The sequence below is a fragment of the Lactuca sativa genome, chromosome 5 (genome assembly GCF_002870075.4).
Source record: "Lactuca sativa cultivar Salinas chromosome 5, Lsat_Salinas_v11, whole genome shotgun sequence".
NCBI classification, from domain to species: domain Eukaryota; kingdom Viridiplantae; phylum Streptophyta; class Magnoliopsida; order Asterales; family Asteraceae; genus Lactuca; species Lactuca sativa.
In genome coordinates this window covers 88,175,695-88,247,246 of record NC_056627.2, presented here as the reverse complement: position 1 = coordinate 88,247,246, position 71,552 = coordinate 88,175,695, and the positions used below count along the sequence as shown (strand labels likewise).

The window sequence follows — 71,552 nt, the reverse complement described above, 5'->3', positions numbered from 1 at the left end:
AGGGCTTCGGCTCGGGAATAATGCTCTTCGGGATCCTCGGGGCTTCGGATCTTGCTTCGGGGCTCGGGAATAATACCGGGGCTTCGGGATATGATTGGCACGCAAATTGAGGCAAAACTTAGAGAGAGGGAAGAGTTTGAACAAGAGAAAATGGCTGATTTCGAGTTCTATTTATAGGCTGAGGGTCTGGGATTACGCGGGGCGTAATCTCAAATTACGCAGGGCGTACTCGGTTACGCGGGGCGTACTTTGACGTCACTGCATGCGTCGACTGGTGGCACTCGAGTATTGGTCAGACAAGTTGCATCCGACTGAGTACGCGGGGCGTACTCAATTACGCTGGGCGTAATTGACTCGTCGAACTTCTAAATTGCGTAACTTTCGCATACGAGCTCCGTTTTCGACGTTCTTTATATCCACGCGAAGGTCAGACCATACTCTACAACTTTCATTTAGACTCCGTCGGCTAATTTTGACTTTTATTTTTATTATTTATTTTTAGAAGGCTCGGACAGGAAAACTTCGTTATTAAATCATAACTTCTTCGTCCGACGTCCGTTCTCGCCTATCTTTCCGTCGCTTCGCTACTAACAACGAGATCTTCGATTCTCATTTAGATTGTTTCGGCCAAAAACCGTTCGATCTCAAATCGAGTATTCGGGCTGCATACCGCTAAGTCGAAACTTAGAAAAATCATAACTTCCTCATACGAAGTCAGATTTGGGCGTTCCTTTTATGCACGCTCTCGGTTTAACGAAATCTACGACATTCGTTTAGATCGCTAAGGCTAAATATCGCTCTATCTTAAATTCATATTTTTACGTCACTCGACGTCGTGCCGGTTCTGTCGCGAAACTTCGACAGGTTATAACTTCTTCGTTATAACTCGGATTTTGGCATTCCTTATATCTCCGGAATCCTTGTTTCAACCACTACAACTTTATGCAAAGATATCGGGCTTATCTCACACTTTAATTTTGACGCTTATTTTATTTTTAATTCATTAAATTATAATAATTAAGAAAATAAACACATAAATCACATAATTCACAAATAATACATTTTTATTATTTCAAATTGGGGTTACAAAGGTTAACCTAGACTATTACATTGCTAAAAATGGCAAGCCTAGAAACACGGGCGTTACAATTCTCTCCACCTTAGAATGATTCCGTCCTCGGAATCACACACCAGCAAACAAATGCGGATAGCGACTCATCATGTCACTCTCCGTCTCCCAAGTGAGATTCGGCCCATTCGTGTGTTTCCATTGGACAAGCACTAACTTAACCATCTTACGTCGCAATTTCTTAGTCTTTCGGTCAACGATTGCCTCCGGTTCCTCAATCAACCTTTTGTTCTCATCGATCCTCAACTCCGAAAGTGGAATTATGTCGGGAACTTCTCCCGTGAACTTCCTCAAATAACACACATGGAAAGTGTTATGAATTCCATTCAGTTCTTCTGGTAGTTCGAGCTTGTAAGCTTGGTTCCCATTCCTCTGAAGAACTTTAAACGGTCCAATAAACCTTGGACTTAACTTTCCCCTTTTACCAAATCTTATAAGTCCCTTCCACGGCGAGACTTTAAGCAAAACCGAATCTCCAACTTCAAAAGTCATCGGTCTTCGCTTTTTGTCAGCATAGCTCTTTTGACGGTCATGAGATGCTAACATTCTTTCCCTAATTATTTTCAACTTTTCTGCAGTTTGATGGACTATCTCCGGCCCCATAAACTGCTTTTCCCCAGCCTCAAGCCAACAAGACGGCGTACGACACTTCTGTCCATACAATGCTTGATAAGGTGCCATCTTTATGCTCGAGTGAAAACTATTATTATAGGAAAATTCTACCAAAGGTAAATGTTCATCCCAATTACCTAGGAATTCCAAGGTACACGCTCTCAGCATATCTTCAAGTGTTTGTATCGTTCTTTCACTCTGACCATCAGTCTGCGGATGGTAAGCTGTACTTAAACACAACTTGGTACCCAATTCCTCTTGTAGACTTTTCCAAAATCGTGAGGTGAAACGACTATCACGATCCGACACAATTGTTAACGGAACACCGTGAAGCCTCACAATTTCCTTCACGTAAGAATTCGCAAGCTTTTCCATAGACCATTTCTCCTTTGCTGCTATGAAATGCGCACTCTTAGTGAATCGATCGACGACCACCCAAATCATGTCGTGACCACTTTTTGTTCTGGGCAGTTTAGTGACAAAATCCATAGCAATGTCTTCCCACTTACCCATAGGCACAGTTAATGGTTCTAAACTCCCGTATGGTTTCTGATGTTGTGCCTTGACTCTTGCACAGGTTACACACTCGGCCACATACTTCGCAATGTCGAGCTTCATCGTCGGCCACCAATAATAGGGTTTCAGGTCCCTATACATTTTTGTGCTACCGGGATGAATCGAGTACATGGTTTTGTGAGCTTCTTCCATCAGAAGATCTCTGACTCCTCCTGTCTTAGGTATCCAAATCCGATCTTGGAACACCTTCAGTCCGTGACTGTTTACACCGAACACCAACGTTTTGCCCAAACGTTCCTCCTTTCGATCATTTTTCTCAGAAGCTTCGCTTTGAGCTTTCTTTATACTTTCCAAAATAGTCGAGACAACTTCAATTCTCAACGCTCTTGGCCTTTTCTTTTCAAGATTGACCTTCCGACTGAGAGCATCAGCAACAATATTGGCCTTACCGGGGTGGTAAAGTATCTCACAGTCGTAGTCCTTAAGTAATTCCAGCCAGCGTCGTTGCCTCATATTCAATTCTTTCTGACTAAAGAGATATTGGAGACTCTTATGATCAGTGAAAAGTTTGCACTTCGTGCCATAGAGGTAATGCCTCCATATTTTCAGTGCGAAAACTACCGCTGCCAACTCCAAATCATGAGTCGGGTAGTTCTTTTCGTGCTCTTTCAGCTGTCGAGACGCATATGCGATCACCTTATCCCTTTGGGTCAAAACGCAACCCAATCCAACCCCAGACGCATCGCTATAAACAGCGAAGTCTTCAACCCCATCGGGTAGAGAAAGTATCGGTGCCTCGCATAGTTTCTTCTTTAGCTTCTCGAATGCTTCTTTATGCTTATCATTCCAAGCATAAGTAGCTCCTTTGTGGGTCAAAGTTGTTAATGGACTAGCGATCGAAGAAAAGCCTTGGATAAACCTTCAGTAATATCCGGCTAATCCCAAAAAGCTTCGGATCTCCGTCGGACTTTTTGGTTGTTCCCACTTCATCACAGCTTCGATCTTCGCTGGATCAACCATTATCCCTTCTTGGTTGACCACATGACCCAAAAATTGGACTTCACGAATCCAGAAATCACATTTGGAGAATTTCGCATACAACTTCTCCTTCTTCAAGACTTCTAACACTTCTCGTAAGTGTCTGCCATGCTCCTCTTGGCTTTTTGAATAAATCAGAATGTCATCAATGAACACTATCACAGATTTATCAAGGAACGGATTACAAACTCTGTTCATTAAATCCATGAATGCTGCTGGAGCATTGGTTAGTCCAAACGACATAACCAAGAACTCATAGTGTCCATATCGCGTTCTGAATGCAGTCTTCTCTATATCCTGCTCTCTTACCTTTAGCTGATGATATCCTGACCTCAGGTCGATCTTTGAAAAATAACTGGAACCTTGTAGTTGATCGAATAGGTCATCAATCCTTGGCAACGGATATCTATTCTTTATTGTTGCCTTATTCAGCTCTCGGTAATCAATGCACATCCTCATGCTTCCATCTTTCTTCTTTACGAATAACACCGGAGCTCCCCAGGGTGATGAACTAGGTCTAATGAAACCTTTGTCCAATAACTCCTAAAGTTGCATCATTAGCTCCTTCATCTCCGTCAGTGCTAATCGATAAGGTGCTTTTCCAATTGGCATTGTTTCGGGCAACAAGTCGATACGAAATTCGACTTGTCGATCGGGCGGTAATCCAGGAAGATCTTCAGGAAATACTTCCGGATAATCACACACAACAGGAATATTTTGCATCACCTTCTTTTCCTTCTTAGCGTCGATCACGAATGCTAAGTATGATGTACACCCCTTGGTCAAACATTTTCTGGCTTTCATTAGAGAAATGATTCCAGAGTTTACTCTGCGTTTATCTCCGTACACCATAAACGATTCCTTCCCAGGCGGGTTCAATTTCACTATTTTCTTCTTGCATAAAATTTCGGCATCATTGGCGCTAAGCCAATCCATTCCCAAAACGATGTCGAAACCGTTAAGTTCGATAGGCAATAATTCCTCGTGGAACTTATTTCCATTCAGATCAATTAAGATGTTTTTCATACGATGGCTAATAGGTACAAACTTGCCACTAGCAACTTCGACTAATAAGGCATTATCTAGTCTATCAACAGGCAAAGCTAGTTTTCTACCAAATTCATGCGATATAAAGGAGTAGTTGGCTCCAGAATCAAATAAAATTTGGGCAGGCAATTTGCTAACGAGAAAGGTACCTGAAGCGACATCAGCTTCATCTTTAGCAGCTTCCAGTGTCATCTGGAATGCTCTCGCCTTTGGCTTTGGCGGAATGTTGGGTCTTGCTGCTTCCTTCTTTTTCGGACAATCCATTGAGATGTGCCCCTCCTCACCACAACCATAACAAACATTCTTGGTGAAGGTGCAGTCATTGGCATAATGCCCTAGCTTTCCACATTTGAAGCATGTGGTTTCCCCGCCACACTTCCCATGATGCTTCTTCTTGCACTTGTCACACCATTTCGCTTCTACCTTTCCTCCACTTCCCCTCGAACTAGACTTCGAGAATTTACTTTTCTTGCTGGACCCTGAAAATCCATCGATTTTCCTTTTCTCGCCAACCTCTGACCTTTCCAGACCTTTTTCCCTGATCTGGGTCTCAACATTTCTAGCAGCCCAGATGGCGGCTTTCAATGTGGTTGCTTGCTTAACCATTGGACCATAGTCCGCTGGTAGTCCAAGGGCAAACTTGTTGACCTTAGAGAGTTCTGTAGGCACCAAATATGGGATAAACTTCATCTTTTCTGTGAAACTTGCAGCGTATTCAGTAACGCTCAATTTCCCTTTCTTCAAATTCTGAAACTCATTACTGATTTCCAGAAGGTCCTGCTCGGAGCAGTATTGCAGTTTTAGTTGTTCCACAAAGTCTTCCCAAGACATTTTGCTTGCTTCTCCCTTGGGCATAGAGTCAGCTAACAACTTCCACCAACTCAACACGCCAGATTTTAGCAGAGGGATCGCAAGAGCGGTCTTCTGCCTGTTGCTGCATTCACAACTTTCAAACATAGTCTCCATTTCGGAGACCCAGTCCATAACTTGCACCGGCGTCGGGCTTCCGGATAGACATGGTGGTTTGGATGCCATGAAATCCTTATACTTGCACCCACGACCATCATTTCCTCCATACTGGTTATTGCGTCTAACCACTGGTTGTTCGTCTTGACCAATGATCCCACTAAAGTTTTCTCCTTCAGACTGCCCTCCATTCTCCTCGGGCTCTTCCGCTTGAATTGACGGTTCTTCACGATTCTGCCTAAGCAGGCGTCTTGTTTCTTCCATCTGACGATCCAACATCATTTGAATCATCATTTGTACACCAGCCATTGTTATCGGCTCAGGTGCATCAGCTACGACAGGTACTTGTTGAATTACAGGCGGTTGATTCCTGTTTTCATCAGCATTTCCAACTCCGCTTCTTGTTCTCACCATTTTTGATCTACACACCGAATAATTTCACCTTATTACTCCAAATGATTACATGCTAGTTCTAATATCGTATACATACGCTTAGAATCCTAAACACATAAACCTTCAGATCCGGTTGGCAACAAACCGTAGATCCGAACAAATAATATCATATATGGCAACATATAACATTTAGCACATAAAAGCATTTTAGGCAACCTCCTAATCTAAATTTATCAGACACACACCTCCCAATCTCCATTTAGCATCTTAAGTTTAAGTCTAGAAATCCTACAAATTCCTAGTTCGCTTAAACTAATGCTCTGATACCAACTGTGACATCCCCAAAATCTCGGCCAGAAAAGACCGATTTCATTTATGCTTTTTGAAACATTTTCAGAGTAAATCCGTTTGATTTTAAAAGAGATGCGGAATTTGTTCCCAAAAACAAAACATGATAAAATAGATATTTATCAAAACATTTCATATAGAAATATGATTTCATTTCATAATCAAAAGTCGGGATGTCATGTTCCGATATAGATCATAAAGCATAAACGATAACATTACAAGTCGTTCATCAAATATATACATATACAGACTTGTAAACAAAACAACTTGATGATTCGCCCATCTTAAGCTCTTGCGCCACTTCCTGTAATACAAATCAACTGAGTGGGTCAGGCTTGGGAGCCTGGTGAGCATATAGGGTTTTCAAACCCACAATAATTATATTTAATTACAACAATCAACAATAAACCCGATTACCCATTCCCGTTATCCTCACCTTACGTTCCTAAAAATAACGTCTATTATAAGGAACTTATTTCAGGATTCTCATCGGGACGGACATTACTGCAGAGGGGCTTCCTCGACAATAAGTGTCCTATAGGCAACCATGTGGGGGATAGAGTACACCGGTGAACACGTCGTTCACAACACCTACAGGTAATGAGCCTGCTAGTGTTCCACAGGACAGTCTAGAATAGTTCATGGTCGTCATCCATACTCTGCTGAATGACTAGAATAACACCAATAACACCGAGGCCTCTCATCTGTTTATTTCACACCAATTATCTACCCATGTTCTACCCAACATATTAGTAGATAAAAATATGCATTTTTATACATTGTTTAAAAACCTGTATAACATGATTTAATCAATACATATTCCACATAACAGATGAGGCATACACACATAACACGTATTTCATAGAGAATATATCAGATCTATGAGATAGAAGAGAGTGAATATATATTCACACATATAACCACAAAATATATACACGTAGCACGTATTTTATATTAAATACTTCATAATATTGCGTATTGAAAAGGGACTATACACTCACTTGATCAGAAGATGATCCGACAGCACTACGGCTTATAGAAGTAGTATCTCTCCGTAGATCTGGAAGATCTTCACAAAAACCGGGCTCCTCGCGGGCAGGGCTTCGGCTCGGGAATAATGCTCTTCGGGATCCTCGGGGCTTCGGATCTTGCTTCGGGGCTCGGGAATAATACCGGGGCTTCGGGATATGATTGGCACGCAAATTGAGGCAAAACTTAGAGAGAGGGAAGAGTTTGAACAAGAGAAAATGGCTGATTTCGAGTTCTATTTATAGGCTGAGGGTCTGGGATTACGCGGGGCGTAATCTCAAATTACGCAGGGCGTACTCGGTTACGCGGGGCGTACTTTGACGTCACTGCATGCGTCGACTGGTGGCACTCGAGTATTGGTCAGACAAGTTGCATCCGACTGAGTACGCGGGGCGTACTCAATTACGCTGGGCGTAATTGACTCGTCGAACTTCTAAATTGCGTAACTTTCGCATACGAGCTCCGTTTTCGACGTTCTTTATATCCACGCGAAGGTCAGACCATACTCTACAACTTTCATTTAGACTCCGTCGGCTAATTTTGACTTTTATTTTTATTATTTATTTTTAGAAGGCTCGGACAGGAAAACTTCGTTATTAAATCATAACTTCTTCGTCCGACGTCCGTTCTCGCCTATCTTTCCGTCGCTTCGCTACTAACAACGAGATCTTCGATTCTCATTTAGATTGTTTCGGCCAAAAACCGTTCGATCTCAAATCGAGTATTCGGGCTGCATACCGCTAAGTCGAAACTTAGAAAAATCATAACTTCCTCATACGAAGTCAGATTTGGGCGTTCCTTTTATGCACGCTCTCGGTTTAACGAAATCTACGACATTCGTTTAGATCGCTAAGGCTAAATATCGCTCTATCTTAAATTCATATTTTTACGTCACTCGACGTCGTGCCGGTTCTGTCGCGAAACTTCGACAGGTTATAACTTCTTCGTTATAACTCGGATTTTGGCATTCCTTATATCTCCGGAATCCTTGTTTCAACCACTACAACTTTATGCAAAGATATCGGGCTTATCTCACACTTTAATTTTGACGCTTATTTTATTTTTAATTCATTAAATTATAATAATTAAGAAAATAAACACATAAATCACATAATTCACAAATAATACATTTTTATTATTTCAAATTGGGGTTACAAAGGTTAACCTAGACTATTACATTGCTAAAAATGGCAAGCCTAGAAACACGGGCGTTACACTATGTGTAACGCTCGCAGATCCGGGCTAGTCAAATTAAAGGCAATAAGTGTCGAAAACGACTTTTCGACAGAAGCTTATAAATAATTTGAACCAAGTTGTAGTATATGTCACTAGGTTTCCATACATATAAAGAACGCCGAAATCCGAGTTATAACGAAGAAGTTATGACCCGTTGAAGTTTCGCGACGGAACCGGCTCGATACCGGGAGGCGTAAATAGTGAATTTATGATAGAGCGAGATTTAGCCTTGGCGATCTAAATGAAAGTCGTAGAATATGTTAAACTAAGAACTTCGATAAAAAGAACGCCCAAATCTGACTTCGTATGAAGAAGTTATGATTTTTCGAAGTTTCGGATTAGCAGTGTACAACCCGAAATTCGAATATTAGATCGAGCGATTTTTATCCGACACGAACTGAACAAGAATCAAAGATCTAGTTAAGAGTAGCATAACGAGAAAAAGATGGGTGAAAACGGACGTCGGATTAAGAAGTTATGAGGATTTAACGGACCAATCTTGTCCCGGCCTGTTAAAAATATAACTTTAAAAATAAAGTCAAAATTAGCCGACAGAGTCTAAACGAAAGTTGTAGAGTACGTCTCCACCTACGCGTGGATATAAAGAACGTCAAAAACGGAGTTCGTATGAATGAGTTACAAATTATAATAGCATATTTACGTATTAAAATAAAGTATAAATCATATATACGTACACATATATATACATATGTATATATCATTAGAAAGGTATCGACGATGCGGTCATTATAAGACTAATGTTGAGTTCTTTCGACATTAGTTTAGTGCAAATATTGTTAAATCTATTTAAAATAGTATTATAAAGGGGTGTTTAGTTGTTTATATAACTATAAGGTCATTAAGTAATTATGAATGGTAGTTTTTGTAAATTCAATTACTATAAATAAGAGGCTTGAACTCTCATATTTCTTGCACCATTCTCTTGATTCAAGAGTCTTTCTCTCCTTATCCCCCGAGCATTTCGGTCCCTCGTGATTCGACTTCTCTTTCTGTAGTTTTAGTATAGTAAGGTGAGCGCTGAAGCGCTGCACGAATCTTTCTTAGAAAGATTCAGCGAAGAAGTTCTGCCCCTGCAGAGCCCGACTCCTAGCTAAAATCCTCTTGTAAGTAAGTTATGCTTACCCTATTTTAAATATAGTTTATATTTAAAATTAGTATTGTTATTATAAATTTATAATAAATATTTGAGCTATTATTATGACTTATATAAGTGTCGTTATAATATCTTTTAACTACTCGCGGTACGGGGAATCTGGTTTAAAGGGCCGCATAGGGTTGTTGGATTTCAGAAGTGCTATACGCCAAAATGGTCCTGCCCTCCGGTGTTTTATGTCTGGCCCCTGTCTGTACATAGTGGTTGGAAAGTATTGTTTAAACGCTTATATAATAATAATAATAATAATAAGACTAATAATTAGTAACGGTAAAATATTAGACTAAAATCTAGTGGTAATAATACTAGGTTTCGTCGAAGGAAACTATTTTTAAGTAAACGAAGCACTGTCTGAGTACCGAGTCACCACCTTCTCAGGTGAGTGCATAGTCCCTTTCATCTTACACATAGATATGAAGTATTTTAATATAAATTGCGTGTTGTGTGTGCATATTATCTAAATACTTGCTGTTAATGTTGGGTGAAAGATTTTTATAAATGTTTTAAATAATTTAAACTATATATGTATTTTATATCTACAAAATGTGTTGGGTAAAACATAGGTAGATGAAATAGTTGTTTTGTGATAACACGATGGGAGACATCAATGTTGTCAGTGATCCAGTCATCTAGTGGAGTATAGATGATGACCATGGGCGATACTAGACGGTCCAGTGGAACGCTAGTATGCTCGTAACCTGTAGGTGTTTTTGAACTAGGTGCTCATTAGGTATTTTGAACTGAGTATGTTCACTACGTATCTTTGAACTGAGTGTGTTCACTAGGTATTTTGAACTAAGTGTGTTCACTAGTTACTTTTGAACTAAGTGTTTACCATATGTTTTGGACTACGTGTTCACCAGTTGTAATCTATAAGCCTTGGTAACGATGGACTTCATGTCGATTCCTTAGGATGATCCTTAGGAATGAATAAATGAGGAATAGCTGATTCTTAGGGTAGATCCTTAAGACTAAAGAAGATAATGGGGATGGGTAATTGGGTTGATTGTTTGATTGTTTAAACATAATAATTATATTATTGTGGGTTGAAAACCCTATGTACTCACCAGGTTTCCCAACCTAACCCACTCAGTTTATTTATATCACAGGTGTTGATATGAAGTCACATTACACTGAGAGATTAAACAGATGTAGATCACTAGTGTAAATAAATGTAAGTTCTATTTATGCTTATGTTTCTGTATTGACAATGACATCCCAAATGTTTTTAAAATGAATAAAATACGTTTCTTCGAAAATGTTTTAATAACGTATTTATCGTGTTTTTCTGGGAACAAATTCCGCAACATTTTTATGAAAAGAACTACTCTGACTTTTATAAAGCTTAAACAAAATCGGTCTTTTCTGGCCGTGAAAATGGGGATGTCACACTATGAACATCCGAAGAGTGTCCCCTCACCCTCTGTAGCGGCAGCAGGGTGGAGGGAGGGTTAGTCCCGATATCGATCTCTTAATACAAATCGTTAACCTAATGATCCTCCGAAGATTCACATCTCATCCACTGTTGCAACAATTGGACAGAGGGATGGTTAGTCCCGTCACTGACTACTAAAGAAGTAACAACCTTAGACATCCGTAGACATACATCGACCACTGGTGCTAATTAGTGGGGTTCGGAATGGTAAGTCCCGCCGAGATATCCCATTGAACCGAGATAGGAAAGATAATTTACACAGTAAGTACTAATAAATCATCCTCGTAGTTCTAAGTACAAGTATCCAGGTAAGTAAATACATGATAAAGCACCTATGTAGAAGTGTTCCTGTATGGTATTCATGTAAGTGTGTTCATGTAACAGGTAAGTATATGTAAACATATTCATGTATCATGTAATCCTAAGTACGTATACTCATGTATCATGTAAGGTATTGGTATAGACTCATGAATGAACTGACTCTTGTGTGATTCCTTGTAGTAGTAATAATGTTTGATATATTCTAACTATCCCTATGATAGTTAACTGAAAGGTAATTGGTTGTTTACGTAGGTTTATGCACTCTTGCTACCTAAGAGTATTGGAAACTAAATGAAGGGTGAAAACTATAATCTCTAACATATAAATGAACATATGCGCATAAGTATAGTTTGATTCAAGAAGGTAAAATAATGGTTTTGCAAGATATCTAGGAGTTTTGAACAATAATTAAGAATGACTTGATGTCATTTTAATAAACATTTCAAAACTAATACTTTTGTTATCAAGGTATTTTAAGATAGAAAACCACTTCATGTGTCACCTTTTGAAATATGTGAAATCTGCTGAGTGAAAACACAGTTAAAAAATACATAAGATTGATTTAATAACATACTGTTTTCTACTTGTATTCCCCCCCCCCCCCATTAAAACGTTTAACATCATTTAAAACATTAATTAAGGGGTATGAACTCACCTGTAGTTGGTAGTTTAGATGAACTGGACGGTGTAGGATTGTTAGGCGTCAAGTGAGGACTTGTACACACACTACGATCCTAATGAACATATAATCACACATATATGCACTCAGTTAGTCTTAAGTTACTAATTGATAAAGCTAAGACATCCTAGAACATATTAAACACTTTATATAAGTGTTATAAGCCCTAAGGGTTGCATCTAAGCTATTGTGGGACAAGGTACATGGGTTTAGGGTTCCAAAGGACCCTATATATGAGTTTACTCTCCTTACACCATCACACATGGAGTTTACGGTTGTAAACTCTTGAGTTTACGGCCGTAAACTCCCAACCATGGGTGTATTGTGTGTTTTGAAGTTCCAAATGATTCCTAGAATTATTCCAACTTGGTGGTTAAATTCTTGGAAGGGTTTAAGGCCTAGAAACACTCCTTAGAGGAGTTTACGGCCCCAAGGACATTTCCTTTGGAGTTTACGGCCGTAAACTCCCTTGGAATGGTGTTTTGTTGCTTTCAAGTCTTTTGCATATGTAGGATAGGTTCTAGACTTTTACCTAAAGCATATGAAGGCATTAGGCACACTTTGGTGCCCTTCTTTCATGTTTACGGCCCAAGAACCATGTCTTGGCCATAAACTCACTTTGGAAGGTGATTTTGATGTGTTTTGGCCCTTGATTTAGGTAGGAATAATTCCTAGTAAATGTCCAATGCTTTAGGTGCCTTAAAAGCACCCTTTTGTGCATGATTTTGGAGTTCACGGTCCAAGATCATCTTGGGCCGTGAACTCCCAAACTTGGGTGGTTCTTGGTTGTTTTCTTGTCCCTAATACACTCTTATATAAGTCCAAGGCAGTAGTATATCTCGGGGGAAAGGCTAGGCATTGTTTTCGAGAGTTTACCGCCCAAGAACACCTTGGGGAGTAAACTCCTAAATCTAGTGATTTAGATATGTAATCTATGTTATGAACACATTTAAAGCTATATAACACTACTAGAGAGGGGTAATAAAGATTTGGGATAAAAACCCGAAGATCCGTGAGAGAGAAAATGGTTTTTCTCTAGTTGGAAATGCGAATAATGAACGAATTTGGTTCAGAATTCTATTCATAGTCCTGAGATATTTTTGGCAGAAAATATTTTTTTATTCCTGAAATGATTTCTAATATTACAAAGTGTTGGAATAACAGTGTTGCACAAAACCCTAGTGCAACCACTCTCTTGATATCTCCTTAAGTGTAAATCCTGAAAAACTGCCAAACTTATACCCGAAGTCTGGAATTTCACTGAAACTGTTCTATGCTCTATTGTCTTGATATGGTTTGATCAGAATGGAAATTTCGGGTTGTCACAGTTATTCATTATCCAGTCATCTAGCGGAGTATAGATGACGACCACAAACTATTCTAGACAGTCTAGTGGAACGCTAGCAGGCTCGCAACCTGTAGGTGTTTATTTGAACTGTGTGTTTATTTGAATTGTGTGCTCATTAGTAATACTCCATCCCCCACATGGTTGCCTTATTTGACATAAATTGTTGAGGAACCCCCGAAGAGTGTGGTTCCACACCGATGAAAGTCCCTTAGATTATTTCCCTTGTGTTAGATATTTTAGGGACGTAAAGTGAGGATAACGGGAATGGGTAATCGGGTTTGTTATGTTTGATAAAGTTAATAAACTTATTTATTGTGGGTTGAAAACCCTATGTACTCGCCAGGTTTCCCAACCCGACCCACTAAGTTTATGTAGCACTTCGTTTTTGGTACGTATTCTTTTATTAATATTTTTTGCATTTTGGCCTTGGACTCGGTGAGTTGAAGGACCAACTCGCCAAGTAGAAGCGGGATAAGACGTAGGGTTTAAGCTGTGGACTCGACGAGTCGGGTCCCGGACACGGCGAGTAGGCCCTGTTTGGACAAAAACCCTAATACGAGGGTTTGCACCCTATTTAAACACCTTAACTCGGCCTCCTTCGTCCCATTTGCTCCCAGAAGACCCCCATAGCAAACCCTAGTCGTTATTGAAGCAATATAAGGCATTTGGAGTGATTTTGGTGTTTTTGTGACCCAAGTAAGGAAGGAAAAGCTTGAAGGATCAAGAGGAGGCTAGAAGGATCCGATTTTGAGCATCATTTGCAGTCTACAGAAGGTATAAAGTCTTTACATTGTTTGTTCTTTTGATAGATCCCGTTTTGTGGAGTTTCAGGGCTTTTCTAAGCCATTTTGGTCACCAACCATGATTGCAAGCATGGTTAGGGGTTGATGTTTCAGATCTAGGCCCTTAGAGGGGTTACAAGGCAGAAAGGAGTGGCTCTTGCACTCAAAGAAGACCCCATGCATTGTAAGAGCTTGTTTTAGGACCTTTTGAGCTCAAAGTCCCATGCAAGCACGTAAAGGTTGTAACTTTACATGTGAGATCGATTGTAGAAGCATATATCTATCTTTTGATCAAGGGTTGTACATCAGAAATCAAAGATTTAGTGAGTGGATGTGACCGACTCGACGAGTCCATTCTTTGACTCGGCGAGTCCAAGGTTTCTGTCCCATATCAGTTGAGGGTCATAAGGACCCAGTTGAGTATGGAAAGGTTTTAGGGGTTCCGGGGAGTGACCTAACGTTCTAGACTAAGCCATTGTTCTGGAAGTTCATGGGACTCGACGAGTGCATGAGCAGACTCGGTGAGTCCAATGCAATCTTCTTAAGGATGAAGATGAACTCGACGAGTTGTTCATACAACTCGGCTAGTCAAGGACAGGACCTGTGTATCAGTTGAAGATGAACTCGACGAGTTGTTCATACAACTCGGCGAGTCGGATGAGGATTCAGTCGATGTACATTTAGAAGGAAAACTCGTCGAGTCATCGCCTAAATCGACGAGTAGAGACGGGTATAAGGAAAAATGAAAGGATAGGGACTCGGCGAGTTGGCGAGCCAACTCGGCGAGTCAGGTCAACTGGAAGTTGACTTTGACTTTGACTTTTCAGGGGTAAAATGGTCATTTTACCCTAAGAACAGTTAGTAGTGTATGACTAAGTGTTTTGTTGGAATTATAGCCGGAGGATTTCCGGAGCAGCGGCGGCAGCAGTAAGAGGATTCCCACACAGATCAGCAGCTACTACGAGGTGAGTTACCTTCCAGTAGCGGTGGGTCTACGACCACAATTTCGATCCACAGTAGGAGTTGTATGTTAGATTATTGTCTCTGTGATATCATCTAGGTTTGCTACTACCTGACATGTTATATGCTGACATGTTATATGCTGACATGTTATGTTATACGTGATAGTAGTAGAGTTCGGTTGTTAGGACTAAAAGGTAGGCCAGACACCCCAGATATGTCTGACAGTATGTGATGGTATGTTTATATGCTGGCATGATATGTTATATGTGATAGTGGTAGTAGGAGGGGAATAGTCCCCAAGTTTGGTTGTTAGGACCAAAGGGTAGTTCGGACACCCTAGATATGTCTGATAGTATGTTTATGTTATGATATATGTGATAGTAGCAGTAGGGGGTAGAGTAGTCCCCGAGGGTCGGTTGTTAGGACCGACGGGTAGGTCAACACCCCATAATGGCTCGACATGGGCAGGATGGCACCCCGGAATGGCCGCATGGGTAGGACGGCACCCTAGAATGGCCGTATCGGGTAGGTCGGGCACCCCAGAATTGTCCGACAATATGTATGCTATGTGATTGTATGTTATGTGGTACGATGGGGGAACTCACTAAGCTTCGTGCTTACAGTTTACAGTTTCGGTTTCAGGTACCTCTTCAGCGAAGGGGAAAGAGCTGGCGCGGTAGCGGCACTTCATACACACACTCTTTGTTTTCCGCACTATGAGTTATTCTGGGATTTGTACTCTGACATTAGTACGTTTTTACGATTCGGTTTTCAGATACGAAACATGTTTCATTAAATTATATGATTGGATGATATTTTGTTACAAATATTTTGCAAATCACTTAATCAAAAATGAAATTTTTGGACGTGAAAATTAGGTCATTACAGTTTATTTTTATCACATGTGTTGATATGAAGTCACATTACACTGAGAGATTAAGGAGATATAAATCACTAGTGATAATGAATGTAAGTTCTGTTTATGCTTATGTTTCTGTATTGACGATGACATCCCAAATGTTTTAAAATAAATAAAAATACTTTTTTTTGGAAATGATTTGATAACGTATTTATCATGTTTTACTGGGAACAAATTCCGCAACATTTTTATTAAAAGAGGTACTCTGATTTTTATAAAGCATAATCAAAATCAGTCTTTTCTGGCCGTGAAAATGGGGATGTCACATATTATTTATGAGTAAAGTTATTGTCTTATGCTAATTGTTTACCTATTGTTTCAATTTTGCATGCTTTGACTTCCTGAATAATAAGATTATTCGAACTGTCCACAGTCGTTCATATGTTGGAAGCAGGTATGAATGGAGATTGTCATGAATTGGTGTGTAGATTGTCTAAAGTGTATTAGACATAACAAAAGTTTGCTACAACGTTCATGAGTGCTTATGAATTTGATTTGAGCATTGGAATAAACTCATGCTTGTTGGAATCACTTCATGGAATTTATCACAAGTGATCGTAAGACGATAATATCATATGGTCTTAAAACCTAGATATATGGTTTGTTGTTTACTAATTGGTTGTGCAGTGATAATGTGTAAATGTATGAGTAACTTGATGTGATAAAACGCATTGTTGTGTATGATTTGATTAGTGGATAGTAAATGCATATAAGTCGAAGTTTATCTGTTCGAATTATCCTAAGAGGGTAAAAGCAATATCAGGGCCCCTCGATGATTTGGTTTGACTTATGTGCCTGGCCCGATCAGAACTGAATCGATGTGTTCAATTAAGTTCTATGTCAAACGAATCTGAGATCGAGAAACAAACTGCTGGACAATAAGTATGAATATGTTCCATGTAATTGTCCGCACGATATCTAGAACGGAGGACTATACGATCCCTTATCTAAAGGACAGGTTACTGATAAGATCAGAGTTCGACAACGTCTTTGAGAGTTACGATTGCTAATCGAATTGTATTTACATTTGTAGTTACTAGACTTATCCAAGTGGGAGACTGTTGGATTAGTGTCTAAGCCCGTAACTATATTTGGTAAGTATTTGACCCAGTTGTGCATGGTCATTTTTGGTTGCCTTCACCAAAGCAACATGATAGGATGATTTATGAATAAAGAGGTTATTATGACTTATTAATATGTTATATGAATAATGTATTAAAGGAGAAATCATATAGTTTAATTAATATTAGACAATAATTAATTTCGTGGCTAAAAGAGATTAATTAAATAAAGGGGACTGGAACTGTCAATTGTGTGATAGTTGATTTGGGCTGAGAATCCTTTTGGTTTTAAGAGGTGGACGATAATTAGAGTGGGAGCCCATCTAATTTCGTCCAAGGCCTTTGTTCTGGGGGATTCTTTGGACTGTTTAAGGCCTAAGCTATCAAATTAGGGTTTTGACTGAAACCCTAGCATCACAAGTATAAATAGATCCCTGAGGCTTCAGAAATCGGCAAACCATACTTCTAAGAGTACCAGAGCTGACTTCAAGAGCTTCCAACCTCTCTCCAAGATCATCCTCTTGCTTGTGGTGTTTGTAAGCCATTAGACGAATGACATTTGTGACTCTAAGCTCCAAGGACAAGAAGATTCAAGCCTTTCAAGAAGAGGTAATCATCTAGATTTGTTTTGTTATGTCAATTTCGAATTATATACACTAGATCTAGGGTTTACAAGTCTTGGATGAATTACATGTACAATAGAGAAACCTAGATCCAAGCATTAAGGTTTGCATGAGCATATATGATGTTCTTTTGGCTCAAACTCATCACATATTACATGTAAAGTCACAAAATTTACGTCCATTCATGGGTCTTCAAGCTCAAAAGACCAAAAAACGAGGTCCACAAGGTGCATGGGACTCCCATGGCCATAAAGTTGCCACTTTTATGCCATGGGAAGCCTCAATGGTTCCAGATCTAAAGCCATACCCCCTTAGAACCACAAAATCCCCAAAGTGGCCCTACTAAAGCTTAGAAAATATAGGAACTTGCCCTAACTAGAGATCTAAGAGATAAATGGTCAAGGTTGAAGCTTTTTACCTTGAATGAGCTAGAAATGAAGCCAAACCTCTGGATCTACTTGCTGTTGGATTAGTGTCTAAGTCCATAACTATTTTGGTATGTACTTGACCCGATGGTGCATGGTCCTTTTGGGTTGCCTTCACCAAAGCAACTTGATATGATGAATTATGGAGGGAAAGGATTAAATATGGTTTATTAATATATTATGAGAATAATATATTAAATGAGAAATCATAATGTTTAATTAATATTAGTCAATAATTAATTGGTAATTAGTTTTGTGACTAAAAGAGATTAATTAAACTTAAGGGACTGGAATTGTAATTATAAGATAATTGAAATTTGGGCCATGGATTGTCTTAAATTAAGGAGTGGACGAATTCTATGGGGAAACCCATAAGGAAATCGTCCAAGGCCCTAATTAAAGGAGTCCATGGGTTGCTTAGGGCTTAAACATCCAAATTAGGGTTTCCTTGTTAGATAACCCTAATTGCCTAACTATATATAAGACCCTTATGACCCAAAAACGTAGAGGAGCTTTATTCTAGGGTTAGAAGACGTTTTGGGCAGCCTCCATCCTCTCTCCTCTTCATCCTCTTGCTTATGGTGTTTGTGAACCATTAGAGGAGTGACATTTGTGACTCTAAGCTTTCTAAAGTCAATACAAGGAGATTTGGGATTGTTATTGCTACATAACAATCAGGGTAACATCTTAAACCTATTCTCATGTTAATATGATTACTTGAATGATAGAATTAGGGTTTATAGTCTTGGATAACTTGCATGTACAATAGAGAAACCTACATCCAAGCATTAGGGTTTGTATGAGCACATAGGATGTTCTTAGGACCAAAACTCATCAGTGGTATCAGAGCCTTGATTGGTTTCTATTGTATTGATGCATTACGTGTTTATTCAAGTTGCAAAATCGAATTTTGAGCCATCTGCCTGATGAACTCGGCGAGTACCACAGTGTACTCAGCGAGTAGGCCTCAACTCGGCGAGTACAGTGTGGTACTCGGCGAGTTCGAGCGTCAGATGGAACTATTTTCAGGATTTCTTGCTGTTTATCTTTGAGATACTTGCCTTTATCATATTAGGTCAATATAAATCCGATTTTATGATATATATGAGTATATTCTTGATATAATTGAAGATATTTATCAATTAATAAAGTATTTATTTCCTTATGTGATAATTGATTAATTATTTTGATTAAATTGGTAAATTGTTTTGCAAGAAATCATTAAATAAATCAAATATGGATAATTATGTGATTAAATGTTAATTTAGATTATTTGTTATTTGATCCTTGTGTTATGAAATGTTTCATATTTTCCCCTTTAGGTTTTATAGTTTAAATTTGAACCCAAAAGTTTTGTTGTTTTGAAATTTTAATAGTTGAAACCCTAATGTTTTGAAAAGGTTTCAAAACTTGCCCTCAAGTTTTGGAATTTAAATTTTGATTAATAGTTTAATTTTGATGTATATTTAAACTCTAAACCCTAATGTTTTGAAATGTTTCAAAACTTGCCTCAAGTTTTGGAATTTAAAAGTTGATTAAAAGTTTAATTAGGAATGTTAAATTCTAAAACCCTAGTATTGTCTTGAAAAAGTTCAAATCACACCCTTATGTTTTTATTAATTAATTAAGGTGTATAATTAAAAGAGGTTTAATAAATCCATAAAGTTTTTGGTTTAAAATTTAATTGAATTAAAAGTATAATTGTTAAATTTGACCACCTAATATTTTAAAAGTGTAAAATACACCCTATACTATATATATAACATTAAAAGTCTAACATTATATATGTATGAGTAAAAGTCAGTCTTACCGTGAGTAGGCCTCATTCACGAAGTTGGTCTATAAGGAAATTGCCTATAAAATGACGATTGAATGAGTATCCACTCTTACCCACCGCACTCTTGACTAGTGGAGGGTCGTTAGCCGAACGGGTAGGATAGGACGAAACCTTCCATTATAAGTATAATGAATTACTAAAGTAACTAAATGTTTTTCAAATTCCCAATCTTAGTTACTTAGGCAAAAGTGAATTGATGCAATTACATGAAATTACACTTTGTGCCCTTGCGAAGACGTTAGTGGAGCGTGTGTGGTTTACCGGCACACTAAATGGTTCTAAGCAAAGGTAGCAAAGGGTGACTCAATGTTTGTCATAGTTCGGTGGAGCGTGTGTGGTTTACTGGCACATCGAATAGGTGATTGTAACATGTGAGGGTACCATGTAGTTTGCATGGTTATTCACACCCGCTTTGTGATCATCGGCATCCCAGTCACAAACTAGAGGGGCATATCGAGATTTAAACATGCCATTGAAATGTTCAATGAATCTCAAAGGATCTAGGAGTTTTCATAGATTTAAAACTTAAATTTCTTTTTCCGTTTTCCATGGTGGAAATTAGTGAATCGTCATTCACTTACCTTCAAATGTTCTGCAATTTGGGTTACGACATCCCTCTCCCGAGTTGTAGAATATTGTGTTGGGTCCTAGCCTTAGTATCTCATTTGGGTGATTTACTAAGGACTCAATCAATCAACTAACTTGAATTCGTTTTCTCCCGTTTTGTAGATGTCAAAGTTTGACAACTATGGTCTTCTCAAATCCCATGGAACAAGCATTCCACATGAAGATGATATTCCACGATTCGATCGAGGAACAAGAAATCATGCTTCACTTCCTCCACCTCCTCCAATTATTCTCCCTAACCCACAAGTTCAAAGGCTTGAAAAGTTCAAGATCACTCAAGCCCTTTTGGCAAGTAAACATAAAAAAGGAAAGTCGGTGTGTACACACGTCCTAGGGATGAAGTCACACATTGATAGGTTAAGAATAATGTGATCTGTTGTCTGTGAGGAGATGTCTGTTGATTGGGTTCTTCGGTCACTTCCTAACTCATATAGTGAGTTCGTAAGAGAGTACTATATGATAAACCGTGACGTGACCCTTATAAATCTCACCTATATGCTTATTGTTGCTGAATCAACAATGGTTTAGCGCAATAGAAAAGCAAAGTTGATTGGTGAATCCGCCTTCAAGACCTCTATGGATATAGACATTGGCAACGAAAGATATGTTATGATCGAAAAGTTTGATCATAAGAGAAAGGAAATGTCTAAAGTAGTTCCATGTTCTATTCCAAAAGAGTCGATTTGCTTTTATTGCCAAGAGAAGGGGCATTGGAGACGAAGTTGCCCTATTTACCTAAGAGATCTAAGAGATGGGAGAGTCAAAACGTATGGCTCTGTTTTAGGTAAAATCCATTGACTAACTCTTTTAAGCTCATATTCTAGATTCTTAATACATAATGTGATAAGATTACAATTGATGTTTTGTAGGATCGAAGAAAAGAAAGGAAGCTTAAGGGAAGAAGTGAGCAGAATCTAACCATGAAGGAATGGATTTTGATCGCATTACTTGAAGATTAGATTCTTGAGCTACTACTTAGAGTTAGAATTAGATTGCTAAGAAAGATGTATTAGCATAGTTTTTCAATGAATTGCATTGTAAGGACAAATTTTTTCCGCAATAAAATAAATTTTGATTTTATGTTATTTATTTATCCTTGCAATGGCGTATATGAAAAATTGATGTTTAGCAATAATGGATTTGGTTCTTATTATGTTATTTATGGAAAGTCGAGAGTTTACCAAATAGGGAGAGTTTCTCATCGCCCAAGTTTCAATCGGACAGAAACTTGGAATCATGCAACTTGGTTGCACGATGAATGAGAAATTTCATATTTGGAAATTAGACTAATTCACTGACAAAGTGTCAAGTGAAGGACTAGGAGATCGAATACACAAAGTTGCGTGTTGATCAAGTCCACCATAAGAGTAACAAAATATTTGTCATAATTTACTAAAGGTTTAGTAAATATGATTATACTTACAAGATTAAGTTTAATTCTGAATTGATTAAAAAAGGTTTAAATCAATAGCAGAACGAATAAGAAGAATCAAGTAGGCAGAAAGATAAAAGTTTCTCCATTCTAAGAAGAAGGGAGAGTAGCTTTTATGCTTTATGATAGGTCTTAATGATTAAGAACCATATCTCAATTGATCCTTTAACTGAGTCTTAGTACAATTGTATGTTTAAGAAGAGGAATCAAGGATTGAAGAAATGGTTAAATCAAGAAGTCAATCATACTTCGTTCCAATAACAAGTCTTAAAGTTAAGATTGTGACATTGAGTGAAAAGTATTAAGAAGGTTTGTAACATTCATCAAATGTTGAAAGTTGTGATGTCTTGGATAAGACAAAGACCAACTAGGACCAATTTATGAAGAGTTTTGATAAAAGCTACACTAACTCTTGAATATTTGTTTGTCAAGAAATGTTTTGACAAGAGAATCTTATATGTCAAGGAGTTAGTGGGAGTCTTAATGGTCTTGAAAGGTTTCAAGAACAAATCAAATAAACCTTATCGATCATCACTAGCACACGAGTTGAGGTTTACAACCTATCATGTTGACATTATTTTGTTTCTGTGCCAATCCAATTGAGTTAATTATGCATGTGAGTCCTGTGAGTTCTCGTTTGAATGCATAAAAGGAAAGGACCTTGATCAATGGAAAGTACATTGATAGGAAAGGGTGAGCTGCTTAACTACTTGGAAGACATGGTGGGCAGTTGTGCTACCATGAAGGCAAGAAATCAAGATTAAGAAAGTTCGATCCATATGAGTTTGAATTTGTCGTAAACTTTGGTTTTAACAAATTCACATGGATAGGAACACATACACCGTTTAAATCTAAGTGTCATAAGATTTCCTCCTTCATGAAAATGATTGTGAGGAAATGCTTTCACTAAGAAAGATTTTAAGAAGATAGTGATTGTAAAATTGCATTCTCGAATTCGATTATGGTTACGGTATCCCTTTCCATGATTTGAATTGTGAGGTTTGGCAATTAGTCTTAATTGTTAAGACACACATATGAATTATCTAAGGCAAAGGTGTATAAGTTTAAAAGGCCTTGATAAAAGATTATCAAAGCATTAAGTATTAGAAACATGGACTTAAGAAATTCAATATGTATTGTCTTTCTGGAAGTTAAGATGTTTATGAATACATGTCGAAGCTAGTGGGAGCATAAGTGTTATGTTTTATAATAATCATCATGATAGTGGGAGCATAAATGTTATGATTGTATGATTATTAAGGCACGTATTGCAAGTTGGCAATATTAATTATAGAAAACAAGAGTCATTCTTTGCAAAGTTGTAAGGATGAAATAGTTGTTTTGCTATAATTAAGGGAGAGAATGTTATGCTTCATTTCAAATCTAAAGGATTAGGTTGAGAAATGTTAATAAATTTAGTCAAGGGTACATAGTGTGTTCTTAAAATTTCGATTATGATTACGACATTCCTCTTCACAATTCGAATTTTGAGAACATAGCAAATAAAACATTATGCGTCGTGTCGCATACGCTTCGGGTATAGGATCGATTGCAAATGCTTTAATGTTTGACCATTCTAAAATTTTCCAAATGTCGAGCGCATTTAGAGGGAAAAGGGACTAGAATTGGTTTTGACTAAAATAATTAAACAAATATCAAAGGACAATCCAAAGTTTGACGAGGATTGGTCGCTTGTGAATAGTTGGAAGCATGGTATTGGATGGACCATATCGACATAGAAAAGATTCTGTTAAGAATGAGTTGTCATATGGAAATTATGGAAATGTTTCCATATTGGATGGACCATATCGACATCATTACGAATAGATAAGATTCTATTAGGAATGAGTTGTCATATGGAAAATATGGAAACGTGTCCATATTGAGAATTGGATATTGAAAATCTATGACCAGATTAGAAACTTTTATGCAAAGGGTGTTCAAAGGAATGTACTTTGAATGAGAGACATCATATCTAAGGAATTGTCTTGTAACAATCTCCAATAGAGAACTTTGTAATATCATTGGCAATAGTCTTTGTGACTTTGGTGCAGTGACATTACGAAAGGATCATTGCAGAAAATGTTAGAATCTAACATATTCTATAAGTGGCAAGAATTTGATATTCTTACACTTATGAAAAAGGATTTGGAGTTGTGAAATGAGAATGATTGGAAATGTGTTCAATTTGATCTATTTCACAAAGTAAGAACCATAGGTAAACATTGTGTGCGTGCTAGGAGCATGGGACAAGTGTAATAATTCAAGTAAGAAGTTGATTACCCGAAACGACAAATAATGAGTAATCAATATGGTGATAAATAAAAGGAGTTTTATTTATACTCAAAGGTTTGAGGCCATATGGGATTAGTATTATTCTTGTGTTTTACATTTGCATGTTTTGACTTCCAGAATAATTGAATTTATTAAGAATAATCGAATTATTCGAACGGGCCACAGTCGTTCATATGATGGAAGTAGATATGAATGAAGACTGTCGTGAATTGGTGTGTGGAATGTCTAGAAAAGTATTAGACATAAGCAAATGTTTGTTGCAATGTTCATGAGTGCTTACGAATATGATTTGAGCATTGGAGTAAACCCACGCTCACTTGGATCACTCCATGGATTGTATCACGAGTGATTGGTGAGACGATAACATCTTATATTCTTGAAACCGAGATGTGTGAGTTGTATCTTGCAAATCGGTTGCACATTGATAATATGTAAACGCACTAGTAACTTGGTGTTATAGAACATATTATTGTGTGTGATTCGGTGTGTGAGTGCAAGCAAACATTGTATCAAAGTTTATCCGTTCCTTTTATTCAAAGTAGGATAAAAGCGATATCTTTGGGCCCCTCGATGATTTAGTGATGACAAACGTAAATGCTCAGCCGGGCTAGGGCTAATTTGATTTGTTCAATTATTCAGTCATCATAAATCGGAATTCGAGAAATAGTACAAAGAGAATGATTTGAAATCATGTCTCATATGATATCTAGAATGGAGGAATATATGATCCCTTATCTAAGGACATGCGTATCTGATGGGATCAGAGTTGACAGCGACTTTGGAAAGCTACGATTGCAGATCAGGATTTGAAGTCATACGCATAATAGTTATTAGACTTATCCAAGTGGGAGACTGTTGGATTAGTGTCTAAGTCCATAACTGTTTTGGTATGTACTTGACCCGATGGTGCATGGTCCTTTTGGGTTGCCTTCACCAAAGCAACTTGATAGGATGAATTATGGAGGGAAATGATTAATATGGTTTATTAATATATTATGAGAATAATATATTAAATGAGAAATCATAATGTTTAATTAATATTAGTCAATAATTAATTGGTATTTAGTTTTGTGACTAAAAGAGATTAATTAAACTTAAGGGACTGGAATTGTAATTATAAGATAATTGCAATTTGGGCCATGGATTGTCTTAAATTAAGGAGTGGACGAATTCTATGGGGAAACCCATAAGGAAATCGTCCAAGGCCCTAATTAAAGGAGTCCATGGGTTGCTTAGGGCTTAAACATCCAAATTAGGGTTTCCTTGTTAGATAACCCTAATTGCCTAACTATATATAAGACCCTTATGACCCAAAAACGTGGAGAAGCTTTATTCTAGGGTTAGAACACATTTTGGGCAGCCTCCATCCTCTCTCCTCTTCATCCTCTTGCTTATGGTGCTTGTGAACCATTAGAGGAGTGACATTTGTGACTCTAAGCTTTCTAAAGTCAATACAAGGAGATTTGAGATTGTTATTGCTACATAACAATCAAGGTAACATCTTAAACCTATTCTCATGTTAATATGATTACTTGAATGATAGAATTAGGGTTTATAGTCTTGGATAACTTGCATGTACAATAGAGAAACCTAGATCCAAACATTAGGGTTTGTATGAGCACATAGGATGTTCTTAGGACCAAAACCCATCACTTGCTTCTTCTGGAACCCCCAAGCTTCCACTTCTTTCTTCAAGCTTCAAACAACCAAAAACACACAAAAATGGCTCAAGGACACTCCAAATACTTTAGGGTTTCGAGTTAGGGCTTTCCTGTTTTGTGAGAGACGATGGAGGCTGAAATGGGATAAGTTAAGGCGTTGAATAGGATGTAAACCCCAAATATTAGGGTTTCATCCAGGCAGTCCTACTCGTCGAGTCGGGCTCCCGACTCGTCGAGTAGGTTACTTAAAACTCGCGTCCAGAATCCAGTCTACTCGACGAGTTGGGCCTCCAACTCGTTGAGTCCCAGTGTAAAACATGCAATTACTTAAATTTAAAATCCAATCTATGTGTGTGTGTGTGTGTGTGGGGGGGGGGGGGGGGGGGGGTTTAGCCTTCTTATGGAAGTCAAAAGTAAGGAAAAAAATCGTCTGGCCCCTTCGATTATTTAATGACTTTTTTTTTAACCCCTGGAATAAACTTTATGCCTTAGGAGTGCAAAAAAAATATTAAGGACATTTTAAACCAAAAAAAAAATGTTGTAGGGTTACAATGATATTATCTCTAAAAAAAGTATATTACACTGACGGTCCATGTGGTTTGATGTAATTTATGCGTTTGGTACCTACCTTTTTTTTTTAACTCGGAAAGTCCCTATAATTTGGTTTTGTTACGCTGTTGGTCCCTAGCCGACTTAAAATGGCTGATATACCCTTATATAATGTTTTAATTGGTTTGGCCCACTCTTTCTCTAGTATCAGTAAAGAATGAAATGAAAACCTAATCCATCGGACCAACATCAGTTTCCCTTCCTCCTTTTCTTCTCTTTCCAGCGCCACCTCCCCTGTTCCACTGAAATCGCTGCCGTCGACGAGTAGAAACTTCAAACAATCGTTTGACGATTATATTCAAGGGAAAGATGTTGCTAACTCTTCCTTCCGATCATCTTCCCCCTTTTACCCTAAACCAGTGAACCACCCAACCATCATCTGTCGCATTTCTCCTCTAAACCAACGACACCCACAACGCACCTTAAGTCCATGGCACTGAAGCCAACAAGAAGAAGCAACTTATTGCAAGGGACCCAACGTCCGACTTTTAACGACCACATCAACCAACAATTTCTGGGTTTTGATTTCTTCACTAGAATTTTAATCTAAGGTTTAAAATGGCAGACCATGGTGAACCTGTGACGACGAGAAATCAAATGTTTCGAGGAGAACATGTGATGGGGAACAACTGGAAGCTTCAAGTTAGATCCATCCGATCCACAAAAATGGCAAAACCAAAGGGAAAAATTTGATGCAGCTGCGGTGAATCATGAGTCCCCTTTGTTAAATTGTTAAATCTCAAATCTTTTTTTTTTTTGTAACAATTTTGTAATTACCGATCAAACTATCGAGTGTTAATAGAATAAACTGGTCTCGTGTGTTGATTCACTTGGGATTGTATGTGGGATTTTTGTATCTGCAACCTTTGCATCAACGATTTTGGTTTTGGATTTGAGGTACGAGTTCGATTTTAGATGTATTTCAACTTTATTGTTGAACTTTACATAGATTTATGGCTGGATTTGTGTTTAGTTTGTGATGATTTATGTGGTATCGAATTTGTGGCCGGAGTTGGTGCAGAGAACTGGATCGATGGCCGGAGATGGTGCCAGGAAGGGAAGATGATTTAGGTGGGGTGGACCGGTAGGTCCCACTTTCAACAATATATTAATAGTTTACTTTATTTAAAAATAATTAAAATAATAAAATAAGGACTAATAAAATAAAAACATATCATTAAAGGCAAAATAGTCATTCTAAGTTGGGTAGGGACGAACGACGTAACAAAACTAAACTATATAGTGACGATCCGAGTTAAATAATAAGTTATAGACAAAACGCACAAATTACCCAAACCACGGGGACCATCCGTGTAATTTACTCAAGAAAATCAATTTCCATTTTTTTTTAATTTTTTAATTTTTTTTTTGTTACGGCTGTCAAAACTCAAAAGAAAAGGGACCTGTTTGTAAATTTGGATGAAATATGACCGCGAGTTCGTTTAAAAAGGAGCATTCTGCAACCTTCCTGCCTGTTCTAGAGGTTCCTTCCCAACTGTTTTCAAATTTCATAGCTCCCACAAAATCGCTTTTTTCTGTGTACTTCCTCCATCAATTAGCAAACTCGAAAGAAGATTATTAACAGAGACATTAAACGATTCAACAGTAATGGATGTGAGGTCTGTTGTTGAAGCTGTTTCTACCGATGATGACGACGCTCCATTGTACCAGGTTGAGAGCCTCTGTATGCGATGCGGTGAAAATGTAAGTTTGTATGCGAATACACATGTGTGAAGATGATCACAGTGGAAGTTCTTTGATGCTGATATAGACTTCAATTGCATTGAGTGACAGGGGATAACGAGATTTCTATTAACCTTGATTCCACACTTTAGGAAGGTAATCTTTATTGCTTCTTTCAAGTTCTTTCTCAATTTAATGTTTTAACTGTTAGCTGTATGTTTCATGAATTTTTGTTTTTAACAAATCTTCGCGCCTTGCAGATCTTGTTGTCAGCCTTTGAGTGTCCTCATTGTGGCGAGAGGTGTGTGGATATTGATTTTACTTAACTTGTTGCATTTCATAGATCTTTCTTCATTAAAGTTGCTGGTGAATGTTTAGTTGAAAGAGGCTATATTAAATGTCTTATTGTGTTGTTCTTGTTCATATGAAGGAACAATGAGGTGCAGTTTGCCGGTGAGATACAACCCCGAGGTTCTTGCTATCGCTTGGAATTCTCATCAGGTGATCAAAAGGTTGTTGTCTAGTGAACTAAAATAAGATTTTTGTACTTCCAACTTACGTAATTTCATATAAAAGTATTTGTATATTTCATTTTTCTGACTGGATTTTTCATTGCAGATGCTTAATCGTCAAGTAGTGAAATCCGAAACAGCCACAATTAAGGTATGCGACTTTATCCTCTCAATGCGACTATCACCAATCGAAATCCAATTTTCCTAATTTATGGAACAAATCGTCAATTTGATTGTGCTTTCTTCCCTACATCTGTGTATATGTAGATACCTCAACTTGATTTTGAGATTCCTCCCGAGTCACAACGTGGATCTCTATCAACGGTAATTCCTTATTTTCCTCTTTCGGATTAATCTCAGTTTGCTTCTGGAATCTTCTTAATTTGAACTTCCTAGTTCATCAACCATTACACCCTAGGCAGAAAATAGAAATAACTTAATTCTATTGATATCGATTGGAAGTGTATTGTGTATATCTTTCAGATTGAAGGAATTTTGGCCCGATCTGCTGATGAATTACAAGCACTTCAAGAAGAAAGAAAGGTTTGCCAGTTGATTGCACATGATCAATGCCCTCTTTCAACATAGCTTCCATTGTTAACTGTTGGGATGACCTAATTTTCAGTGATTTTGGACTTTTTTTTTACAGAAAGTTGATCCTCAGACTGCTGAAGCTATAGACAAGTTCATATTAAAACTAAGAGCATGTGCAACAGGGAATTCATCTTTTACCTTCATATTAGACGATCCTGCTGGCAACAGCTTTATAGAGAACCCGTAATTTTCTTTTTGTTCTGAAAAATAGCAGCATACTTTTATTGATTTGTTTATTATATATAGTAAAGTAGTATGCTATAATAAATAAATTATAGTAATAAACAAATAAATGAAAGTAAAATGCTATTTCTTGCAACAGGTATGCTCCATCCATGGATCCATCATTAACTATTGATTTCTATGAGAGAACTCATGATCAACAAGCCTCACTTGGATATCTTGTTGACCAATCACAAACAAGAGAACATGAAAATGATGAATCATCAAACAAAAACAATCAAACATCTCAACCCCACGGATCAGTTGGAGCAGTTGCTGGTAGGCGAGCTATTGCTCAGGGTAACACTGCAGAATTTGCTGAAACTCTTTTTCGCTATACTGCACCAGAAGAGGTACTGGAAAAAAAAAGACCAAATTGCCCTCTTGAGAAAACTGACTGAATTTAAACATTGCCTGAAAAAAGGAACCTAAACATGTTAAGAAACTATGAAATAAGGAGCAAACTGGCAAAAAAAGAAATACTGAGGGACCATTTTGTAATTTTTTCTTTGAGCAGGTGATGACATTCCCATCAACATGTGGTGCTTGTGCTGTTAGATGTGAGACTCGGATGTTTGTGACAAGTATCCTTTTTTTAAGTTCATAAATTTTTTCGCCACGTCAGCAATGACATGGCTTAAAAAGCTGGTGACTTGTGCCATGTCATGATATTGCTATAATGAGTAGATTTTTTTACAGTAAATAAATTGAAAATACAAGGCTACAATAAAAAAAAAAGGAAAGTACATTGCTGTTTTGTGCATGTGTCCCTTTTAAGGTTTGTTTAGCTTGACTTTTTGGCAAGAGATTCCATACTTCCAAGAAGTGATTGTGATGGCATCTACTTGTGATGCTTGTGGCTATAGAAATTCTGAGGTTTGTATTTATTTTTGTACACCTCTTTGCTTGTTCTTCAAGTTTTCTCATTTGCTTAGTTTCTTGCAGCTGAAGGCAGGTGGTGCTATACCTGCAAAAGGAAAGAAAGTCACACTGATTGTGAGAAATGTTAATGATTTAAGCCGTGATGTCATAAAGGTATCCATATATACATAAATAATCAATGACATTTTTTTTTTGAATTTAGTGCGTGTTTTTCTTAACAAAATGGTTTGGTGTGTTTTAGTCAGACACTGCAAGTGTAAAAATCCCGGAGATTGATTTGGAGCTTGCAGGTGGCACTTTAGGAGGCCTTGTGACAACTGTCGAAGGTTTAGTCACCAAAATCAACGAAAGTAAGTTTTTTTTTATTTTTTATTTTTTATTTATTTATTTTTTTTTTAATCATTTTGACAAAATGTCAGCTTGAAGTGCTGATACTAGCTGATAACTAAAAAGCTAGCTGTTAGCTGGAAAAAGAAATGACCATTGGTAATAAAACTAGTTGAAATATGTAAAATGACATAAAAATGACGCTAAGACTATGTTTAAAAGATTTTACTTTTTTTCAATTAAAAAGGTGACAAAATATGGTGAAATAAATAAGCTTGTTTGTGATTATGATTTGTAAATAATTGCAGGTCTTGAGAGAGTACACGGGTTCACTTTTGGAGATAGTCTGGATGAGGATAGAAGAAGCAAATGGCTCGACTTCAAAGCCAGGCTCCTCAAGGTATGAAAAATGTAGTTATATTAGAGTAAATTACATTTTTGGTCCCTGAGTGTTGCCTTTTTTTCAGCTTTGGTCCCAAAAACTTCTCTCTTACAATTTTGGTCCTCATTTGAGATTCTGTAACGTTTTTGGGACAAAATTATATTCAGGAGTCATTTTCATTGGAACAACGACCATAAAAGTCACAAGAACATCAAATAAGGACCAAAATTGCAAAATTTAGCTATACCCAGTGACCGAAAATGTAATTTACTCTTATTATTATTGTTGGTATTAATTATTGTCATTGATATGTTGCAGCTTCTGAATATAGAAGAACCTTGGACACTGATCTTAGATGATGCCCTGGCAAACTCTTTCATTGCACCAACAACTGATGATATTAAAGATGACTTTCAGTTAATTTGTAAGTTATTTATTTATTTATTATTATTATGAACTTTTTTTGGAACAATGTTGCTAAATAGTAAATTGTTACAAAAGTTTCTATTTATTTTTGTTGATACATGGCAAGTTTATTGAAACGATTTCATTGGTTACTGGTTTGTGGCATTGTTCCTTTAATGTTTCACTATTTTTCACAAGAATTGAAATATGGTTATTATTTTAAATAAAGTGATTTTGCAACATTTGTGATATGTTATTGCGCATATAATTGGTTTTTGTTTAAATGTTTGAAATTTTCAGTTGATGAATACGAGAGATCATGGGAACAGAACGAGGAGTTGGGATTGAATGACATGGACACCTCTTCTGCTGATGTGGCATATGCTTCATGAAATCAGATGGCTTGTATCATAATTAAGTTTGTGTCATTTGTGTTTTTCAAGACTTTTTACCGTAAACTTAACGCCTAACTACTTTTGTCTTATTATTTAAGATTTCACAACCGACTGATTTTAGGCCATAATTTATACTAGTTATTTATATAAGAAAATAAGAGATTCGAGTTTTTGAAGGTTTTAGGGTCGTGGGTATGTTTTTTTTTTTTTTTTTTTTTTTTTAAATCAAGTTGGGAAGACACCATTTTTTATAAGGATGTTGTGATACATAAATAAAAAAATCTGACAAAGAGCATTCAAGACAAAAGGACCTTTAGAATAAAACCCAAGCCAAAAACAAAAACATCCTTGAACAGAATAAATAACATTAATTCAATGACATTGCTCTAGAGTGATGAATTGAATCTAATTCCTTGAGTGTCCAACTTAATTACTCCTTTACAAAATGGGGTTCCCAAGAAGTAATTTATCAATTACCATTTCAATATCAAAATGGGACTATCAAAATGGGAGGAAGATCTTCTCAAGAATGCAGATGCTGTTATAGATAAGTCCCCAATGGAAGACCTCTATGCTGGTGTCTTCTTTAACCAAAATAGAAAGGTAGACCTTACCTTCCATCTCAATCTTCAATCTATTCCTTTTTTCTTAGCATATATTACCATTAATATCTACTTTCTAGTGTAAATTGATGTTTTTGTCATATCACTTATTTGGAAATGGTATACAAGTTTGGTTTTCTGTTTTTTGGTGGTAAATGAAAAAAATGTCCTCGGCATACATGGTATAGCCGAGGGTAAAATGGTCATTATACATGATACTTAACCACGCTTCATGGTACAAAAACCGTGACCAAAAGGTAGTTTGAAGGACGATAAAGACAATTAATGAAAGTTATGCAACATATTCATATAAGGTAAATACCACAATGATAAACCTTGTTATTTAGGCTTTTTCTTATAAATGGTGATAGCATTCATATTCTGTTATAGGCTGTGTAGGTAAATTGTAGAATCATGTAATGTAAATTGTAAATACCACATCCTCGTATTATGGTAAATGACAATAATGCCCTCATCTTTTATTGGTTGAAATAGAAGTATTGGATTGACAAGGCAACATTTGGCAACTGCTTCATGGTTTTTGCAAGGGACTTTTCAGTCGAATGGGGTAGTGACAAACGTTATTGGGATTGGCCAAGCATTAAAGAAACAAGGTGATATTTACATGCACATGAGTCGAACAGATTTATTTATCAATGTACAATGAAAAAAAATATAAATAAATAACCAAATAGATTAAAATATATTGCTATTTTCTAAATTATATTGATCAGAAATGGTAAATGCAAAAAATAAATAAAAAATTCCTTTGTCTATGCAGTGACGTGTTTATAGATGTTGTGGAATTGCTACAAGTTAGTCGGTTATCGGTGGAGTCGAAATTTGACACAGCCAATTTAACAGCAGGAATGAATTATGAAGTTGTATTTGTGATGATGCTTAAAGAAGATAGTGATGGGTGGAGTGCTCCAGTCACTTTTAGACTCGACCTGCCAAACGGAAACAAACAAGAACATGAAGAAAGCTTGCTTAAAAAGCCAAGATCGCAGTGGTTTGAGATTCAGGTGGGTGAGTTTATGGTGGAACCAAAAAACGATGGAATTATCAAGTTCATGTTGGGAGAAACTAATTCCGGGGGTTGGAAGAGAGGTTTAGTCGTCAAAGGTGTGGTCATCCGACCAAAAAAGTGAGACTTGGGAGTTGGGAATACGCGAAATATCTTATTTGTTGGGCTCTATACTTACTTATCGGACTATATTTGTTATGTAATAATGGTATGGGTTTTATAATTATAATGATCATTGAACAGGGATACGATATGAAGCTTAATTTCCATTTCTATATGAAGTTATAAATGGATGAGGAATATTTCATTGCTTTCAATTTGGGTACTAGTTGATATTGATTGGATCGTATTTACTATTATAATGTATTGTGTATTGTGTTATAAATAAGATGTGTATTGAGGTTCAGTATAAAGTGTTTAGGTATCCGTGTATTAAGTGTGGGACCTGTGTATCATATGAGTTTATTAAAAATAAAAGTTTAATATGAAACTGTAAGCATAATGCTTAAGCTAGGCAATCGTGTCGCGTTCGGGTTGGTGTGTCGCGGGTTGGCGGGTTAAAATATGCCAACTCAAACACGTCTCATTTAAATATACAGGTCACGGATTGGCGGGTTTTGAACATAAAACCATATATGACCCGCCAACCCATTTATTTATACGGGTTCACAGGTTGGCGGGATCGTGGGTCCGAATTTTAGAAATTTAAGTCTTAAACATCCAAATGAAAATTAAAAAACATTTATAGAGACATGTTACAGACTTAGCCTTATAGGTTAAGACTTACGACCTTAGACCATCCACCACGAGTCAAAATGTCAAAACAGTCAAATGGTCTATGAATCAGTGGTATATATTATATAATATTTATTAAATATTAATACTTGATACATAAAAATAAAATAATTCTTTTATTAAGAATATAAATGGGTTGGCGGGTCAACTCATTTATTTTTTGAGAAATCCATATATGACCCGTTTAATAAACGGGATGGCAGGTTGAAAAACTCAACCAAAATCCATTTATTTCGTATCATGTCGCAGGTCGTATCGTGGGTCGTGTCGAGAATTGCCAGCCCTAATAATGCTAAAATGAGACTTATTTAAAAAATATCAAACTTTCTATTGCTTGTGACTGACCTCATTTTGTGATTACAGATGATCGAAAGTAGAATACATAATAATTTATTTTTATACAAATGTCTAAAAATATAGCATTGTATTTTAAAAAATGTTTGTAACGTCGTGATTTTCACCATAATTTTTTTTCTTTTTAACAAATTTATTTAACAAAACACGTTATCGGAAGACTTAGTTTTTAATTCAAAACATTTTCAAAACCACAACGTTACTTCAAAAATTCAAACATAATTCCAATCCATTTAAAACGTAAACAAAAGTACTTTAAAGTAAAGAATCAAAACGTCTCCAAGAGTGGTATCATTAATATGAATCTACTACCCATAAGAACCCTCTCACCAAGGCCAGTCTTCTAAACTGTCTGCACCAATCATAAGGCACAAAAGAGAAAAGATACAAATGTCAGCCCCTGCTGAGTGAGCTCATAAAGTTGCACATAAAACATACAAACCCCAAATCACTAAAAGGGTATTTTGGTCATATTACATATTTTTTTTTTCCAATTCCTTTGACAAATCAACAAACCAAACATAAAATAGATTACATTTCATGTCAAGCAAACACATATCAGATTCCAATTCATTTTCCTTCAAATTCTAATTCATTTGTCAGATTCCATTCCTTTAAAAAAAATCTATGAACCAAACGCCACCTTAGAAAATAAAACTAACTTCATTTTCATATTTTCAAGCTCTATCAATTCTATCTTATGGCGGAAAATGGATTTCGATCTAATAATGTTGTTACTTAGAAAATATCTAGTTATTGTGTTTGTATTTTACTAGATATTGTTTACAACATCACCATTTTAACAAAACATAGTAGTTAATGCTTTAAAAACTCGTACTTTACACATCAAAACTTGTACATGGGTGTGATGAACTCGTACATAGCATTGCCCATCTGCAATTGTACACGTTTTTAATGCACAATTTATGCATTAAAGACTTGTAAAATCACAGATGGGCATTGTAACATCCGTTTTTAGGGCCTAAAGGTTTTAACAATTTTTGGTATGAAAATGAAATTGTAACGTCTCAAAACCCAAAAACAATTTTTTTTTTGTTTTTATATTAAATCAAACATGTTTATCAAACCACAAAGTATTTAGAAAGTATCCATAAACATCCCAAAAGTACATCAGAGTTAAATAAGCTGAAAATCATGTTGTGCAATGTGATCATCCCGAGCTCTTCCTATTCGAATTGGAAGTACCTGAAACATACACTGCAAACCGTAGACAAAAAGCTTAATGAGTTCCCTAGAATACCGCGTACCATACATATATGTCAGCTCAAGGCTATATCGGGTCTATTTCACGCTCGGTTCTATTTCACCCTAAAGAGAATTAATCTCTTGATCGTTTAGATCTTTCACAGGTATATTGATAAAGAACAAACAATTCAATCACAATACGATTAAGAACACAATACGTAATCAATATGAAGCTTATGATTCAAATATAGTCACGCCTCAGCAGAGCTCGATAAAGAACTTCCACTGTAGAGGCGAGCTAGGTTTTACAATACTTTGATAAGAAAATAATTAAAGCGTTACTTACTAAGGATGCATGCATGCACCTTAAATACTAAAACCCTAGAATAAAATAATGCACGGTTGGACAGGCCAAAACCGGCTACAAAACTGGGCTAATAGGAACGAGCCCAAGATGCAACATCATAATCCCAACAATCTCCCCCTTTGCGTCAATTGGGGCGAGACCTTCACTTTCGTTGATTAGCAGAAGTTCGCTTCACCAATTTGAACAAACAAGGAATTACAGCAAGAAGGGCATGGCGAAAGTGGATATACCATCTTATCATATCTGTGAAGTACTTCTTGTCGCTTTCACTGTTCTGCTTGCATTTGTGAATAATCCCCAGAACTTACTCCAAGCACGAAGTAGTGAAGAGATGTTTATCAGTTAAGGCGAACATACATTTCTTACCATCCTGTTTGGTGAACATCACAGAGTTTAAGACCAGATCAATCTTTCCCATCTTCATCTTGTTCACATCACTTGCAGAACCAACTGGCAGAATAGTGGGCTTCTTTCTGAGAACCGAAGCGACCTCTTGATCCATCTTAGCTACCTCCAGAACGTAGCAGACTAACAATCTTTTAAGATGATCAATAATTAGCTCATACTCAACTGGGTTGGAGAGTAAAATGTTGTGCAGGACAATCCAATCATGAGGATTAAGATTGGGTAGATCAGCAAGAGAGAAGGTATGCTTAGACAAAGCCGAACCTCTTGTGACTTTGAACTTGACGTTGATAAATTTTCCTGCTCTTGAGGCTTAAGGACCCGAACTGTGATGATTTTCTGGGCGCTCCAAGTGATATATTGCGGTTAAGTGAACTCTAAGTAGTAGTCGATGAGATCACGATCAACCTTCGGGTCTGGATGTGGGACTTCTGCGAAGGGAAGAAAGCAGTGAAACACAAACGACTTTCGAGTGATAGACATGTCAAATTGTGAACCCTTTGTGTTTTCACAGTCCAAAGACACTACTGGCTCAAGCCAATGAGTGCTAGGAGAGTCAACGGCTTCTTTGAGCAGCTTTTCCAACGTCCAAAAGGGAAAGAGGGTTTTCTTGCTTTCTAGGAGATCCCGAGCCTCCTTTAATCTCCTTTCTCTTTCTTCAGCTTCTTTCATAATTTTGGCGTTGAGATCGATTTCCCTTTCCCTTGCCTTTCGCTTCAAGGCATCAATGATTGTTTCCTCTTCCCCATCGTTGTCATCCACTATTGGACCTTTGCCTTTACCCTTAAGACCCAAACCTGAAGCATGCTCAGTCTTCTGTTGTTCTGGCTGGGAAGTGAGAGGAGGTTGAGACTTAGAAGGAGGTTGAGACGACGATTTGAGTCCTTCTCCTCCTTGTTTTGGAGGTACCATCGCCTCGGAAACACCTTCAATGCGACTCAACATCCCAAGTGCAGGACGGAATTTGTCAGCAAGATGGCGTCTAACAGAAATTGTCAGAATAGGGTCATGAGCCTCCAAAACGCCTAAGAGAATAGTGTGGATGTCGGAGACACAGCTCTTGACAACAACCCTTTCAGAGCGAAGTTGATTGACCTCGTTGTTCGCCTGAGAAAGTTGAAGACTTTTGGTCTTGAGTTGAGTGGTCTTGCGAGCAAGGTCATCCATCAATGAGTTCTCCATAGTGAGGTCATCTTGAAGCTTGGTAAGACGGTCATTGAGAGAGGAAAGAAGAGCAGCATTGTCCTTTAGAATATATTGGGGAAGAGTGACAAAATTTTGCTTCTCAGCAGCAAATGCTTCTTCGAGCTTGGTTATTGAGTTGGTCACTTTAGAAGCATTTGAGGCAGCTACTCCCTGTAAGGACTCAAGAAAAATGTTAGCATCTTGAATTATTTTTTCGACTTTTTCGGTCGCGTCGGTACACACTTTGGTGGAAGCGGTAATGGCTGCTGTGGCACGAGAGATGGAAGCCTCATGTGCTATGACAAAGGAGTCAAGCATTTTCTGAATAACAGATTCAGAATTGGGAGTGTGAGAGGAAGAAGAGGCCATGAGAGTATCAAGTTTGACATTCAGCTCCTTGAGATGATTTTTGGTAAAAGGAGCATCATCTTCTTCATCACTTTGAACACGATAAGGGCTGTAGTAGAAGGAATCAAATATTTTTTTTTTTTTTTTTTTTTTTGTAACAATTTTGAAATTACCGATCAAACTATCGAGTCTTAATAGAATAATCTGGTCTCGTGTGTTGATTCACTTTTGGATTGTATGTGGGATTTTTATATCTGCAACGTTTGCATCAACGATTTTGGTTTGGGATTTGAGGTACGGGTTCGATTTTAAATGTATTTCAAATTTATTGTGGAACTTTACATAGATTATTTATGGTTGGATTTGTGTTTAGTTTGTGATGATTTATGTGGTATCAGATTTGTGGCCGGAAGCGGTGACCGGAGTTGGTGCCGAGAACTGGATCTATGGTCGGAGATGGTGCCGGGAAGGGAAGATGATTAAGGTGGGGTGGACCGGTAGGTCCCACTTTCAACAATATATTAATAGTTTACTTTATTTAAAAATAATTAAAATAATAAAATAAGGACTAATAAAATTAAAATATATTATTAAGGGCAAAATAATCATTCTAAGCCGGATAGGGACGAACGACATAACAAAACCAAACTATAGGGGTGATCCGAGTTAAAAATAAGTTATGGACCAAACACGCAAATTACCCAAACTACAGGGACCATCCGTGTAATTTACTAAAAAAAATCAGTTTCCTTAATTTTTTTGTTACATTGTCAAAACTCAAAAGAAAAGGACCTGTTTGTGAAGTTGATGAAATATGACGGCGAGTTCGTTTAAAAAGGAGCATTCTGCAACCTTCGTGCCTGTTCTAGAGGTTCCTTCCCAACTGTTTTCAAATTTCACAGCTCCCACAAAATCGCTTTTTTTTCCGTGTACTTCTTCCATCAATTAACATACTCGAAAGAAGATTATTAACGGAGACATTAAACGATTCAACAGTAATGGATGTGAGGTCTGTTGTTGAAGCTGTTTCTACCGATGATGACGACGCTCCATTGTACCAGGTTGAGAGCCTCTGTATGCGATGCCGTGAAAATGTAAGTTTGTATGCGAATACACATGTATGAAGATGATTACAGTGGAAGTTCTTTGATGCTGATATGGACTTCAATTGCATCGAGTGACAGGGGATAACGAGATGTCTATTAACTTTGATTCCACACTTTAGGAAGGTAATGTTTATCTGCTTCTTATAGCTAAGTATTCAGCTTATTCACATATTTACTCCAAAAGTAGCCTTATAATTGCTTTCACAATTTATTGTTGTAGCTGTTAGCTGTATGTTTCATGAATTTTGTTCGTAACAAAGTCTTCTCGCCTTGCAGATCTTATTGTCAGCCTTCGAGTGTCCTCATTGTGGCGAGAGGTGTGTGGATTTTGATTTTAATTGTCGCAATTCATGGATTTTCTTCAATATTTTAGTTGAAAGAGGCTCTCTTATGTTCTTGTTCTGTTCTTATGAAGGAACAATGAGGTGCAGTTTGCTGGTGAGATACAACCCCGAGGGTCTTGCTATCGCTTGGAATTCTCATCAGGTGATTAAAAGGTTGTTGTCTAGTGAACTAAATTTGCAGAAAATAAGATCTTCCAATTTGTTATGTGATACTGTTATAGTTTTCTCATGAATGATCTGTGTACTTCCAACTTCAGTAATTTAATACAAAAGAAATTCCCCAGTCTTTCATTTGACTTCATTGTTTGACTGGAGTTTTCATTGCAGATGCTTAATCGACAAGTAGTAAAATCCGAAACAGCCACAATTAAGGTATGCGACTTTAATCAAAATCAGATTTTCCTAATTTATGGAACAAATTGTCAATTTAATTGTGTTTTTCTTAACAAAATGGTTTGGTGTGTTTTAGTCCGTCACTGCAAGTGTAAAAATCCCGGAGATTGATTTGGAGCTTGCAGGTGGCAATTTAGGAGGCCTTGTGACAACTGTCGAAGGTTTAGTCACCAAAATCAACGAAAGTAAGTTTTTTTTTTTTTTTTTTTTTGGACAAATTGTCAGCTTGGGTTTTGATACTAGCTGATAACTAAAAAGCTAGCTGTTACCTGGAAAAAAAAAGACCATTGGTAATAAAACTAGTTGAAATATGTAAAATGATATAAAAATGACCCTAAGACTATGTTTAAAATATTTTACTTTTTTGTAATTATAAAGGTGGCAAAATATGGTAAAATAAATAAGCTTGTTTGTGATTATGATTTGTAAATAATTACAGGTCTTGAGAGAGTACACGGGTTCACTTTTGGAGATAGTCTTGATGAGGATAGAAGAAGCAAATGGCTCGACTTTAAAGCCAGACTCCTCAAGGTATGAAATTATGAATCATGTAATTATCATTACAGTAATTACATTTTTGGTCCCTGAGTATAGCTAATTTTTTCAGCTTTGGTCCCAAAAACTTTTCTCTTGCAATTTTGGTCCAATATTTTACAAAAATTATATTCAGCGACCAAAAACAGTCATTTTCATTCTAACAAGGACCAAAAAAGTCATAAGGACCAAAGTTGCAAAATTTTGCTATACTAGTGACCGAAAATGTAATTTACTCTTATTGTTATCATTATAGGTATTAATCATTCCATCTTTGAATTTGTTTAGCTTCTGAATATAGAAGAAACTTGGACATTGATCTTAGACGATGCTCTGGCAAACTCTTTCATTGCACCAACAACTGATGATATTAAAGACGACTTTCAGTTAACTTGTAAGTTTTTAAATTTTTTTTGTTTTTGGAACAATTTCTTTGGTTACTGGTTTGTGACGTTGTTCCTTAATAAACATTTTCACAAGAATTGAAATATGGTTATTATTTTAAATAAAGTAGGTTGCTATGGATTTTGCAACATTTGTGATATGTTATTGTGCATATAATTGGCTTTTGATAAAAATGTTTGAAAATTTCAGTTGATGAATACGAGAGATCATGGGAACAGAACGAGGAGTTGGGATTGAATGACATGGACACCTCTTCTGCTGATGTGGCATATGCTTCATGAAATCAGTTGGCTTGTATCATAATTAAGTTTGTGTCATTTGTGTTTTTCAAGACTTTTTACTGTAAACTTAATGCCTAACTACTTTTGTCTTATTATTTAAGATTTCACAACCGATTGATTTTAGGCCATAATTTATACTAGTTATTTATATAAGAAAATAAGAGATTCGAGTTTTTGTAGGTTTTAGGGTCGTGGGTATGTTTTTTTTAATCAAGTTGGGAAGACACCATCTTTTATAAGGATGTTGTGATACATAAATAAAAAATCTGACAAAAAACATTCAAGACAAAAGGACCTTTAGAATAAAAACTCAATCCAAAAACAAAAACATTCCTGACGAGAATAAGTAGCATTAATTCAATGACATTGCCCAAGCATAAGATTCCTCTAGAGTGATGAATTGAATCCAATTCCTTAAGTGGCCAACTTGATTACTCCTTTACAAAATGGGGTTCCCAAGAAGTAATTTATCAATTACCATTTCAATATCAAAATGGGACTATCAAAATGGGAGGAAGATCTTCTCAAGAATGCAGATGCTGTTATAGATAAGTCCCCAATGGAAGACCTCTATGCTGGTGTCTTCTTTAACCAAAATAGAAAGGTAGACCTTACCTTCCATCTCAATCTATTCCCTTTTTTCTTAGCATATATTACACTTATTTGGAAATGGTTTACTAGGACGATAAATGAAAGTTATGCAGCATATCCATATAAGGTAAATACCACAAGGACAAAACTTGGTGATATCATTAATATTTTGCTGTAGAATCATATGTAATGTAAATAGTAAATACGACATACTCGTATTATGGTAAATGACAATAATGCCCTCGTCAATTATTGTAAATAGTAATGTGCTTTGTTTGGTTGACATAGAAGTATTGGATTGACAAGGCAACATTTGGCAACTGCTTCATGGTTTTTGCAAGGGACTTTACAGTCTCATGGGGTAGTGACAAACGTTATTGGGATTGGCCAAGCATTAAAGAAACAAGGTGATATTTACATGCACATGAGTCGACCAGATTTATTTATCAATGTACAATGTAAAATAAATAAATAAATAAATAACCAAATAGATTAAAATATATTGCTATTTTCTAAATTATATTGATCAGAAATGGTAAATGCAAAAAATAAATAAATAATTCCTTTATTTATGTAGTGAGGTATTTATAGATGTTGCGGAATTGCTAATGGTTTGTTGGTTAGCGGTGGAGTCGAAATTTGACACAGCCAATTTAACAGCAGGAATGAATTATGAAGTTGTATTTGTGATGATGATTAAAGAAAAGAGTCGTGGGTGGAATGCTCCCGTCACTTTCACACTCATCCTTCCAAACGGAAACAAACAAGAACATGAAGAAAGCTTGCTTAAAAAGCCAAGATCGCAGTGGTTTGAGATTCAGGTGGGTGAGTTTATGGTGGAACCAAAAAACGATGGAATTATCGAGTTCAGTTTGACTAAAAGTAAAGAGAATTGGAAGACAGGTTTAGTCTTCAAAGGTGTGGTCATCCGACCAAAGAAGTGAGACTTGGGAGTTGGGAATACTCGAAATATCTTATTTGTTGGGCTCTATACTTACTTATCGGACTATATATATTTGTTATGTAATAATGGACGAGGATTCCCAATATTTCCATGCATCAAATTTGGGTACTAGTTGATACTGATTAGATTGTATTTACTATTTTAATGTATTGTGTATTGTGTTATAAATAAGATGTGTATTGAGGTGCAGTATAAAGTGCTTACGTCCCTAATTTGGAATGATGTTGATTCAATCATATTTATTTATTAGATGGTCTATTAGGGCTGTGTGCTTTGAAATTAACATGTGTATTAGAGTTTAATGGAAACACGTATTCCAACTTGTATATAACGGATGCGGATCTCAATATACTAACACTCCTATTTGGGCTTGTAAATGAGTCGTCATATTTGCTATTTAATCGTCTATATTTTTATTTTATTTTTTTTAAATGACCAAGGAAAAGAACAGTCGTGGGCACCATATTGTCGTGTCTACTGTGGAACATATGGAGGGCAAGGAATGATAGAATTTTCAAGGATTTGTGAATTTCTTACACAAAAGTAGCTGATAATATCATCTCGCTATCGTTTCTATGGTACAACCACAGGAGTAGTAATGGATATGGAAGTTGGGTTGATTGGTGTTGCTCGCCATTTCTTCATCTTAGTAAATGTTGTCTTCTAAATAGTTTGCAATTTCCTTTTAAGATCCTTGTACTACTTTTGCGTTTTAGCTTCTTGCTAAGCATAGCCTTTTGCTTTGGTTATTATATATTGTATTTGCTGTTTAAAAAAAAAACATTAAATGACCATCACACGCATCCATTATCCTATTCTTAAATTTATATTTTTTTTGTCTCCAAGAAGACTTGAACCCTTAACTTTTAGCTAAAAGTCACTTTTATGTCAACTCTTGATTTTTACTCATTCTATCTATATTAGCAATGTTTTGGAGTTATTTTAAGGAAGGAAAAGGAAGGATGTAAAGAGATTAGAGTGTCATTGAGATTTTTTAAGGAAAGAAATGAAAGGAAATATGTTGTTGAGTTTTTTTAGGGGAAAAAATACAAATTAAACTAAAATTCTTAAAGCATTTGCTATGAATAGCAAGAAATTACCAAAATAACCATCGAAATCGTAGATGGAAGCTCATCTCTAACGATTTCGCTTAATGGGTTGTGATTTTATGCCTCATGAGCCCGATGTATTTAAACTCTTAGAAAAAAAAAACTAACTTCATTTTCATATTTTCAAGCTCTATTAATTCTATCTCGTGGCGGAAAATGGATTTCCATCTAATAATGTTGTAACTTAACAAATATCTAGTTATTGTGTATGTATTTTACTAGATATTGTTTAAAACATCACCATTATAACAAAACATAATATTTAATGCTTTAAAAACTTGTACTTTACACATCAAAACTTGTACATGGTTGTGATGAAATCGTATATAGCATGCCCATCTGTAATTGTACACGTTTTTAATGCACAATTTATGCATTAAAGACTTGTAAAATCACAGATGGGCATTGTAACATCCGTTTTTAGGGCCTAAAGGTTTTAACCATTTTTGGTACGAAAATGAAATTGTAACGTCCCAAAACTCGAAACCTTTTTTCTAAAATTAAATCATACATGTTTATCAAACCACAAAGTATTCAGAAGGTGTCAATAAACATCCCAAAAGTACACCAGAGTTAAATAAGCGGAAAATCATGGTATGCAATGTGATCATCTCGAGCTCTTCCCCTTCGAACCGGAAGTACCTGAAACATAAACTGCAAACCGTAAGCACAAAGCTTAATGAGTTCCCTAAAATACCGCATACCATACATATATGTCTGCTCAAGGCTATATCGGGTCTATTTCACACCCGGTTCTATTTCACCCCCGAATCTATTTCAACTCATATGTCAGCCCAAGGTTGTACCAGGTCTATTTCACCCCGAGTCTATTTCAACTCATGTATCAGCACAAGGCTATACCGGTTCTATTTCACCCCAACTCTATTTCACCCTACATACATATAGCAAACAAGCACACATGCATACAGACATACAACAGGAGTCACGAAGATAACAAGCACATTCAACCCTAGTATCCTACAGCATATTGAAAAAACTCACCTCAGTCTGCTGACAATCGAATAAATGCTCGGGCTACTACACTAGAGAGCCCCCACACTAACCAATCAAATAAAACCCTAATTAATAATTAGGTCATAAACCATAATTGGGACTTAATCAACTAATCCCAACTCTCATGGTAAAAGACCATTTTACCCTTCCCTCAAACGACCCAATAGCCGTGGCCCAAACTTAATGGCACAAAAAGCCCAATAATGGTCTAATTCCTAAAAGACAATCAAGGCCCATTATGGGCCCAAATTCGTGAAGGCCCAAAGCCTAACAGTGGCCCAATATCATAAATACTTGTGGCCTAACAAGGGCCTAAAACCTTAAAGTCCAATGGTAGCCCAGAAGTCAAAAGCCCAACCTAGTCGAGTATGCTAAGAGTACCCCCAGTACGCCCGACATACAAGGTTGCTACACGGAGTCGGGGATCCAGACGCGTACGCTTCTGTACGCCCCCATTAATCCATTTTTCCCATTAAGCACTTAATGCTAAAGACCAAATGTCCATATTCTTGATCCAAACCTTGGAGAACGTCTTAATCCATAAAGTCACTAACTTGGTGCCTTTGCATGACTCCAATGGAGTCAAACCTTAGATTTAGCATCCTACTTTCACCGAATGGACATATACTCATGCATGGTTGATCCCCAACCACCAAAATGCTAACTTTATGGACTAGGGATCTTGTAAACATCAACATGAACAACTCATAACTTCTGGAGTGATAAATTCCCACTAGATCTCATTCATGGGACCAAAAAGTGACCAAAACTCTACTAGATTTAGATCTAAGCATAGAATGAGCAAGGTCAAAGCTTTATACCTCTATGAAGCTGGAAATGATGAATGTAATCTGGATCTACAAGCTCCTCCTTGATAAATGTTCCTCCACCAAGATTCTTCCTCTTGGAGCTACACCAAACACACACTAAAACATACACAAATGTCGACTCTCTTTTGGAATGGGCTAAGGTTTCGAAATGGGACACGAAAGAGGCTATGTAGGCCGGTAAAAAGGAAAACTTGGGTATGTCCAGCGTCTAACTCCCCTCCCAAACCCTAAAATTAGGTTTTGTCCCCTGATTACGTACGTCCCATTTACAAGAGGTATGTCCAGCGTACACACTCCCCTCCTAAAAATTACAAAAATGCCCTTAGGGAACAACTTTGCAAACTAATTACACACCAATGATCAAATTGAAAATTACCTTGAATCGAGTGTTACAATTCTCCCCCACTTGAATTAGACTTCGTCCTCGAAGTCTGTTGCCACAAATAACTCTGGGTAATGCTCCCTCATCTCGTCCTCTGGCTCCCACATCCATTCAGAACCCTTTTAGTGCTCCCATTGCACCTTCAAGAGATCCACAACCATGTTTTGTAGAGTCTTCGTCCTCCTTTCAAGGATCGCTACCAGTCTCTCTATATAATTCATATGATCATCCACTTGAATGTCCTCCAATAGAACCATTGCGGAATCATCAACCAAACATTTCTGCAGTTGAGACTTGAAAAGTGCTATGGATCTGAATGAGCTCCTCTGGCAGATCCAATCGATACGCAACCCTGCCCACCCGGGATAATACCCGGGAAAGGACCAATATACCTGGGGTCTAGCTTATCCCGCTTCTTGAATCGGATGACACCTTTCCAAGGTGACACCTTCAGGAGTATCATATCCCAAACCTGAAACTCCATGTCTGACCAATATCTATCTGTGTAGCTCTTCTTTCGGCTCTGTGCTATCTAAAGTCTACCACAAACCTGCTAAATCAATTTCGTCATTTTGAGTACCACCTCCGTACTCCCCATGACCCGTTGACCGACCTCACCCCAACATATCGGGGTCCTACACTTCCTCCCATAGAGCATCTCAAAAGGAGGCCGATCAATATTGGTGTGATAATTGTTGTTATATGAAAATTTTTCCAAAGGAAGATATGTATCCCAACTACCGCCAAAATCCAGTACATATGCCCGCAACATGTCCTCCAATGTCCGGATAATCCACTCACTCTGACCATCAGTATACGGGTGGAAAGTCGTGCTTAAGTGCAGAAGAGTACCCAACTCCTCATGGAATCTCTTCCACAACCTGGAAGTAAACCGGACATCCCTATCCGACACCACTGAAACTGGTACCCAATGTCGTGCCACCACCTCCCGAATGTAGATATCGGCTAGCTTTTCTGACTAAATACTCTCCTGGATCGGAATAAAATACACGCTCTTGGTCAATCGATCCACGATGACCCATATTGAATCCACTCCGCACGCTGTCCGAGAAAATTTTATGAGAAAATCCATCATAATTTCTTCCCATTTCTATACGGGAACACCCAGCAGTTCCATTTTGTCATGAGGTCACTGATGATCGACCTTGACTTTCCTACAAGTCAAGCACCTCTCCACATACTAGGCCACGTCCCGCTTCACATATGACCACCAATAGTCAAGCCTAAGATCTCTATACATCTTTGTAGCTCTGGGATGAATAGAGAATCTCGACTTGTGCACCTCATCCATCAAAACCTGACGTGCACCACCCCAATATGGAACCCACAGCCACCGATGAATGGTCAATAATCCTCGGCTATCATAATCGAAGGAAGTCACCTACCCACTATGCACTCGCTCTTCCGATGCTCTTCTTTCATATCCTTAACATGAGCCTTTCGAATATGATCTAAGAGTGGGCTCCCACCATCGCCACCATCTCAGAACGAAAAGCGCCCAAACACTCATCCAAAATCTCCTTAATACCTTCCTTGATTGTACCGAAGATCACAGGATTCTGCTCAATAATATTGTAGGTAAGTTCTGATGAAATGAACTCCCACATCTGATCATCAATAAACTCAGCTCCAGAGCCTGAACCCGAACCATCATCGGCACCAAAACCACTACCAGAACCTCCTCGAGCGAGCAATATACTGAAAATAAACCATTTAAACCATCAGAATATACATACCCGAAGAATCCTACATTCTATAAGCTTCCTAGTATCATCGTGACTTTCCTTCACTCGAGTACGGATCCTCTGCTTCTAGTAGTACGGGCCCATACTACCTTCCACATATATCCGTACTTTCCTCAAGGATCGCTCCGACTTCTCCAAGTCACTTTCCTATCAATCCAAACAACCTCTAGCAAAGCAAGGTTCTCGGCACCGAATCACCTCCTAGGTTTTCCTAGGGCTACCACCACACCACTCTCCGCTATCAGTTGCATAAGGATGAAACATCCTAAAAATACAGCCCAAAAATTTCGTTTTTAAATCATTAATAAAACCATAAATGTCATCATCATAAAAAAAAACAACAACAATGTATCTCACAAATATCATAATATCTGTCAACATATCAAAATATCATATCAAATATCAGAGTAAATCTCCCAGGCTTAGAAAGCTGTGGTGTGTGCCATGTGATCATCCCGAGCCCTTCCCTTTGCTAGCTGAAGTACCTGAAACCAAACTGAAAACTGTAAGCATGAAGCTTAGTGAGCTCCCCCAAAATACCACATACCATACACATAGCATATCACATATAATACAACTATCGGACACCGCCCAGCTGCATCGGGACGAACCCGACATCAGACTCCTGCCTGGCATCGGGCTCACCCCGGCATCAGACCACGTTTGGTATCGGGATCACCCCGACATCAGGCTTACCCTGGCACCGGACTTACCCTAACACATACACGGCATAACATATATCATGAACACATAACATAAGCATATAACATACATCGGGCTTGCCCCGTAACACATGACACATAACATATAAGCTAACATGCATCGGGCTTGCCCCGTAACACGTAACGCATTACATATAACTAACATAGATAGGGCTTTCCCCGGCATCGGGCTTGCCCCAGAACATATAATACATAACATGCATGAATCACAAAGACATCAAGCATACATATACTCTTCTCGGGACCACCCCGACATCGTACCGAAGTCCAGAAACATATAATCTGCATCGGGCTAACCCCCGACATCAGACCGATACCCGGAACTACTAACATCTAAATGGGCCGACATTGTGGCCGTAGACCCATTCCTACAGGAGAAAACTCACCTCACAAAGTTGTCTGCAAAATCTCACGATAAGGAATATCTGATAGCTACTCCAATGACTCCCCGGCTATCGAAAATCACAATAATACTTATTCAAGATCTGATAATCCTTCTCAAGGTAAAATGACCATTTTACCCTTGGTCAAAGTCAACGCTCTGGTCAAGGTCAAAGACAATGTCAACTCCCAGTCAACCCAACTCGTCGAGTTATCTCCCAACTCATCGAGTTCTATGCTATCAGACTCGTGATAAACCGAGTCAACTCGTCATCCCTTCACAGACTCGTCGAGTTCTATCTTGTACAAAATCGGGACAAAACAAGTCAACTCGTCGAGTCCTTTCACAGTCTCGTTGAGTTCTTTAGTTTCCTGGTCTTAATCACGGCCATCTTGCTGAGTCACTTCCTAACTCAACGGGCTCACTCAAAACCAGGAATGCTTAGGGGGTTTTGGATTAGGTGTCTAAGCCCATAACTATTATTGGTATGTACTTGACCCGAGAGTAGCATGGTCCATTTGGGTTGCATATCATCAGGACAATTTGATAGGATGGACTTTTGAGAAGAGGTTATTTATGATTTATTAACATATTATAAGTTCTAATATATTAATATGAAATCATATTATTTAATTAGTATTGATCAAGAGTTAGTTTGGAATTAATTCAGTGATCAAAAGAGACTAATTAAATCAATGGGGACTAATTATGTAAATTAGTTATATATATATATATATATATATATATATATATATATATATATATATATATATATATATATATATATATATATATATATATAGTTTGGGCTTATGATACATGATGGACTAAGTTTATGGAGGAATCCATAAAGAGTTAGCCTACTTGATTCATGGATCATGGATAATAAGCCCAAGGGTATGGATTAGGGTTTACCATAATCCTATACTATATATATGAACCCTTAGCAACCAAATTGGCTAGATGTGTGTTCTTGGAGTTTATAGGGCCGGTTTTGGAAGCTAGAACATTCTCTCAAAAGTCATCCTTTTGTCCAAAGGTGTGTTGTGATCCCATTTGAGGCATTCATACTATTGGTGATAAGCTCCTAAAGGTCCAAGGAATCAAGCTACAAGAAAAGGTATGTATTCTAACTAGATTTTTGTTATACAAGTACCCATGATTGTACGCTAGTTAGGATGATGCTTTGGAAATTGAAAGTTTGCATGTATATTAGAGAAAACATAGATCCAAAGCATCTATGGTTGCATGTACACCATAGGAGTGTTAGAATGCTCAAAACCCATCAGGGGGACCACGACTCGACTCACCGAGTCACGTGAAAAACTCGTCGATTCCCCCATATGACAAATCCATACAGTCGATTGTAATCAATTCCAATGCTTCCAACTCACAGATTTAGACTCCTTAGGCTAGCCTAACATGTAAAGTTGCTAACTTTACGTGAATGTATGGTGTTATGAAGCTAAAACACCAAAACCAAGCTAAAATGGAGACCTAATGCATGGAATAGGGACATGGCTGAATAAAGGTGGCAACTTTGAGCTTCTAAAGCTCAAGGGAGCCCATATCCGAAGTCCTTTCACCACCAAGAGTTCAAATCTCGGAAATGACCTTGGAAATGGTCCAAAAGTGACAACATGCAAGCCTAGAAGAAGATCCAAGTGAAAAGAAGCCAAGGTATAAGCTTTATACCTCCAAAGGGTCTGAAATACAACACAAGCTCTAGTTCTACTGCCTCTTCTTGAATCTCTAAGGGCTTCCTTCCTTCTCTAGCTTCAAAACACACAAATGGAAAGAAAAAGCTCAAGAACACTCAAGGGGTGATTAGGGTTTCGAGAGTAAGATGTGGAGGTGATGGAGGTTGGGGTGGAGGCCAAATATGATGCTTAAATAGGCTGCAAACCCTAAAGATTAGGGTTTCCTCCTGGTGGACCTACTCGTCGAGTTGAGGCTCTCGACTCGTCAAGTAGACCACTTAAACCTCGTGTCCAAACTTGCATCTACTCGACGAGTTCGGGCTACCAACTCGTTGAGTAGCTCTTACAAAGTGAATACTTAAATGAATTAAATGTGTACCAGGAACGGGGCATTACAAAGGAACTCCCTCTAACTAGATTATAAACACAATTACATACCACCGACACTATATAATTCTTTGAATGAAAGGTATCACCCTACAACGGTTAGACTCGGACGAGCTATGCAATTGGATTAAACCTAACCTTCTAAAATTATCTAATCTTAGTGATATATAACTTAGTGTATTCGCTTACTCGTTAGCTAATATTAACGGGAACTCCTAAAAGCACAAAGCATGCAACATTCGAGCATTGAGTAATCTGAATCCAAGCATAATCTAAACATGCCATCTTATTACTGACCGAACCAGTACTAGCATGCAAGTCTACAAGCTCATACATTATGCATATAAAGGCATCTCTCATAGCATTCTATCTTCCAAATCCTGTGCAGATCCTTAGCCCTGGTCTAGCATGTGATTCACATATTCACATTTCAAAGTATATCATAAGACATTTATGGGTATTTTAGGAAAAATTACTTGAGCTCGGTCGATTGCATGCACCACACCCCTTTATTTTATTAGAAAAATATTTTATAAAACACTTATTCTTATGAAAAATTTGATGGAAAACGTAGATTACAAAACTATGCTTTAAGTAGAAAAACATTTAACAGTTAGGGCACATGCAACCTAAGAAGGATCTATGTCTTTCACATAAAGTCAACATACTACGAACTATCAAACTACAAAATTTTCCTAATGAAATCTGAATTCATAAGGAAGAATACATCCCTTGTTGATTGTTGTAGTAAACAATCAAGAATACTTTCTTCAAAGCTTTTGGAAGCGAGCACCACAAGTGTGGTGCCTCTAATGGTTCATGTTGGATTAGGTGTCTAAGCTCATAACTATAATTGGTATGTACTTGATTTGATTAGAGCATGGTCATTTTAGGTTGCCTTCACCCATGCAACTTGACAGGATGACTAGTGGAGAGAGAGAGAGAGTAGGATTTATTATTTGAAATAATAAATTGGTACTCAAAATGATTTTATTAATATATTAAAAGATTAATATATTATTTCGAAATCATATTATTAGTTGGTATTTAATCAAAAATTAATTTTATATTAATTTTGGGATTAAAGGAACTGATTAATTATGGAGGGGCTGTTTTGCAAATCATTGATAATTGAAAATTTAGGGCCGTAGGGAGGCCGAACGGTCGAATTTAATACCTGATGTGACAATCAAGTATATCCAAAATCCGATATCGATAAGTGTAAAGTAAATTCGAATTATTAAAAATAATTCGAACTTAGGGGACTTAATGAGGTATGTCACCTTCAAATAGAAGTGGTTCAGCCGAGCTGTGATATGTGCATATCTACATATATATTTTACATCATATCTTAATATTATTAGCTATATTTATGATTATTATAGAACAAAAGATACTTATTATGTTTAATATCTATTATGTAGCATAAAAGACATGCTCGGAAGCAATATCGAAGCTGGAAGCAGGAAAATACGAGCTTAGACAATAATAAGACACAAGAAGGATGTTGCTAGACAACTTGACCCCTCGTCAGTATTTTGCCAATATCTCCTGACTCGTATTTCTGATTAAGGTGATTCAAAATGATCTGAAAACTAGACACAAATTCGGACGACTTCCATGTTTTGAGAAAAGTCAGATTTCCAACCAATACGACGTGGTGGTCCCACCACGACATGGTGAATGGAATCTTGGCGATTCTTGCAGCTAGCTTGGAGAATACGGGATAAGCTTGAGGACCACGATATGGTGCCATTACCACGACGTGGTGTCGATATTTTTGGTAACTATATATATCTTGGTCATTAGGTCGATTCCAGAGGAGAGAGGGCTTAAGGCTGCGACTATTAATGAAAAATACCCTTCCAAGACCCCTTTGAGGGCAGAATTCAACTAGAGATCAAAGGATAAAGAGATTGGAGCAAGGATTCACATCTAGACATTCGGTTTGCCTAGTTTAATCATGATTAGTCTAGTTTCCCTTATGTTTATGTATTTTCCAGCTGTAATTATGGGCTATTTTAGTTGTTAATTTAATTGCTATAGGTTAATTGATCCTTTTTGTGGGGTAAAAACCGCAAAAAGTTATTTTTCTGCATTTTTTTATATTTGATTTATCACCACGTTGTGGGCATCTTGGCCACATCGTGATTACATTACAATCAATTTTTGGTTTAGTTATTTTTTGTTCGTTTTACGCGTTTTTTTTTTAATTTTGTTTTAGCAGGAAAAAATATGGGGAACATCACGACCATGACAATGGAAGAGTACAAGCGACATATGAGGAACGAAAATAGATGGGGTCATGATCCACCAAAAATCCCAACCATGAAAAAGTTTGAAATTTCGGGGCAGATTCTTAATATGCTAAAGGATCTACCTTTTTATGGGAATGAGCACAAGGATGCCTACGAGCACATAGAAGAAGTGGTGGAGATTTCACATTATTTTAATGCACCAAACGTGAGTAAAGATACAGTGATGCTTCGACTTTTACCGGTCACTTTGAAGGGTGAAGCAAAAGAATGGTTAAAATCACTTCCCTTTGGAGCAATCACGACATGGTCCGATTTTAAGACTAAGTTCATAAACCAGTTTACCCTTCCTTCAAAAGTGGTGAAGCTTAAAAGAAACATACAAAAGTTTCAACAATTAGAAGGGGAGTCACTATATGAAGCTTGGGAGCGTTACAAGAGATTGTTATGACATTGCCCTCAACATGACTTCAATGTGCAACAAGAAATCTCGAAATTTTATGATGGATTCAATGTGTGTACTTGCCAACTACTAGACTCTCAAGGGCCCATGACAAAGAAGAATCTGACAACAAATAAAGCTTTGATTGAAGAATTCGATAAGCATTCAAGAGAATATCACAACTCAAAGGAGGATTTCACTAGAGGAAAATCAAGTAAAGATGGAGGTCAAGATGTTATTAGTGCTGTTATTGAAAATCTCGATGCAATGGAAGAAAAGATCACAAAATTGGGTGGACCAATTCAAGATAGATGCGAGCTTGTGGAGGACCCCATTCTACTAAGGATTGTGAGTTGGAGTATAAGAGAGCTCAAGATACGACAAAATATCAACAACTAGAGCATAATCTCTACCAACTAGAACGAGTCCAATCCGAAAAGATAGATGTTCTCGAGTCGATGCTATTCAGATTCATGGAAGCTAGCGAAAAGAGACATGATGTAAATGATGCAACACTTAGAGATCAACAAGCATCTATTTTGAGCATCCAGACACAATTTGGGCAATTAACAAAACTTGTAGAAGAAAAGCTATCAGATTTACTTTCAAGGAAGGTCGAGTCAATCCCTATGGATCAAGTCATGGTCGTTGATACAGAAGAAGAAGATGAATTGGTGCATATGAAGGACCTTGAAGAGGAGTCTAATCAGTCACTTGAAGTAAAAAAGAAAGAAGAAGAAGAGTATCGTGAAGCTGCCCAGTCGCCATGACGTGGAGGAAATAGTGCCACGTCGTGGGCGATAAAAGAAAATTATGATTTCTCAGTTGTTGAGTCGTATCGACCACCTCTTCCTTTCCCATCCCGTATGGTAAAGCAAGAAAACACGAAGTTCCTTAAGCAAGATGAATTTGAACGCATGAAGGAAGAAGAGTGGGAGGAATAGGAGGAGCCTTTACCAAAAGAGCAATTGGAAAAAGAAGTGAACTATTCAAAACCCCCAGTGTCAATGCCATGATGTTTGAGGTGTTTACTTTTACAAGACCACCAGATCAAGTCACAAAGCCGATTGAAGAAAAATAATTAGAGAGTGATGAGTCTCATTTTGACAAGAAAAACCCGGAAAGAGACAAGACAAAAGCTAAAGACACGAGAATGAGGAAAGAACCCAAGTGGAAACATAAAGAAGATGTCAACCCAAAAATGCAAGAAATTTCAAGAAAGGAATTCAATTGAAGGGTTGCTTACAAATGAATAAGGTTCAAAGTGATGGAGAACGGGGAGGTTACACTTCCACCCGATGCAACATAGAGTGGGAAGGAGCCTGGCTCACGACTCCTCAAAAAGAAGCGCTTGTTGGGAGGCAACCCGATTTTTATGAGTTTGCATTTTCTTTTCCTTTTGATTTGTTTTTAGTTTTTAATTTTTGATTTTTAGTTTTTAGTTTAAGCGAATGAAATGATGTGTTTCTCTAGTTCTTGATCTTATATTGTAGTGTTGAACGAAAGTGAAGCAGTAAAAGAGCTTAATTTGAAGAAGCCGTGTGATTTTTGAAGATCATAATTGAAGAACAAGTTTTTGAATAAGTGTGGGGTTCCCACATAATGAAGAGAAAAGCATTTTGAAGCATATTTACTGAAAAGAAGACAACACGACGTGGACATCATCTACACGTCGTGGCAATGGTTCAACACATTTTTTCAAGAATGTTTCTTTAATTTCATTCGATCCGGAACGTTTGCATTCACAAAAAAAAGCTTTCCAGGTGTTATATTTAGAGTCCGAGTGAGGGTATTATTGACAAAAGAATGGTTTTTTTTATAGAGAAAGATTAGAAACGACGAGAGAAATGAGATTTGAGCAATTTTTCAGGTGTTTGTTTGCGTCAATAAGTGAGGAGTCTCACCTAACAGCTTCGTACATTCGTTGGTGCAACATATATTCCAGAAATCATCTCATTTTGGCACCGATTATTGCAATTTCAAGACCACCACGTCGTGGTAATCCCAACCACGTCGTGTTGTCGCAGTCAGAATACCAGAAAAATAAACAGTTTGAGCCACCACGAGGTGGTGAATTCCGCCACGAGGTGGTGCTTTGCGAGTCCGTTTTTCAAGTGTGACCCCATATTTTCAGTAGGCTAAGTGTTCAAGAGTGGCGTTTCCAATTCTATATCGAATTCCATGGTATGGATAAGCTGTTCCCACACCATCAGATTTTATTTTTATGCAATGATGAAGTAATGTCCCGATTGCCACGACATGGTTGACACTTTCCTATGTTGTGGGGGAGTTTTTCATCACATTAGGAGGCTGCCATTCTACTTTCCAAGTCCGTTTCCACACTTTAGAGCAAGCTAAAGATCCTACACACGATTAAAGATGCATCTGCTATCCCAGGGGAGTCTGTTCCTTTTTCTCCCTCTTTTTAATTATATGTTTTGCATAGCATGCAATGAAGGCATTGTATGTAATAAGTGTGGGGTAGGGGGTCGAAAAAGCAAATTGTTAGAAAGTAGTAAAATTTTAAAAAATCTAATGGATTTGAAATAATAATCTAAAAATTAAATCTAGTAATAATTCGAACTTAAGTTGCTAGTGTTATATGGGATGATCTGATGAGAGCTCAAATGTTTAACCGAGTCGATACATGTTATAGTATATTTGTGGCTTTCCAAGTCTTAGTGAAAAGCCATGAGATATGAAAGGTAATCTGGTAGTTTATATGGCATAATATGTGTTGAGTTTAATTGTGTTGCGTCATGGGCTTTATGTTTTGTATCCAGATTGGGCCTGTCCATTTGTGATTATCTAGTAGGGTTATATAATAAGTATGCATGCATGTATGCATTATACGTTGCCGATTATTACATTCATTGTTTTGTAACCCTAAACACCTCTATAGTCGAAGTTCTTAATCGAGCTCTTCTGAGGTGTTGAAGCATTAATCATACGACATATTCAAAGCCATACTCGTGTTCATATTTACGTTCATAATTGTTTGCTTGCGTAGAATCTAACGATCCTAATAGAACATTTTTCCAACAATTGGTATCAGAGCAAGAGACTGTGTGATCAATACACATTCCTTCTATATTCAAAATTCTTTAGGGTTTCCGCTTTTATCGTATAAATAGAAGCCATCTTCTTCATATCGACGGTAACTCTGTTTTTTGATAAAACCCTAATCTCAAGTTTACAGGTTTGATTCTAGTAGCTCACCATGTCTCACAAAGATTCGCAAACAATTCCCATCAACATCTCAAACAGCATTGGATCTACAACCAGGATACCTATTCTTTACACTCAAGACTATGAAGTATGGGCGCATCACTTTGAAGACTATGTGGTTGGATATGAAGATAATGGCTATCTCATCTGGGAAGCTATCATACTTGGGCCGTTTATTCACTCAGGAATGAACACAACTGTTAAGTCCCAAAAGGAATATAACAAGCTAGTGGTGGATGTAGACAAGATGCCACAGGATGAGAAAGACAAATTGCTATGTAATGTGAAGGCCATGAGAATGATCAGATTCGCCTTACAATCCGACACTTTTTGGTTGGTTGGTTCATGCACGACGGCTAAAGAAATCTGGGATAGGTTGAAAGAACTTTATTCAACTGATGAAGATCTAGAACACTCCATTCAAACCTTGTTGCTGTCAGAATTTGGAGTTTTCGAACAGAAACCGGAGGAGAAACTCATACAAACTTTCGATCGGTTCAATCATCTCCTAAGTAAGATGATCAAGAATGGAATAGAAAGAAAGTTGATCGAGCAGAAGGTGACCTTCATGAACGGACTGAGACCGGAATGGATGGTTGTGGTTTCAACCGTGAAAGCACACGAACAGTTTAAGTCTTACTCACTGGTGAAACTTGTGGGAATACTTAAGTTCCATGAGAGTGTAGTAACCAAAGAAGAGAAGGTAGTTTCTGGTATGGGATCGTTGGCCCTTATCTCAAAAGGAAAAAGCATTGCAGAAGAAGAAGAAGAGTCTGATATGTCTGAGTGTGATCTTACAAGCGAAGAGTACGCTATGATGGTCACCAATCCAAATAAGTTTGCGCGAAGAAAATTTCCTGTCAACAAGAACTGAAACTGGCAAGGAAGTTATAGTTCTGAGAAGGTAAAGGATGAAGCGAAAATCTCTTCTCAAAAGGATGAAGACAAGAGGGAGAGCAAGCTTGCAGGAGACTCTGGATTCGACTGCAATTACTGTCACGACAAAAACCACTTTGCCAAAGATTGCATGCTAAAGAAAATGGCTGAGAAAAGAGATGGTGAAGATGATGAGGCGTACTATATGCGCAAGTTGGAAGAGATCAAGATAAAGAAGGCGACTAACAGTTCTATGAATGCCTTGATTGTACAGGAGAATGCAGATGAAGATGAGTTCAGTGGCGTTGAAGTTTGGTCAACCGACTTTGAAGATGATGAGGTGAGAAAGCCCACACATCGAAAGGCTTATGTGGCAAAGGAACTAGGTTCGGCTGGAAGGTGTTTAATTGTCACAGCTGGTTCATCAACCGAAAGTGCAAATGAGGAACCGAACCTGACTGAGAACAAGTGTTTTGCAGCCAAGCCTGTTAGTGAGAAGATCAACGACTGTGACCGGTTGATCAAAAAGGTACAATCCATCCTTGAATCACTTAAAGTTCCAATAACAGATTATGAAGAAGAATTAAATGAATTAAAATTTAAATTTTCTAACTTAATTGGTAGTCTCATGCAAACTCGCTTAGCGAATTCTAACCTAACTGACCAACTCAGCAGGGTGTCTTCAAAAAGTGAGGAGAGAAGGATGTGGATTGAGCTGAAGGAGGCGGAGTTAATTAGGGATAGGGATGAAAGTATTTATTTGCAAAGAGACAATTTAAAGTTTTTAAAACAAAGGAATGTTTTTTGTTTAATTGCTAAGCGTTTCTACACTAATATTGCTCAATTGCATTTAAGCTGTGAGATAAGAAAGAAGATTCATAAGATGATTTTACCCTTCCTTGAATTGAAGGAGGATGAGGTCATAGCAGAATGTGAATTTATAGTGTCATCAGAAGAGACATCCATGTATTACAAAATTGGACTGGAAAAGATAGAAACCTTCATTGATTCTAAGGAACACAAATGTATGCTCAAAGATATTTTAGATGAAAATTATAGGTTGAAAATTAAGTCAGACACTATTCAATCATTTGACTTGTCTAATGCCAAATTAACTTTAGAAAATAAAATGAACTTAGAAAACACGTCTGAATTTGATGAGGAAAGTGAGATGAGTGAAATCTCAGTAGAAGACGTAGTTGATTGCTCTAAGTTTATGAAGAGCGAAACCGAGAATAAGAAACCCCTCATTTCTGAAAATTCGGTTGAATTCGCTCGCTTGTCAAAAGACAAGCAACAAAAACTCAAAGAAAAAGCTATGGTTTATCAAAAGGTTCAAACTGTGCCAAATCAGGTTTATGCAGTTACAGGGGTCACTACAAAACAAACGGCAGAATTAAGAATCTTGGACGACAAAGACAATGCTGAAGGGTGCGACGATTACTTCTGGTCATCCCCCATTGACAACGCAGACGAAACCGTAGGCTTATCTGAGCAGACTTCATGGAGGGTTAAAGGAAGATACGTTGTTGAACCCATCAACAAACCCTCGAGTTTCGACAAACCAAGCACTAGTGGAACCAAAGAAATCCATGAAGAACCAATGAAAGAACCGAGAGTTCCAACTAACACAACCGAAACTCAAAAGGAGAAGCCAAAGGCCATCTTCAATATCCATAAATCGCAGAAGGAGTTAGCTGAACAAAAACGCTTAAGAAATCAAAGATACGCAAAGAATCTGAATGAGCGAAAAAGTTACTGGCAATCTCAAAATCCCAACTACGTCCCTCCTAAGAAAAAATCAACGGACAAAGAAAAGGAAAAACTAAAGGAAAATTTCAGTCCAAATTCCTACTATTCCAAAACCCAGAACCGAAAGTCTAGTTTCGGTCTGAACGTCACGGTTAACAACCGAAAGTACACTTTCGGTCCCAACACCATCACTCAGAACCGAAAGTCAAGTTTCGGTCCCCAATCTAGTTTCGGTCCAAAGTCAAGTTTCGGTCCTAAGTCCAGTTCCGGTCCTTCCAAGTCCCAATGCAAAACAAATTCTATGAAGGACATCAAAGGAAAGGGAAAGATAGAATCAGATTCGAGTTCCATAATAAGAAATCATCAACTAACCCTAGGATTCAAAAGAAAATTCATAAACCATCTAACAACACACCAACTAATGCACCAAAAATTAAACAAGATAAAACTAAAATCAAGGTGTATACCATTAAAAGAAAAGATCAAACCACTTTAGTAAAAATAACATATTTAGTTGATATTTCTTCTGTAATTCCTTTTTCTGTGAAAGACTCACCAGGACCCAAGAAACTTTGGGTTCCTAAATCTGCTTGAATTTGCAGGTAATTAGTGACGAGCAGTTCGATGATGAATGGTATATAGACAGTGGCTGCTCGCGTCACATGACAGGCAGGAAGGAAGAGCTGAGGGAGTTTCGTTCCCTAAAAGATGGTGGGTGTGTAAATTATGGAAATAACTCCTATGGAACAATCAAGGGATACAGTATGATAACCAATGGAGATTTCTCGATTCGAAAAGTGGCGTATATCGAAGGATTGCAGCATAATCTCATCAGCGTGTCACAATGAGTTGTGGGAACAGGTCTGAAAGTATCATTTGATGATGAGGGCTCTGAAATAATTGAAAAGCAATCGAAAAAGGTTCTACTAAAATATGAACGCAAGGGAGAGATGTATCCTTTAAATCTCAACCCAATACGAGGAAAACCAGCAATATGTCTGCTGTCAAAGGCAAACACAGATGAAAGCTGGTTGTGGCATCGATGTCTATCACATCTGAACTTCAAAGACATTAATAAGTTGGTGCTTGGTGACCACGTTCGAGGCCTCCCTCTTCTCAAGTTTGACAAGGAACATCTGTGTACAGCGTGTGAGATAGGCAAACAAAGCAAAAAGAGCCACCCTACACGAGTCAACACAAAGATTGTTGAAGCTCTATAACTATTGCACATTGACTTATGTGGACCTTCGGCTATCGAGAGCATCGGTGGTAGTAAGTACATTCTTGTCATTGTAGATGATTTTTCACGCTTCACCTTGGTTTTCTTTCTTAAACAGAAATCAGACGCAATTCCCAAGTTGAAGACATTTATTAAGCAAGTGGAAGTACAGCTGAGAAAGACGGTGAGGAATATCAGAAGTGACAATGGGCTGGAATTCAAGAATAAAGATTTTGAGGACTTTCTGGCTGATAAGGAGATAACTCACAACTTTTTGGCTCCTTATACACCACAGCAGAATGATATTGTTGAAAGACGAAACCGTTCTTTATGTGAGGCAGCCAGAACCATGCTTATTTTCGCTTCTCTTCCGTTATACTTCTGGGCTGATGCAGTTGCAACCGCATGCTATACTCAGAACCGATCCTTCCTCAACAAAAGATTCTCAATCACTCCATATGAGATCTTAAATAATCGAAAGCCCAATGTCAAATTTTTCCACGTGTTCGGTTCAAGATGTTTCATCTTTAACTCAAAGGAGAACCGAAACAAGTTTGACGTCAAAGCAGATGAGGGGATCTTTCTTGGTTATTCACTCTCTTCTAAATCTTATAGAGTTTTGAATAAACGCTCCAAACGGATTGAAGAAACATACTACGTTACCTTTGACGATAATTACATGAAGAAAGTTCAAAGGAGCTAAAGTGTCTTAGAGGAAATATTTCCTGAATCAGGACAAGTCTCGGTTCCTATATCCAACCTGTTTGAAGAGTACATTCGGCTGTTTGATGAACCTGAGAAAGCAGCACACTCCGAAGCGAAAGCAGCAGATAACAAAATCGACAATCTTAAAAATATTATAGATGAAGCTGCCAAAGAAATGGAAAGTGAACCTTCCAAACCGACAGGTGGTCAACCCTCAACTGACTCTCCAATCAACGGCTCAATGTTCAAGGGGTAGAGTTCATCAGCACCAAAGACAATCGAAGTATCTTTCGAGGGGGAGAATTTAATATCGTCCCCAACTCATAAAGGTCCAGGAGAGGAGGAGCATACATCTCCAATCTCATCCATTGGAAGTCCAATCGAGGGGGAGAATCAAACTCCCACAGAGGATGCAAACTCTGATGTTGCCACAGGTTACACTTTGCCAGTCGAGGGGGAGAAAGAGAACGCAACTGACAAAGGTGTTGATGATCAATCAGAATTTGAAGAAGAAGTGCATGCTGAATTGGATCCAACATATGATCCAAACTATCCTCCATTAGTGAAATGGACCAAGGACCATCCCAAAGCATAGATTATTGGTGAATCTTCTGAGAAAGTTCTTACTCGTTATCAATTGAAAGCGAAACAAACTGCGTTATTCTCTAAAGTTGAATTTTGTATGTTTAATTCGTTTATTTCCAAGGTTGAGCCAAAAACTGTAAATGTTGCACTTGATCATTCTGATTAGGTTCAAGCAATGCAAGATGAGCTCCATGAGTTTGAACGCAACCGAGTTTGGAGGCTGATTCCAACACCAAAGGATGCTTCAGTGGTCGGCTTGAAATGGGTCTTCAGAAATAAGTTAGATAAAGAGGGAAATGTCATTCGCAACAAGGCTCGGTTGGTGGTGAAAGGATATTGCCAAGAGGAAGGGATGGATTATGAGGAAACCTTTCTCCAGTAGCTATGTTGGAATCAGTTAGAATCTTCCTGGCATATGTTGCTCATAAGAACTTCGAAGTTTTCCAAATGGATGTCAAATGTGCTTTCTTGAATGGATAACTAGAAGAAACAGTGTATGTTGAGCAACCTCCCAGGTTTGTGAACGAGAAATTTCTTGATCATTGCTATGTGCTGGATAAAGCGGTTTATGGTTTGAAGCAAGCACCGAGAGCCTGGTATGAAACTTTAACTTGTTTTCTGAAAATGTCAAAATTTAAGCAAGGTTTGGTTGACCCAACCTTCTTCCAAAAGAAAGAAGGCGAACATCTAATGATAGTTCAGATTTATGTTGATGATATCATCTTCGGCTCTACGAATCCTAGCTTAACAGTTGAATTCAGGAAGTTGATGGAGACTAAATTTGAAATGAGCGCAATGGGTCCAATTAATTTTTTCCTTGGTTTAAATATTAGACAGGGACCACAAGGTATCTTTATCAACCATGAGGCATACGCAAAGAACCTGTTAACAAAATTTGGCATGACAGGAGACTCAAAATTAAAGGTTCCTATGGAATTTGGCACTAAGTTAACACCATCTCTGGAAAAACCTGTTGTTGACATAACACTATATCGTCAAATGATAGGGTCCCTTATGTATCTAACAGCTAGTAGACCGGACATTATGTTTTCTGTTTGTTATTGTGCTAGGTTTCAAGCTAATCCAAGAGAACCTCACATGGTGCAGTGAAGAATATATTTTGTTACCTGAAGCGAACCTCATCTCTCGATCTTTTTGGTATCCTGCAAGATCTGGATTCTTCATTCAAGATTTTTCTGATGCTGATCTTGGAGGATGTGGTCTAGACCAAAAGAGCACTACAGGTGGATGCCAATTTATTGACGGGAAACTTGTTAGCTGGCAGTCCAAGAAGCAAACATGCGTGTCACTTTCAACAGCCGAAGCTGAGTATATAGCTGCAGCATCATGTACTTCTCAAGTAATATGGATTCAAAGTCAACTGAGAGATTACAGGCTGAGTATGAAGAAGATTCCTATCTATTGTGACTCAGAAAGTGCAATACGGATTTGTCACAATCCAGTGCAACACTCAAAAACTAAGCACATTGCACTTAGATATCATTTCATCAAGGATCATGTTGAAGATGGGAACATGGAAGTGCATTTTGTTTGATCCTCTAATCAACTGGCTGACATATTCACTAAAGCCTTACCTGAAACAATTTTCAATAAAATTTTACAAGGCCTGGGAATGATGGAAGCAGAGTCGGTACCGAATCCTCAAATCTTGCACTAAAAATTAGACAGGCAAAATAGAGCGAACGCTTGGTCTATTTCGGCTCCAAAATTTTTGGGAACTGAAATGTACCGACCGCTCGGTCTATTTCGGCTCTAGAATTTTAAGGAACCGAAATGAACCGACCACTCGGTCTATTTCGACTCCATAATTTTCGGGAACCAAAATGAACCGACCGCTCGATCTATTTTGGCTCTGGAATTGTGACATCCCCAAAATCTCGGCCAGAAAAGACCGATTTTCATTTATGCTTTTAAATATTTTCAGAGTAAATCCTTTTGATTTGAAAGAGTTGCGGAATTTGTTCCCAAAACAAAACATGATAAAATAATATTTATCAAAGCATTTCATCAAGAGATGCATTTCATTATATAATCAAAACTCGGGATGTCATGTTCCGATACAGACCATAAAGCATAAACGATAAACATTACAAGTCATTCAACAAATATATACATATACAGACTTGTAAACAAAACAACAAGATGATCCATCCATCTTACGCCCTTGTGCCACTTCCTGTAATACAAATAAAACTGAGTGGGTCAGGCTTGGGAGCCTGGTGAGCATATAGGGTTTTCAACCCACAATAAATAAGTTATATTTAATTTCACCAACCAAACACTATCCCGATTACCCATTCCCGTTATCCTCACTTTACGTCCCTAAAACAACTATCTCAAGGGACCTAATCTAGGATTTTCATCGAGACGGACATCACTGCGAAGGGGTTTCCTCAACAATAGATATCCTAAAGGCAACCATGAGGGGGATAGAGTACACCGGTGAACACATCGTTCACAACACCTACAGGTTATGAACCTGCTAGCGTTCCACTGGACTGTCTAGAAAGAGTCCGTGGTCGTTATCCATACTCCGCTGAATAACTAGATCAACAACAACAACAACATCGAGGCCTCTCATCTGTTTATTACACACCAACTATCTACCCATGTTCTACCCAACATTTTAGTAGATAAAAATATACATTTGTATACATAGTTTAAAGAAAACCTGTATAGCATGCTTGAATCAACACATATATCACATAACAGATGAGGCACACACACACATAACACATATCTCATAAAGAAATAAGCAGATCTATAAGATAGAAGAGAGTGAATACTCATTCACACATAACACAACCAAATATATACACATAGCACGTATTTTTTTATATAAAATACTTCGTATTATTGTATTAGAAGAAATAACTACACACTCACTTGATCAGAAGACGATCCGACAGCACTACGGCTTATAGAAGTAGTAATCCACAGCAGATCTGGAAGATCTCCTCGAAAATCGAACTTCTCGCGGGCAGAGCTTCGACTCGGGAACCGCGCTTCTCGGGATCTTCGGGATCTCGGGACTTGCCTCGGGGCTAGAGTATGATACCGGGGCTTCGGGGTAGCTTCGGGGGTTTACGCGCAGAGCTTCGGCACAAAAACGAGAGGAAATTAGCAAATGACTCGGCTGCCTTCGGATTCCTTTTATAGAGGCTGGAGCCTCGGAGTACGCGGGGCGTACAGGCGTACGCAGCGCGTACGCGTCCGAAATCGTCATTGCATGCGTCATCCGAAGTGTCGACACTATGCGGAGTACGCGATAGCGTACTCACGTACGCGGGGCGTACGTCGGATCGGACTGATGACCCGGCTTCGGATAATGCCTCCAATTTGAATTAAATAAAAATACAAAATGATTAATAAACTTCGGAAATTCATAACTTCTTCATACGAACTCCGTTTTCGACGTTCTTTATATCCACGGAAAGGTGAGACCATGCTCTACGACTTTCGTTTAGACTCCGTCGGCTAATTTTGACTTTATTTTTATTAATTATTTTTAATAGGCCGCGACAGAAACTTTCGTTATAAATTCATAACTTCTTCGTTTGATGTCCGTTCTCGCCTATCTTTTTATCGCTTCGATACCAACAATGAGATCTTCGATTCTCATTTAGATTGCTTCGGCTAACAACCGCTCGATCTCAAATCGAGTATATCAGGCTGTATACCGCTAAGCCGGAACTTCGATAAATCATAACTTCCTCATACGAAGTCAGATTTGGGCGTTCTATATATATTCGGAAACCTCGTTTCGACTACTACAACATTAACCAAAGATATTAAGTTTATTTTACACTTAAATTTTGACGCTTATTTTTATTCTTAATTAATCGGACCACATAATTAAGCAATTAAGCACAAAACACATAATACTCAAATAATACATTCTTATTATTTCAAAACGGGTTACAAAGGTTAACCTAGACTATTATATTGCTAAATATGGCAAGCCCGGAAACGCAGGCGTTACAATTCTCTCCACCTTAGAATGATTCCGTCCCCGGAATCACACATCAACAAACAAATGCGGATAGCGACCCATCATGTCACTCTCCGTCTCCCAGGTGAGATTCGGCCCATTCGTGTGTTTCCATCGGACAAGCACTAACCCAACCATCTTGCGTCGCAATTTCTTAGTCTTTCGGTCAACAATTGCCTCTGGTTCTTCAATCAACCTTTTGTTCTCATCAATTCTCAATTCAGAAATTGGAATTATGTCGGGAACTTCTCCCGTGAACTTCCTCAAATAACACACATGAAAAGTGTTATGAATTCCATTCAGTTCTTCTGGTAGTTCGAGCTTGTAAGCTTGGTTCCCAATCCTCTGAAGAACTTTAAACGGTCCAATAAACCTTGGACTCAACTTTCCCCTTTTACCAAATCTTATAAGTCCCTTCCACGGCGAGACTTTAAGCAAAACCGAATCCCCAACCTCAAAAGTTATCGGTCTCCGCTTCTTGTCAGCATAGCTCTTTTGACGATCCTGAGCCGCTAACATTCTTTCCCTAATTATTTTCAACTTTTCAGCAGTTTGATGAACCAACTCCGGTCCCATAAACTGCTTTTCCCCAGCCTCAAGCCAACAAGATGGCGTACGACACTTCTGTCCATACAAAGCTTGGTAAGGTGCCATCTTAATGCTCGAGTGAAAACTATTATTATAGGAAAACTCTACCAAAGGTAAATGTTCATCCCAATTACCTAGGAATTCCAAGGTACACGCTCTCAGCATATCTTCAAGTGTTTGTATCGTTCGTTCGCTCTGACCATCAGTCTGCGGATGGTAAGCTGTACTTAAACACAACTTGGTACCCAATTCCTCTTGTAGACTTTTCCAAAACCTCGATGTGAAACGGCTATCACGATCCGACACAATCGTTAACGGAACACCGTGAAGCCTCACAATTTCCTTCACGTAAGAATTCGCAAGCTTCTCCATAGACCATTTCTCCCTGGCCGCTATGAAATGCGCACTCTTAGTGAATCGATCAACGACCACCCAAATCATGTCGTGACCATTCTTTGTTCTGGGCAGTTTAGTGACAAAATCCATAGCAATGTCTTCCCACTTACCCATAGGCACAGACAAAGGTTCTAAACTCCCGTACGGTTTCTGATGTTGTGTCTTGACTCTCGCACAAGTCACACACTCGGCCACATACTTTGCAACATCAAGCTTCATCGTCGGCCACCAGTAGTAGGGTTTCAGGTCCCTATACATTTTAGTGCTACCCGGATGAATCGAGTACATGGTCTTGTGAGCTTCTTCCATCAGAAGATCTCTGACTCCTCCTGTCTTAGGTATCCAAATCCGATCTTGGAACACCTTCAGTCCATGACTGTTTACACCGAACACCAACGTTTTGCCCAAACGTTCCTCCTTTCTGTCATTCTTCTCAGAAGCTTCGCTCTGAGCTTTCTTTATACTTTCCAAAATAGTTGAGACAACTTCAATTCTCAACGCTCTTGGCCTTTTCCTTTCGGGATTGACTTTCCGACTGAGAGCATCAGCAACAACATTAGCTTTACCGGGGTGGTAAAGTATCTCGCAGTCATAGTCTTTAAGTAATTCTAGCCAGCGTCGTTGCCTCATATTCAATTCTTTCTGATTAAAGAGGTATTGGAGACTCTTATGATCAGTGAAAAGTTTGCACTTTGTGCCATAGAGGTAATGCCTCCATATTTTCAGAGCGAAAACTACCGCTGCCAACTCCAAATCATGAGTCGGGTAATTCTTTTCATGCTCTTTCAGCTGTCGAGACGCATATGCTATCACCTTTTCTCTTTGGGTCAAAACACAACCCAATCCAACCCCAGACGCATCGCTATAGACAGCGAAGTCTTCAACTCCATCGGGTAGAGAAAGTATCGGTGCCTCGCATAGCTTCTCCTTTAGCTTCTCAAATGCTTCCTTATGCTTCTCACCCCAAGCATAAGTAGCTCCTTTGTGGGTCAAAGCTGACAATGGACTAGCGATCGAAGAAAAGCCTTGGATAAACCTTCGGTAATATCCGGCTAATCCTAAAAAGCTTCAAATCTCCGTGGGACTTTTCGGTTGTTCCCACTTCGTCACAGCTTCGATCTTTGCTGGATCAACCATTATCCCTTCTTGGTTGACCACGTGACCCAAGAATTGGACTTCACGAATCCAAAAATCACATTTGGAGAACTTAGCATACAGCTTCTCCTTCTTCAGAACTTCCAACACTTCTCGCAAGTGTCTGCCATGCTCCTCCTGGCTTTTCGAGTAAATCAGAATGTCGTCTATGAACACTATCACGGATTTATCAAGGAATGGGTTACAAACCCTATTCATCAAATCCATGAACGCTGCTGGAGCATTGGTTAGTCCAAACGACATAACCAAGAACTCGTAGTGTCCATATCTTGTTCTGAATGCAGTCTTCTCGATATCTTGCTCTCTTACTTTTAGCTGATGATATCCTGACCTAAGATCGATCTTCGAGAAATAGCTCGAACCTTGCAATTGATCAAACAGGTCATCAATCCTCGGCAACGGATATCTATTCTTTATTGTTGCCTTGTTCAGCTCTCTGTAATCAATGCACATTCTCATACTTCCATCTTTCTTCTTTACAAATAACACCGGAGCTCCCCAGGGCGATGAACTAGGTCTAATGAAACCGTTGTCCAATAACTCCTGAAGTTGCATCATTAGCTCCTTCATCTCCGTCGGTGCTAATCGATAAGGTGCTTTCGCAATTGGCGTCGTTCCTGGCAACAAGTCAATACGGAATTCCACTTGTCGATCAGGCGGTAATCCAGGAAGATCTTCGGGAAATACTTCCGGATAATCACACACAACTGGAATATTCTGCATCACCTTCTTTTCCTTCTTAGCATCAATCACGAATGCTAAATACGATGTACACCCCTTGGTCAAACATTTTCTGGCTTTCATCAATGAAATGATTCCAGAATTCACTCTGCGTTTATCTCCATACACCATAAACGAATCTTTCCCCGGCGGGTTTACTTTGACTATTTTCTTCTTGCATAAAATTTCGGCATCATTGACGCTAAGCCAATCCATTCCCAATACGATGTCGAAACCATTAAGTTCGATAGGCAATAATTCCTCGTGGAACTTATTCCCATTTAGATCAATTAAGATGTTTTTCATGCGATAGCTAACAGGTACAAACTTGCCACTAGCAACTTCGACTAATAAAGCATTATCTAGTCTAACAACAGGCAAAGCTAGCTTTCTACCAAATTCATGCGATATAAAGGAGTAGTTGGCTCCAGAATCAAATAAAATTTGGGCAGGCAATTCGTTAACGAGAAAGGTACCTGAAGCGACATCAGCTTCATCTTTAGCAGCTTCCAGTGTCATCTGGAATGCTCTCGCCTTTGGCTTTGGCGGAATGTTGGGTCTAGCTGCCTCCTTCTTCTTCGGGCAGTCTCTCGACATATGACCCTCCTCACCACAACCATAGCAAACTTTCTTTGTGAGGGTACACTCATTGGCATAGTGCCCTGGCTTTCCACACTTGTAGCATGTGTTCGCCACCTCACATCTTCCATGATGCTTCTTCTTACATTTGTCGCACCATTTCGCTTCACCTCCACCTCCCCTCGAACCAGACTTCGAGAACTTGTTTTTCTTGTTGGACCCTGAAGTTCCATCGAACTTCCTCTTTTCTCCAACATCTATTCTTTCCAGACCCTTTTCCTTCTGCTGGGCCTCCACATTCTTAGCTGCACGAACAGCCGTTTTCAGAGTGGTTGCCATTTTGACTGTCGGACCAAAGTCAGCAGGCAGTCCGTTAGCAAACCTCTCAATCTTGGAGAGTTCCGTTGGCACTAGGTACGGAAACAACTTCATCTTCTCAGTAAATGCAGTAGCATAGTCATCTATGCTCATCTTCCCTTTCTTCAAGTTTTGAAACTCATTGTTCAGATCAATCAGATCTATCTCCGAACAATACTGCACCCTTAACTGTTCCAAGAACTCCTCCCATGACATTTTCAGGGCTTCTCCTCGTGGCATAGTATCTGCCAACAACTTCCACCAACTCAAGACTCCAGTCTTCAGTTGTCTAACCGCAAAGACGGTCTTCTGCTTGTTGCTACAGTCGCAACTTTCAAATACCATCTCCATTTCGGAGATCCAATCCATTATCTCAACCGGCTTTGGGCTCCCAGAAAGACTTGGCGGTTTGGCGCCCAAGAAATTCTTGTACATACGCCCATCCTTGTTGTTTCTCCTTTCTGGATCGTTCCTTCGTTCCTCTTGAGTCCCAACTTGACTCACCATGCGACTATTGTTCCCTTCCTCCGATTGCTCGGGAATCAATTCAGGTTCCTCAATAGGTATGATAGGTTCATCCCTATTATTATTCAACATTTGTCGCATCTCCTCCCTTTGTTCGGCTAGCATAGCCCGAATCATGGCTTGCACCGCAGCCATTGTTATTGGTTCTGGTGCTGCTGCTACAACAGGTATTTGCTCAATCACTGGCGGTTGATTCCTGTTTTCATCCGCGTTTCCAACGCCACTCCTTGTTCTCACCATTTTGATCTACACACCGAATAATTTCACCTTATTACTCCAAACGATTACATGCTAGTTCTAATATCGTAGACATACGCTTAGAATCCTACACACATAAGGTTTCCAGATCCGGTCGGCAACAGACCGTAGATCCGAACAAATAATATCATATATGGCAACATATAACATTTAGCACATAAAAGCATTTTAGGCAACTTTCCTAAAATAATCTAGTGCTCGTGTCTAAAATCCAACAGACACACATCTCATCATTCCATTTAGCATTCTAAGTTTAAGTCTAGAAATCCTACAAATTCCTAGTTCGCTTAAACTAATGCTCTGATACCAACTGTGACATCCCCAAAATCTCGGCCAGAAAAGACCGATTTTCATTTATGCTTTTAAATATTTTCAGAGTAAATCCTTTTGATTTGAAAGAGTTGCGGAATTTGTTCCCAAAACAAAACATGATAAAATAATATTTATCAAAGCATTTCATCAAGAGATGCATTTCATTATATAATCAAAACTCGGGATGTCATGTTCCGATACAGACCATAAAGCATAAACGATAAACATTACAAGTCATTCAACAAATATATACATATACAGACTTGTAAACAAAACAACAAGATGATCCATCCATCTTACGCCCTTGTGCCACTTCCTGTAATACAAATAAAACTGAGTGGGTCAGGCTTGGGAGCCTGGTGAGCATATAGGGTTTTCAACCCACAATAAATAAGTTATATTTAATTTCACCAACCAAACACTATCCCGATTACCCATTCCCGTTATCCTCACTTTACGTCCCTAAAACAACTATCTCAAGG

The 71,552-nt window shown here is 38.0% G+C and overlaps 4 protein-coding genes and 1 non-coding gene across 25 annotated transcripts; 4 read left to right on the top strand and 1 right to left on the bottom strand.

Annotated features, from left to right (window-relative positions):
* The first annotated feature begins 26,531 nt into the window (after positions 1 to 26,531).
* Positions 26,532 to 32,077, top strand: LOC111902902 (uncharacterized). 16 transcript variants are annotated; one of them, XM_042902484.2, is made up of 18 exons: positions 26,532 to 27,402; positions 27,527 to 27,576; positions 28,112 to 28,209; positions 28,300 to 28,344; positions 28,449 to 28,489; positions 28,619 to 28,700; positions 28,807 to 28,851; positions 28,968 to 29,024; positions 29,184 to 29,243; positions 29,350 to 29,477; positions 29,617 to 29,869; positions 30,034 to 30,100; positions 30,322 to 30,392; positions 30,462 to 30,551; positions 30,640 to 30,748; positions 31,034 to 31,125; positions 31,426 to 31,531; positions 31,813 to 32,077. In XM_042902484.2, the coding sequence occupies exons 2-18, from the start codon at positions 27,549 to 27,551 to the stop codon at positions 31,902 to 31,904; spliced, it is 1,464 nt and encodes a 487-aa protein (XP_042758418.1). In that variant the 5' UTR covers positions 26,532 to 27,402; positions 27,527 to 27,548; the 3' UTR covers positions 31,905 to 32,077. The 16 variants fall into 16 exon arrangements, with proteins under 16 accessions (XP_042758418.1, XP_042758420.1, XP_042758424.1 ...); XM_042902486.2 differs by having other exon boundaries at positions 27,900 to 28,209; XM_042902490.2 differs by having other exon boundaries at positions 27,527 to 27,589.
* Positions 32,078 to 32,255: 178 nt separating this feature from the next.
* LOC128125840 (protein PHLOEM PROTEIN 2-LIKE A1-like) lies at positions 32,256 to 33,853 on the top strand. Of its 2 annotated transcripts, none has more exons than XM_023898711.3 (3): positions 32,256 to 32,510; positions 33,008 to 33,123; positions 33,291 to 33,853. In XM_023898711.3, the coding sequence occupies exons 1-3, from the start codon at positions 32,400 to 32,402 to the stop codon at positions 33,658 to 33,660; spliced, it is 597 nt and encodes a 198-aa protein (XP_023754479.1). In that variant the 5' UTR covers positions 32,256 to 32,399; the 3' UTR covers positions 33,661 to 33,853. The 2 variants fall into 2 exon arrangements, with proteins under 2 accessions (XP_023754479.1, XP_023754478.1); XM_023898710.3 differs by having other exon boundaries at positions 33,005 to 33,123.
* A 5,223-nt stretch (positions 33,854 to 39,076) lies between these two features.
* LOC111902908 (uncharacterized) lies at positions 39,077 to 41,582 on the top strand. 2 transcript variants are annotated; one of them, XM_042902496.2, is made up of 8 exons: positions 39,077 to 39,425; positions 39,579 to 39,619; positions 39,718 to 39,788; positions 39,974 to 40,018; positions 40,116 to 40,224; positions 40,479 to 40,570; positions 40,862 to 40,967; positions 41,168 to 41,582. In XM_042902496.2, exons 3-8 carry the CDS (start codon positions 39,723 to 39,725, stop codon positions 41,257 to 41,259), a joined length of 510 nt encoding a protein of 169 aa, XP_042758430.1. In that variant the 5' UTR covers positions 39,077 to 39,425; positions 39,579 to 39,619; positions 39,718 to 39,722; the 3' UTR covers positions 41,260 to 41,582. The 2 variants fall into 2 exon arrangements, with proteins under 2 accessions (XP_042758430.1, XP_042758431.1); XM_042902497.2 differs by having other exon boundaries at positions 39,718 to 39,799.
* A 123-nt stretch (positions 41,583 to 41,705) lies between these two features.
* LOC111902904 (protein PHLOEM PROTEIN 2-LIKE A1) lies at positions 41,706 to 43,003 on the top strand. Of its 4 annotated transcripts, none has more exons than XM_023898715.3 (4): positions 41,731 to 41,863; positions 41,941 to 41,977; positions 42,142 to 42,257; positions 42,428 to 43,003. In XM_023898715.3, exons 1-4 carry the CDS (start codon positions 41,832 to 41,834, stop codon positions 42,792 to 42,794), a joined length of 552 nt encoding a protein of 183 aa, XP_023754483.1. In that variant the 5' UTR covers positions 41,731 to 41,831; the 3' UTR covers positions 42,795 to 43,003. The 4 variants fall into 4 exon arrangements, with proteins under 4 accessions (XP_023754480.1, XP_023754481.1, XP_023754483.1 ...); XM_023898714.3 differs by having other exon boundaries at positions 42,139 to 42,257; XM_023898712.3 differs by lacking the exon at positions 41,941 to 41,977 and having other exon boundaries at positions 41,706 to 41,863; positions 42,139 to 42,257.
* A 10,722-nt stretch (positions 43,004 to 53,725) lies between these two features.
* Positions 53,726 to 53,832, bottom strand: LOC111902913 (small nucleolar RNA R71). Its single transcript, XR_002854004.1, has one exon. It is a non-coding gene; the product is annotated as a small nucleolar RNA R71 (small nucleolar RNA).
* Positions 53,833 to 71,552: the final 17,720 nt, after the last annotated feature.

What these genes read in the sequence shown, in the direction of transcription:
- LOC111902902 (XM_042902483.2), top strand. Translation starts at nt 27,492, where the DNA reads ATGTGGTATCGAATTTGTGGCCGGAGTTGGTGCAGAGAACTGGATCGA. An exon ending in AGGAAGGGAAGATGATTTAG is followed by an intron (nt 27,577 to 28,111) that starts GTGGGGTGGACC and finishes ACGATTCAACAG; the next exon opens with TAATGGATGTGAGGTCTGTT. An exon ending in CACTTCAAGAAGAAAGAAAG is followed by an intron (nt 29,244 to 29,349) that starts GTTTGCCAGTTG and finishes TTTTTTTTACAG; the next exon opens with AAAGTTGATCCTCAGACTGC.
- LOC128125840 (XM_023898710.3), top strand. Translation starts at nt 32,400, where the DNA reads ATGGGACTATCAAAATGGGAGGAAGATCTTCTCAAGAATGCAGATGCT. An exon ending in TCTTTAACCAAAATAGAAAG is followed by an intron (nt 32,511 to 33,004) that starts GTAGACCTTACC and finishes TGGTTGAAATAG; the next exon opens with AAGTATTGGATTGACAAGGC. An exon ending in CCAAGCATTAAAGAAACAAG is followed by an intron (nt 33,124 to 33,290) that starts GTGATATTTACA and finishes TTGTCTATGCAG; the next exon opens with TGACGTGTTTATAGATGTTG.
- LOC111902908 (XM_042902496.2), top strand. Translation starts at nt 39,723, where the DNA reads ATGAGGTGCAGTTTGCTGGTGAGATACAACCCCGAGGGTCTTGCTATC. An exon ending in TCGCTTGGAATTCTCATCAG is followed by an intron (nt 39,789 to 39,973) that starts GTGATTAAAAGG and finishes TTTTCATTGCAG; the next exon opens with ATGCTTAATCGACAAGTAGT. An exon ending in CCGAAACAGCCACAATTAAG is followed by an intron (nt 40,019 to 40,115) that starts GTATGCGACTTT and finishes GGTGTGTTTTAG; the next exon opens with TCCGTCACTGCAAGTGTAAA.
- LOC111902904 (XM_023898712.3), top strand. Translation starts at nt 41,753, where the DNA reads ATGGGACTATCAAAATGGGAGGAAGATCTTCTCAAGAATGCAGATGCT. An exon ending in TCTTTAACCAAAATAGAAAG is followed by an intron (nt 41,864 to 42,138) that starts GTAGACCTTACC and finishes TGGTTGACATAG; the next exon opens with AAGTATTGGATTGACAAGGC. An exon ending in CCAAGCATTAAAGAAACAAG is followed by an intron (nt 42,258 to 42,427) that starts GTGATATTTACA and finishes TTATTTATGTAG; the next exon opens with TGAGGTATTTATAGATGTTG.